The 72,089-nt window shown below is 44.9% G+C and overlaps 2 protein-coding genes across 2 annotated transcripts; one reads left to right on the forward strand and one right to left on the reverse strand.

Annotated features, from left to right (window-relative positions):
* Window positions 1–20,779: 20,779 nt before the first annotated feature.
* On the forward strand, window positions 20,780–35,673 carry LOC311143006 (short transient receptor potential channel 5-like; the record flags this gene model as incomplete). Its single annotated transcript, XM_084178799.1, has 11 exons — window positions 20,780–21,169; window positions 21,389–21,706; window positions 21,792–21,995; window positions 26,422–26,758; window positions 27,089–27,228; window positions 27,393–27,715; window positions 28,287–28,482; window positions 29,207–29,416; window positions 30,828–30,869; window positions 34,579–34,668; window positions 34,804–35,673. The coding sequence occupies 11 exons, from the start codon at window positions 20,780–20,782 to the stop codon at window positions 35,671–35,673; spliced, it is 3,120 nt and encodes a 1,039-aa protein (XP_084034925.1).
* Window positions 35,674–43,179: 7,506 nt separating this feature from the next.
* On the reverse strand, window positions 43,180–54,403 carry LOC311143008 (UDP-N-acetylglucosamine transferase subunit ALG13-like; the record flags this gene model as incomplete). Its single annotated transcript, XM_084178801.1, has 24 exons — window positions 43,180–43,448; window positions 43,646–43,820; window positions 44,924–44,964; window positions 45,073–45,192; window positions 45,302–45,482; window positions 45,733–45,804; window positions 46,042–46,097; window positions 46,538–46,573; window positions 46,684–46,828; window positions 46,945–47,101; window positions 47,190–47,303; window positions 47,514–47,754; window positions 47,886–48,001; window positions 48,243–48,343; window positions 48,450–48,514; window positions 48,768–48,876; window positions 49,015–49,084; window positions 52,448–52,616; window positions 52,786–52,867; window positions 53,238–53,310; window positions 53,472–53,518; window positions 53,595–53,645; window positions 53,911–53,994; window positions 54,284–54,403. 24 exons carry the CDS (start codon window positions 54,401–54,403, stop codon window positions 43,180–43,182), a joined length of 2,694 nt encoding a protein of 897 aa, XP_084034927.1.
* Between the last annotated feature and the right edge of the window lie 17,686 nt (window positions 54,404–72,089).

A 72,089-nucleotide genomic window follows, 5' to 3' on the forward strand; every position in this document is an offset into this window, starting at 1 on the left:
TCTTATGCAAGCTAATCAATGAGTGCAATGCTTCTTTTATCGCTAGGCATAGCAACGAAGCATCGGCACGAAATATCCATGTCCTCTCCATGGGTTCCCTTCACCCCTGCCCCCACCTCCCCCCAACCCCCTCCCACTTCATAGCAGTGGATGGTCCACAGATACTGCCTCAGGCCATACACATCATCAGACCATGCAGCACATTTTCATCGAAGTTTCATCGCTCCTCCATCTTCAAATGACTCCATGTTTAGTTCTTATATCACACAACACTAGTGCACTACCCACATACAGAGCTGAGCCGAGCAGTGAGTGTACAGGCAGGCAGGGCCACTCTAGCAGCTCACAAGACTTCAGAAGTACACTGAATCCGTGGTGTTAGCCATTACATTACAGAGCACCCACAGGTTTGGACGCCCACAGCTTGTTCCATTACACTCCATCATCTCTTTCATCTCCCCTGCTTCACACATCCTGCACAGCTAATAAAATACACTTTTTCTTTTTTTTCTTTTTTTTCCAATCATGTCATTTTCATATGAAACTGCGGTCTCTTTGTATAGAAATAGAGCTCTTAGTGATTAAATATATAGTTAACATGTTTGAAGCAGCACTCCCCTCAGTCTTGTTGTTGGTTGAAATGCACGAGAGAGAAAAAAACTCCCTGAAAAGCCAATCCATTGTAGGCTATTTGGTGCAGATGTGTGCAACAGTCAGTATAGTAGAAGCTGTGCACATCAGTGACATGAGGTGAGGTCATTGACTGGATAAGCACTGGCTATTATCAAAGCTCACAAATAAACGTTGATCAAGCCCAAGTTCACCATACAACAGATAGCAACAACCAGTGACATAGGCTATTAACCGAAATTCACAACAGATTTTCACCAAATGTAAATACCAATATAGCCAAGATATACAAGCGATAACCTCTGATGGTGGCATATTTCATATCATCTGACAAAATGACACACTGCTCAACTCAGCTCAGTTATAGACCGATGTAGCATCCACATCTACAACTGATAGGTGGCAGTGGCACTCATTTCAACCAAATAATTGTCAGTGTTTGAAGTGGATGTGGTGTTGGAGTCAGGCGCAGGACACAGAAGCTTAGTCCAACAGACTTTACTAGTCAGAAATATGACAATACAAAAGAACGGGCCTCAAGCAACGGAGGCGAGCGATACGCAAACAGTGCGTAAAACACGAAATATAAGCGATGCGCAAACAGTGCGTCAATACACTTAAATACACCAGAGCAAAATCCAAAACCCAAACGGACAGGCGGACAACAACACACAACTACAAACAAAACCAAAGGAAACTTATAGGTGACATAATCAATAAGTGATAAGACACAGGTGCACCAAACAGACAAAACCAAACAAACATAGAGAACATCAAACGGTAGCAGCTAGTACTCCGGGGACGACGAACGCCGAAGCCTGCCCGAACAAGGAGGAGGAGCAGTCTCGGCGGAATTCGTGACAGTACCCCCTCCTTGACGCGCGGCTCCAGCCGTGCGCCGACCCCGGCCTCGGGGACGGCCAGGAGGACGTGGAGCAGGGCGCGTAGGATGACTACGATGGAACTCAGTCAGGAGGGATGGATCTAAAATGTCCCTCCGAGGCACCCAGCACCGTTCCTCCGGACAGTACCCCTCCCACTCCACGAGATATTGTAGACCCCCCATCCGACGTATCGAATCCACGATGGACCGGACTGAGTACGCCGGAGCCCCCTCGATGTCCAGTGGGGGCGGAGGGGTCTCCCTTATCTCACTCTCCTGGAGTGAACCAGCTACCACCGGCCTGAGGAGAGACACATGGAATGAGGGGTTAATGTGATAGTCATTGGGCAGTTGCAACCTGTAACATACCTCATTCAATCTCCTCAGGACTTTAAATGGCCCCACAAACCGCCGGCCAAGCTTCCAGCAGGGCAGGCGAAGGGGCAGGTTTCGAGTCGAGAGCCAGACTCGATCTCCAGGGGCATAGACTGGACCCTCACTGCGGTGGAGGTCGGCGCTCGCCTTCTGCCTGCGGATGGCCCGCTGCAGATGGACGTGGGCAGCGTTCCACGTCTCCTCCGAGCGCAGAAACCACTCATCCACCGCAGGAGCCTCGATCTGGCTCTGATGTCATGGTGCCAGAACCGGCTGATAATCTAACACACACTGAAAAAGGGTCAGGTTAGTAGAGGAGTGGCGGAGAGAGTTCTGAGCCATCTCTACCCAGGGGATATACCCTGACCACTCCTCCGGCCGGCCCTGGCAATAGGATCTCAGAAACCTACCCACATCCTGGTTTACTCTCTCCACCTGCCCATTACTCTCCGGGTGGTAACCCGAGGTAAGGCTAACCGAGACCCCCAAGCGTTCCATGAACGCCCTCCAGACTCTAGAGGTGAACTGGGGACCCCGATCAGACACTATATCCTCGGGAACCCCGTAGTGCCAGTTGACGTGGGTGAACAAAGCCTCAGCGGTCTGTAGGGCAGTAGGGAGACCCGGCATAGGAATGAGACGACAGGCCTTAGAGAAACGATCCACAACGACCAGAATAGTGGTATTCCCCTGGGAGGGGGGAAGGTCCGTGACAAAGTCCACCGAGAGGTGAGACCACGGCCGTTGTGGAACGGGCAGGGGTTGTAACTTCCCCCTGGGCAGGTGTCTAGGCGCCTTACACTGAGCGCACACCGAGCAGGAGGAGACATAAACCCTCACGTCCTTAGCCAATGTTGGCCACCAGTATTTAACTCTAAGGCAGTGCACTGTCCGGCCAATACCTGGATGTCCAGAGGAGGGTGACGTATGAGCCCAATAAATGAGCCGATCACGGACCTCGAGCGGCACATACGTCCGACCCACTGGACACTCTGGGGGAGTAGGGTTGGTGCGTAACAGCCGCTCAATTTCCGTATCGACCTCCCATACCACCGGTGCCACCAGACAAGACTCCGGCAGTATGGGAGTAGGCTCAATGGACCTCTCCTCTTTGTCATACCGCCGGGACAGGGCGTCTGCCTTACCGTTCTGGGACCCTGGGATGTAGGTGATCTTAAAAACGAACCGGGTCAGGAACATGTTCCACCTAGCCTGACGAGGGTTTAATCTCCTAGCTGCCCGGATGTACTCCATGTTACGATGGTCGGTCAGAATGAGAAAAGGGTGTTGAGCCCCCTCAAGCCAATGCCTCCACACCTTTAGGGCTTGAACCACGGCTAACAGCTCTCTGTCCCCTACGTCATAATTACGCTCCGCCGGGCTGAGCTTCTTAGAATAAAAAGCGCAGGGACGGAGCTTAGGTGGCGTGCCTGAGCGTTGCGACAGTACTGCCCCAATACCGGCCTCTGACGCGTCCACCTCTACCTGGAACGCTAAAGCGGGGTCCGGGTGCGCCAGCACTGGAGCCGAGGTGAACAGGTCTTTCAGTTTACAAAACGCCCTGTCCGCCTCAGCTGACCACTGCAAACGCACCGGGCCCCCCTTCAGCAGGGAAGTAATGGGAGCTGCTACCTGTCCAAAACCCCGGATAAACCTCCGGTAGTAATTGGCAAAACCCAAAAACTGCTGCACCTCTTTCACAGTGGTTGGGGTTTGCCAGTTACGCACGGCTGACACACGGTCAATCTCCATCTTCACCCCTGAGGCGGACAACCGATGACCCAAGAAGGAGATGGACTCCTGGAAAAACAGACATTTCTCTGCCTTGACATACAAGTCATGCTCCAACAGTCTACCCAACACTCGGCGTACCAGGGCTACATGCTCGGCACGTGTAGCAGAGTACACTAAGATGTCGTCAATATACACTACCACTCCCTGCCCATGCAGGTCCCGGAAGATCTCATCCACAAATGATTGGAAGACTGAAGGAGCATTCATTAACCCGTATGGCATGACAAGATACTCATAATGACCTGAGGTGGTACTAAATGCTGTCTTCCATTCATCCCCCTCCCTAGTGCGCACCAAGTTATAAGCGCTCCTGAGATCCAGTTTTGTGAAGAACCGCGCCCGCGTAATGATTCAGTCATACTCGCAATCAGAGGAAGAGGGTAACTGTATTTCACAGTGATCTGATTGAGACTACGATAATCAATACACGGGCGCAAACCTCCATCTTTCTTCTTCACAAAAAAGAAACTTGAGGACGCAGGGGAAGTGGAGGGCCGTATGTATCCCTGTTTCAGGGACTCAGCTATGTATGTCTCCATAGCCGCCGTCTCCTCTTGAGACAGAGGATACACATGGCTCTGCGGAAGTGCCGCACCTGTCTGGAGGTTTATCGCACAATCTCCCTGCCTATGAGGTGGCAATCGTGTCGCCCTCGTCTTGTTGAACATGTGTACCAAATCCTCATACTCAGGGGGAATGTGCATTGCGGGCACTTGGTTCGGACTCTCCACCGTGGTCGCCCCCACGGAAACACCTAGACATCGCCCAACACACTGGCCAGACCATTCCTTGAGAGCCCTCTGTTGCCACGAAATGGTGGGGTCATGGGTGACTAACCAAGGAAGCCCCAGCACCATGGGATACGCAGGAGAGTCAATTAGGTACAACTGAATAATCTCCTCATGACCCCCCTGCGTCTTCATCTTTAGTGGCGCTGTGACTTCCCTAATCAACCCAGACCCCAACGGGCGGCTATCTAGGGCATGGACAGGAAAGGGTGCATCAACGGGCAGGAGGGGAATCCCTAACCTAGAACAAAATTTCCGATCAATAAAATTCCCAGCTGCGCCTGAATCGACTAGCGCCTTATGCTGGGAATGAGATGCAACCTGAGGAAATACTACAGGTATACAAAAGTGAACAACAGAGAGCTCTGGGTGAGTGGGGCGCCTACTCACCTGAAATGACTCTCCAGTGCGCAACCTGTTGTCCCGATTCCCTGGAGACCCTCCACAGCACCTAGCCGCAGTGTGTCCTCCACGGCCACAGCTGGTGCAGGGGACGGCCCCCTCGGATTCTCTCTCCTTCTCCATCTAGCGCCAGCACCCCCGAGCTCCATTGGGCTCGGCTCGGAGGTGCTGGGGAATGGAATGGACGGCCCCATCTCGGGACGTCCGCGGGTGGCCAGCAGGGTATCCAGACGGATGGACATGTCCACTAGCTGGTCAAAGGACAGATTGGTGTCCCTGCAGGCCAGCTCTCGATGAACGTCCTCTCGCAGGCTACACCTATAGTGGTCGATGAGGGCCCTCTCATTCCACCCCGCATCCGCCGCTAGAGTCCGGAAATCCAGGGCGAAATCCTGTGCGCTCCTCTTCCCCTGTCGGAGGTGGAACAGACGCTCCCCCGCCGCTTTACCCTCAGGAGGGTGATCGAAAACAGCCCTGAAGCGGCGGGAGAACTCCGCATAGCTGATGGTGGCGCCGTCTATTCCCCTCCATTCGGCGTTGGCCCACTCCAACGCCTTGCCGGAGAGACAGGAGATGAGGGCGGACACGCTCTCGTATCCCGAGGGCACCGGGTGTATGGTGGCCAGGTAGAGTTCCACCTGAAGGAGGAACCCCTGACACCCAGCTGCTGTGCCATCATACGCCCTCGGGAGCGAGAGCCGAATCCCACTGGATTCCGGAACCGGTCTGGTGGGACTGGCCGATGGTGGTGGTAATGTAGGAGGAGGTGTGGGCACGCCTCCCCTTTCCCATCGGCGCAGGGTGTTCATGACCTCCTGCATGGCGGAGCCGAGTTGCTGGATCCTGGCGTCCTGGCAGCTGACCCGATCCTTCAGCGACTCGGTCGCCGCCGCTGCTCCTGCTGACTCCATTGATGGTGTGTTGTTCTGTCAGTATTTGAAGTGGATGTGGTGTTGGAGTCAGGAGCAGGACACAGAAGCTTAGTCCAACAGACTTTACTAGTCAGAAATATGACAATACAAAAGACCGGGCCTCAAGCAACGGAGGCGAGCGATACGCAAACAGTGCGTAAAACACGAAATATAAGCGATGCGCAAACAGTGCGTCAATACACTTAAATACACCAGAGCAAAACCTAAAACCCCAACGGACAGGCGGACAACAACACACAACTACAAACAAAACCAAAGGAAACTTATAGGTGACATAATCAATAAGTGATAAGACACAGGTGCACCAAACAGACAAAACCAAACAAACATAGAGAACATCAAACGGTAGCAGCTAGTACTCCGGGGACGACGAACGCCGAAGCCTGCCCGAACAAAGAGGAGGAGCAGTCTCGGCGGAATTCGTGACAATAATTCGCAACACAAACTCCATAGCCTTTCACAATGGATTTACAATTCTTCCAATGCGCACACACACATAATAATATTATTATGTGAAATATTATTACACACACATATATAATAAGGTTCTAACAAAATGTTCATATTAACAATCGAAATGACTGAAAAAGCAGTTCAAAACATAAAAAAAGTGTCTCATTAAAAAGGAATTCTAGCTTGATAAATCAAATGCATTCAAAGGGATGTTGTTTATTCTCATGATTCAACAGTAGCCTTACCCCCCACTGGGCAAAATCTGGTTGAATCAACTTTGTTTCCACATAATTTCAACAACAAAAAATGTAATGTGATGACATTGAATCAATGTGGAAAACTGATTGGATTTACAAAAATCAATCAACGTTACAGAATTTAGTCTTTTTTTCACCCAACTTTGAACCTAAATCCAAAGTCATGGTAACATTTTGTTGTTGATTTCACATTGAATTCACGTTAGTTGACAACTCAACCAAATGTAAATCAAAAATAGATGTTGAACGGATGTCTGTGCCCAGTGGGCCACTGTGTAGAAGTCTGAGTAGAGAGTGTTGATTGGTGGTGACATTTCGGACGGGTGGACAGTCCAGTGCTGGCTGTTCGTGAGGGAGATGGTGGTTGCCTTGCCTGTCATGAATAAAGTCACATCTTGTGCTGCCTCTGTCTGGTCTTGACTTTCATTGTTCCACTCTTCGAGCCCTCCAAATGGCACATTGCATGATTGTTCCAACTTGGAGAATTGGTTGGGGGGCAGTATAGTGGTGGCCATTTGTCAGGTTGTTTTTGCTGGCTAGCTGGCTTTGTTCGGTCCAAGGGATGCGAGCACCAAATTATGTGGATACGCCCAAATTCTGTGGACCTTCCTCTGGGGTACCCACACAACATGTTTAGGCAATACGCATGCACAAAATATGAAATCGGCTCAAGCTACTTCAACATAGGCAAAGCAGCGTACGCCCATGCTGACCCTGCCATTAACAGTGACTGGAGTCCATAAAATGTATATAGTATGTATGGGCTGGAAGTAGAGGCCTAAGCGTTGTTGTTCACTATTTACTCCAATTGGGGAAGGGGTGGTGGGGTTGGAAAGTAATGAAGGGAAATATAATTTAAAAAAGGATATGTGTGTGTGTGTGTATGGATGTATGTATATCTGTATGTATGTATATATATATGTGTGTATATGTGTATGTGTATGTGTATGTGTATGTGTGTGTATATATATATATATATATATATATATATATATATATATATATTTGCGAGAAAAAAAAACATGGGGGATTGGAAATGATGCAGACAATTACATTGATGGAAGTTACAATCTATCTGAAATATTAAAGCTGATCTACCCCCTAAATAAAATAAAATAAATAAAAAACAGTGACTGGAGTCAGGAAAGGCTGCACCTGTCAAGTATTTTAATGGATTCGAATGGATGGAAAGAAAGGAATGAATACCCTTTATTAATTTATTTAATTTAATTAGTTTTGTCATTTTTTGTTGGGGAGTTTACAGGTCCAATATCAATTTCAATTCATATATGCAGTTTATATATCTTACAGTTGAAGTCAGCCTCCCGAGTGGCGCAGTGGTCTAACTGTGCCACTAGAGATCCTGGTTCGAATCCAGGCTCTGTCGTAGCCGGCCGCGACCGGGAGACCCATGAGGCGGCGCACAATTGGCCCAGCGTCGTCCAGGGTAGGGGAGGGAATGGCCGGCAGGGATGTAGAGCATGGCGTTTGCAACGCCAGGGTTGTGGGTTTGATTCCCACGGGGGGCCAGTATGAAAAATAAATAAAAATAATAATGTATGCACTCACTAACTGTAAGTCGCTCTGGTTAAGAGTGTCTGCTAAACGACTAAAATGTAAAAATATAACATGTACACATGGGCTGCCACTTAAAAAAGAAAAAGAAAAGTGAGAAATGATCATACTGATCAAAAATGATTTTGTAATAGTAAACTTGGTATGTAAAGAAAAAGAAAGAAATGAGGTGGGCCTACACCCCCAACCCTACCCCGCCTAGCAAAACAGGTTGGTTGTCAATCCCCACCGCCCCCCATATTTCTATCTGCCCACCAGCCCCTCCCAACCCCTCACTACTTATCCCCTATCCCCTTGTTCCTTGACCAGCACCATTCATTCTCGCTATCGATCATTATAATGTTACAACTTCTTTTTTTTTATATACTTTGTTTATTGAATTTTCAGTACCAGCATTTAGTAAATAATTGCACTTGAAAGTTATTTGGTATGAATATGGAACAACAATTTAAAGACAACGATACAGCAAAACATGGAGAGACAGACATGAAAGAAAAAATAGACATTAAGTACATAAATAAGATAAAACACAAAAAAAAAAAAAAAAAAAAAAAAAAAAAGGGAAAAATATCTGTTTTGATCCAGTTGTTATAGGTCAGCTAGCACAGTTATTACCGTCCTTAACATCCGAGATGTCGTATATGCACATACCAGGCTTCTTACATCACCAATATATAAATATACATCACTCTGGAACTGCAGGGAAATGTATTCTTTTGACATAAGAAAAGAAGGGAGCCCACTTTGCATAAAATTTGTCTACAGACCCATTGAGTGTCTGTTTTATTTTCTCCAACTTTATGCAATTCAAAATAGATTTAATCCAAAGAGCATGAGAAGGGGCTGCAGAGGATTTCCATCTAAGTAAAATTAATCGTCTCGCTAACAACGTGACAAAGGCAATTACATCCTTATTCATTTTGGTCAATTGTATTGTGGGTAAGGAAACTCCAAATAATGCAATGAGAGGGTCTGGCTCGATCTGTGTGCCGCTTAATTCTGAGAGTGTGTTAAAGATGTCTTTCCAGAAACCAACAAGAGATGGGCAGCACCAAAACATGTGCACATGATTAGCAGGGGACTGGTTACATCGAACACAATTAGGGTTCACATCCTTGTAAATTTTTGATAGTCTTGCTTTGGTCCAGTGGGCCCTATGAATGAGTTTGCATTGGATGAGGCCGTGTCGAGCGCAAATAGAAGAGCTATGTACCCTTTTGAGTGCCTCTTCCCATAGTTCATCAGATATTTCCTCACCCAGTTCCTCCTCCCAAGAGGATTTGATATTGTTTAATGAGATGGCTTGTAGTGAGCAAATTTGACTATAGATTATTGACATTGTGCCTTTCTGATTAGGAAGAGGGGTGAGAAATGTGTCGAACTGTGTTCCACTAGAAAGGTTGGGGAATCCTGGATCTATGCTGCGGATGTAACTCCGGACTTGTAAGAATCTAAAAAAATGATGTCTGGGGAGACCAAATTTAGCTGATAGTTGTTGAAACGTACTAAATGTATTGTTAGTATACAGATCTCTGAATCTTTTAATACCGAGATTAGACCATGTTGAGAAAGCACCATCAATCATAGATGGGGGAAAAGCTGGGTTTGAGGCTACCGGAGCCAAGGAAGAGGTTGTTTGAAACCCAAAGTGGCGCCTAAATTGATTCCAGATCTTCAATGTTGTTTTGACACATGTATTATTGGTGAAGGAGGAGTAAGGGCCTGTAATAGAGGAGTGAGCGAGGGAAGACAGTGATGCCGGTGTAGACGAGGCAGCCTCCATCTCCAGCCAAGTTGGGGGTGGGAATATTACTCTGCTCTGCAACCAGTACTGAATGATCCTAAGGTTAGCGGCCCAATAATAGAATCTGAAATCTGGTAGAGCTAGACCGCCGTCTGGTTTGGGCCTCTGCAAGAGCTGTTTTCGCATCCTAGGAGGTTTTTTGTCCCATATAAAGGGTAGAATTAGGCCGTCGATCTTTTTGAAAAATGTATTGGGTAGAAATATTGGAAGGCACTGATAGAGGTATAAGAATTTAGGGAGAGTATTCATTTTAATAGAGTTAATTCTAGCAACTAAGGAGAGGTGTAGCAAAGACCACCGTTCCAAATCGTCCTTAGTACGGGTTAAGAGAGGAGCAAAGTTGGCTTGAAAAAGGTTTTCAAACCTAATTGTGACATGTACCCCGAGATAAATAAAACTGCTGTGTGCTATTTTAAATGGCAAGTTATGTAAAGGGGATTTTTTTGCAGCCATGTTAAGTGGCATCAATTCACTTTTACTGAGATTTAGTTTATACCCTGATATGTGACCGAAGGATGCGAAAGTGGCAAGGGCAGCAGGGACAGAGACAGAAAGATTGGATGTGTATATTAATAAATCATCTGCATATAAAGACAGTTTGTGTTCGTGCCCGTATCTGACTATGCCTTTGATGAGGGGGTTGGAGCGAAGTGCTATTGCAAGTGGCTCTATGGCGAGGGCAAACAGTAAGGGACTTAAAGGGCAACCCTGACGTGTCGATCTTTGCAGAGGGAAGCGATCTGATTGAGTGTTATTAGTCCTGACAGAGGCTTGGGGGGATGAGTACAGAAGTTTTATCCAGGTCATGAATTTGGAGCCAAAGCCAAATTTATTTAGAGTGTAAAAAAGGTATTTCCATTCCACCCGATCAAACGCTTTCTCCGCGTCCAGGGATATAATGGCTTCAGAGGTATTGTCGGCAGAAGGATTGTATATAATATTAAATAATCTTCGGAGGTTGAAGAATGAGTGTCTATTTTTTATAAATCCTGTTTGATCCGGAGAGATAATTGATGGGAGGACTGTTTCTAGCCGCGTTGCCAGAATTTTGGCTAGAATTTTATAGTCCACATTTAGCAGGCTAATTGGACGGTATGATGCACAGTCAAGAGGGTCTTTGTTTTTTTTAAGAATAACACAAATGGTTGCTTGAGTGAGAGTATGTGGGAGAGCACCATTTACAAATGCATCATTGTACATTTCAATTAGAATAGGGGCTATTTTGGTGATAAACTTTTTATAAAACTCTGTCGGGTAGCCATCAGGCCCTGGGCTTCTCCCAGATTGAAGGGATTTGACAGCGTTAGACAGTTCTTCAACAGTGATCGGCTGCTCTAATTTTTTTACCAAATCCCGGCCGACCGAAGGCACAGATAGTGAGTGGAAGAAATTATCCAATTCCAGTGTATCCGCTTTACTTTCAGAGGTATATAGAGACTGGTAAAATCTCTTGAACTCCTCATTGATCCCCCCAGGATCTAATGATATCCCAGATGATGTACGAATTTTTGTAATCTGAGATGATGATGATTGTTGACGTAACTTGTGAGCTAATAATTTACTGGCTTTCTCTCCTTGTTCATAGTAAGTGCTCCTAGACTTGACAAGCATTTCAGTAACCTGGTCTGTTAATAGTGTGTCAAATTCTGCTTGCAGAGTTAAACGTTCCTTATAAATATCCGGGGATGGTGAAACGGCATAAATGTCATCTAATTGGGCAATACAGCGTGTTAGCATAGATAACCTATTCCTTTTCAATTTGTTCTCATGTGCGGTGTAGGAGATAATTTCACCTCTGATATAAGCTTTCAAAGTTTCCCAGAGAGTAGACGCAGAGATGTTTGGGGTTCTATTTGTAATCATGAAAAAGTCGATTTGACTCAAAACAAAATTGACAAAGTGTTCATTACTGAGCAGTTGATTTTTTAGTCGCCAAGGCGGTCGCTGATTGTCAACATTTTGAAAAGCTACTTCCATAGTAACAGGGGCGTGGTCAGATACAACAATTGGGTTATATGAACATGAAGTTATGGAGTGGAGGATCCGGTCATCAACAAGGAAGTAGTCTATGCGCGTAAAAGTGTGGTGAACCGATGAGAAAAAAGAGTATGCTTTCCCAGCTGGATTAACCATTCTCCAAGGATCTGAGACTGCGAATTCAGACATAAAGGTTCGAACAACTCTAGCTGAGGTTGATAGGGTGGTAGGTTTAGTGGAGGATCGATCCAATTGTGGGTCTAACCAACAGTTAAAGTCACCTCCTAAAATCAACATATGGGTGGACATATCTGGGAGTGTAGAGAAAACCGATTTGAAAAAATCACCATTGTCCCAATTAGGAGCATAGATATTAACAAGAAGAACCTTTGTATTGAGCAGCCTACCACTGACAATTATATATCTACCATGGGGATCTGCGATCACCTTAGAACATGTAAAAGGTACCGATCTGTGAAGTAAAATAGCCACCCCTCTCGCCTTACTCTGAAATGAGGAATGGAACACCTGACCCACCCATCTGCACCTAAGACTTGAGTGTTGTGATACCTTCAGATGAGTTTCTTGGAGAAAGATGATGTGAGCTTTCAAATGATGAAGATGGTGTAGCACCTTACTACGTTTAACTGGGTTATTTATGCCCCTGCAGTTCCAAGTAAGAAAATTAAAGCCATTCCCTCCAGCAGTATGGGCTACACTAGGCTGAGTCATATCTTAAGAGAGAGAGAGGATGTGTAAAGGACAAGGTACAATGTAAACTGAAGATCTTAGTTGAACCTAAAAGCGCAAATGTAAAAAACAAAGACAAACGAAGAGGCACAAAAAACATATACAAACTATATACATGAACAAACCCTTCCCTCACACCCGCCCTTGCCGAAGCATCTCCCCAAATGAGATGCAAGCAAAACCCTAAATACGAAGAAAGTTTAGAGCTAAGCATGATAACTCTTACTCTGTGCTACCTAAGATTAGTGACCATTTAACTAGAGTAAGCCAAACATTAATAGAATGGTCCCCAATAGAGTCTAAGGAAAACTATCCTCGATTAAGAGAGGTTTAACCTCGACGCAGATGGTAAATGATCAGACTGAAACAGCCATGCAGACCCCCAGATATTGGCATTAGAGGCGGCAAACCTGGGCTGGAAATAAAGAGATAAAGAAGAGAATGACATTCATATGTCGATGAACCCAGCAGAGATGGCTTCGTTAGTCACCCATTCGGCCTGCTAACTAGCCTGCTAGGAAGACCAGCTAGCCAACCATTTGTTACAAACCATGCGGTACAACAGCCGCTTTCACGTTCTTGTTGATGAAATCTGCAGCTATAGCCGGGTCCTCGAATCTGTGCATGGAACCGTCCGGTAAAGTCAGTCTCAAAACCGCAGGGTAGATGAGGCCGAACTTCACGCCCGGGCAGGTGTGTAGTTGGCGTTTCACAGCTCCAAAGCTAGCCCGCCTCTTAGCCACAGCTGTTGTGTAGTCCGCAAATATCGAGACTCTTTTACCCTTATGTAGAAGAGGGGATGCTTCTCCCGATCTTCTCAGTATGTCGTTGCGGACGTGAAAGAAATGCACCCTGATGACAAATGGTCGTGGGGGTTCTCCATCCCTGGGTCGGCTACGCAGAGTGCGGTGAGCCCGGTCTAGCAATGGCTTCTCCTCTAGCCCGAGCAGCTCCTGAAGTAGCTGGGCCATGTACTCCGTGGGTCTTGGGCCCTCCACTCCCTCCGGTATTCCCAGTAGACGAATGTTGTTCCTCCGCATTCTACTTTCCATATCTTCGCATCTATTATCGAGGAATGCCACCCTAGTTGTCAATGAGCCGACGCTAGCCTCTAGCTCGCTAATGCGAGTGCTGTGGTCTGTAGCCCCTCGCTCCAAATCCGATAAAGTAACCCCATGTGCGTCGAGCTTATTCTGTATACTCTCGATAGATTTTTTAAGCTCGTCTTTGATCGTTGATATCTCTGACCTGAGGTTGGTAGAGAGACAGTCAATTTTTCCGAAAATGTCGGTTTTGAGGGTGCCTATCACGGATTGTAGCATCTCCACAGTCAGTGTTTCCGTGGGGCCGGCATTGGTAGCGTTCGGTGGCGGGGGTGAATCGGGAGAAGTTGCAGGCTTGTTGCGGCCTGCTCTTGCAGACTCTGTTTTTGGTCGGGTTGATGTCATTACGAATTTAAATTTATTAAACTTGAACTGAGTTGTTTATGGGTCTCTTCAGACGCCTGGGCAAACAGAAATGTATGCAGTTTTGCAAAGTTAAATATATAAATTTGGTCACTAACTCAGGAGCGATAGGGAGACGCGTGCTACATCCTTGGCTTCCAACAGCGCCCCATAATGTTACAACTTCTAATAGTAACTGTATCCACTGCCGAATTGGGAGAGAGTGAAGTGATTGCCATCTAAGAGCCAGCATCTTTTTTTTGCGGCAGTGCTGCAGTGATCGTCACTGATAGATTGAGAGATTCAAGGAGCTATCATCGTTAAGTAACATAGTAAATGCAACGCATTGAATATTTACATTCATGCATTTCTAAATGTCTAACTTTGTTCCAGAAGCATTTAACTGCAGGGTACTCACACATTATATGAAGGAATGTGCTTACCTGATTTAGGGGAAACAGTGAACAGTTGGGAGTTGGGGCCAATTTCATCGTAACATTTTTCCTTTGTGTTAAATACAGTCTGTGAACAAACTTAAAATGTATAAATTGATGGTCCGGATTACGGGATGCCAAGGTCATATATTCACTTAGATGTTTAGAGCATACTTTTTTAATGGCTAGCTCAGAATATGAGCTTTCCAAACATTGTTTATATATTATAGAGCTCAGTCCTTTCGGGAGATAATTTATTTATAAATCCCGTCGTTGGATTGGTTCGGTTTCCCAAGGGACTCCATAGGCCAGCATAGCTGAAACTATGTTCTAAATATAGAAAGATTTTAGATTTTAAGCATGAAAAGCACCAGAATCATTGAGAAAAATTATTAGATAACAGAAAATGAAAATGTTCTATATAATTACATTTTTTATTTGGCTTTTCGTAACAGCTTTTTTTTATCTGATTATTACTGGGTAAGCACTGCCTACCCGGCCAACCCTGACTACATGTCACTGGTGCACATGGACAGGGAGGTTCAATAACATACCTCACAGTCTTTAGCCTAATATCACCCATTACTTTACCACACTGGTCACAACACTAATTGCAGAATTGAACATTTACTGTGGACACAATCATCCTTCAAGATTAATGTGGCATAGTTATGCAAGGACCAATATTCTATAAGATGACACACAATAGATAATAAGGAGTAATTTAGTTTTTTTAAACGATGACAAAGCGTTTTATTTTGCCTTCAACACTATAATTGAAGTAGAGCATAGATTATATAATGCAGACATCATCTAGATTCTTCCCAGGGACGAAAGCATCATGTACTATCCACATGGATGCTCACAGCGATGCTCAAGAGGCTCTAAACCAAAGACAATACCTGTATGGACAACTTGGAAAAGTCCAAATCGCTTGTGTTTTGTCAACATATCAACACAGAGCACAGTTTGGTCGCTCCTGGTTGGGCTCGAGTGCCTTCAGAAAGTATTCACACCCCTTGACTTTTTCCACATTTTGTTGTGTTACAGCCTGAATCTTAAATTATTTAAATTTAGATTTTTGTGTCAATGGCCTACACACAATACCCCATAATGTCAAAGTGGAATTATTTTTCCAAATCTTTACAAATGTATAAAAAATGAAAAGCTGAAATGTATTGTGTCAATAAGTATTCAACCCCTTTGTTATGGCAAGCCTAAATGAGTTCAAGAGTAAAAATGTGCTTAAATGTGCACTCGATGTGCAATAATAGTGTTTAACATGATTTTCGAATGATTACCTCATCTCTGTACCCCACACATCAACCACACGAGCCAGTGCCTGTTCACCCCGCTATCATCCAGAAGGCGAGGTCAGAACAGGTGCATCAAAGCTGTGACCGAGAGACTGAAAAACAGCTTCTATCTCAAGGCCATCAGACTGTTAAATAGCCATCACTAGCACATTAGAGGCTGCTGCTGCCTATATAAATCAATGGAACACTAGTCACTTTAATAATGTTTACATATCTTGCATTACTCATCTGATATGTACAGTTGAAGTCGGAAGTTTACATACACCTTAGCCAAATACATTTAAACTCTGTTTTTCACAATTCCTGACATTTAATCCAAGTAAAAATTCTCTGTCTTAGGTCAGTTAGGATCACCACTTTATTTTACGAATGTGAAATGTCAGAATAATAGTCAGGTTTGTAGGCCTCCTTGCTCGCACACGGTTTTTCAGTTCTGCCCACACATTTTCTATAGGGTTGAGGTCAGGGCTTTGTGATGGCCACAACTTTGGAAGTATGCTTGGGCTCATTGACTCAAATGATGTCAATTAGCCTATCAGAAGCTTCTAAAGCCATGACATCCTTTTCTGAAATTTTCCAAGCTGTTTAAGGGCACAGTCAACTTAGTGTATGTAAACTTCTGACCCACTGGAATTGTGATACAGTGAATGATAAGTGAAATAATTTGTCTGTAAACAATTGTTGGAAAAATTACTTGTGTCATGCACAAAGTAGATGTGCTAACCGACTTGCCAAAACTATAGTTTGTTAACAAGAAATGTATGGAGTGGTTGAAAAACAAGTTTTAATGACTCCAACCTAAGTGTATGTAAACTTCCAACTTCAACTGTATATACTGTATTCTATAATATTCTACTGTATCTTAGTCCATGCCGCTCTGTCATTGGTCGTCCATATATGTATATATTGTTATTTCCATTCCTTACTTAGATTTATGTGTATTGGGTATATGTTGTGCTTTCCAACAGACACTGGGAGACAAATTCACCTTTCAGCAGGACAATAACCTAAAACACAAGGCCAAATTTACACTGGAGTTGCTTACCAAGACGACATTGAACATTCCTGAGTGGCCTAGTTACAAGACTTGAAAATGGCTGTCTAGCAATAATCAACAACCAACTTAACAGAGCTTGAATGCTAATATTGTAAAATGCAGGTGTGCAAAGCTCTTAGAGACTTACCCAGAAAGACTCACCGCTGTAATCGCTGCCAAAGGTGTTGACTCAGGGAGTTGAATACTTACAGTATCTAATCAAGATATTATTATTTTTTATTAATTTTTTACAAATGTTAGAAATTTCCTGTCACTTTGACATTACAGAGTATTTTGTGTCGATCGTTCACAATTTTTTTTTGAAGTAAATCAATTTTTATCCTAACTTGTAACACAACAAAATGTGGAAAAAGTCAAGGGTTGTGAATACTTTCTTAAGGCACTGTATGTGTGTGTGCACGAGTGTGTGTGTGTGGGTGTGCGTGCGTGCGTGTGCATGTGCGTGGATGTGTGTAGTCTCTCTCTGACTCCCTCCCTCTCTACCATAGTAGTGGTGCGTGGGTAAAATCAATAGGGAAGCCAAGCCCAAAAGAGAGAAACCACGGTAAGCTATCTCATTCAAATAGAAACATGATGTTGACTACATCATGGACCTGCGAACCCAGAAGTCCTTCCAGAGGCATTACTCTGTTGTTTATTTGTAACATTTATTTATTTATTTGTTTATTATTTGTTTATTATGTATATTTATTTGTAAGCTCTGGAATAACTATCTGTTAATGGGGGGGGGGGGGGGGGCAATAGACATCATGGACTGCACAGTTCATATTTTATATGGGATGTTAATTGACATTGTAAAGTGAGTGATTATTGTAATTGTTTTGAGAGGTATTCGTCCTCTCCTTTAGTACAGATTGGGGATTTGTGCTAAAGATGGGCAGAAGGTTGTCTTTGGCTTGGTTCACCAGCATTTAATGCCAATTAGTACTCACATTGAAAAGTTGTGCAGTCTGTGCACTGCAGCTGCCAGCTTGGTCTGATGAAGAGATAGAGAACAGTATGAGCGTTTCAGCACAGTAAACAGCCATGTTGGAACAATGATATCAATGCTTATCATTAAAGAATAATGCTTATTATTAGATATGATAGCTGTATTTATTACAATCTCCAGTTTGTGCAAATTGAGGTTGTTGTTGGTATTCCGGGGCTTGTCTTACTAGGTGATACCATACATATTCCTCCTCATTTACAGATGACACAGGAACGCATTTCCAAGGTGACAATTTGTTGCGAACACGATCTAACTCTTGCATGCCTCCTCGAGATGCCTTGCCAAGAATGTCTCTGTGTGTTTGGAGTGTTCCAGTCCAATATGGAATGCAGTACTGGTGTAACAAGGACAGAGTCAACACCAGCAGGTCAAACATACAGTTGAAGTCGGAAGTTTACATACACTTAGGTTGGAGTCATTAAAACTCGTTTTTCAACCACTCCACAAATTTCTTGTTAACAAACTATAGTTTTGGCAAGTCTGTTAGGACATCTACTTTGTGCATGATACAAGTAATTCTTCCAACAATTGTTTATAGACAGATTATTTCACTTATAGTTCACTGTATCACAATTCCAGTGGGTCAGAAGTTTACATACACTAAGTTGACTGTGCCTTTAAAGAGCTTGGAAAATTCCAGAAAATGATGTCATGGCTTTAGAAGCTTCTGATAGGCTAATTGACATAATTTGAGTCAATTGGAGGTGTACCTGTGGATGTATTTCAAGGCCTACCTTCAAACTCTTGCTTGACATCATGGGAAAATCAAAAGAAATCAGCCCTCAGAAAAAAAAACAGTAGACCTCCACAAGTCTGGTTCATCCTTGGGAGCAATTTCCAAATGCCTGAAGGTACCACGTTCATCTGTACAAACAATAGTACGCAAGTATGAACATCATGGGACCACGCAGCCGTCATACCGCTCAGGAAGGAGACGCGTTCTGTCTCCTAGAGATGAACGTACTTTGGTGCAAATCAATCCCAGAACAACAGCAAAGGACCTTGTGAAGATGCTGGAGGAAACAGGTACAAAAGTATCTATATCCACAGTAAAACGAGTCCTATATCGACATAACCTGAAAGGCCGCTCAGCAAGGAAGAAGCCACTGCTCCAAAACCGCCATAAAAAAAGCCAGACTACGGTTTGCAACTGCATATGGGGACAAAGATCGTACTTTTTGCAGAAATGTCCTCTGGTCTGATGAAACAAAAATAGAACTGTTTGGCCATAATGACCATCGTTATGTTTGGAGGAAAAAGGGGGTTGCTTGCAAGCCGAAGAACACATATATTGAAGCAACATCTCAAGACATCATTCAGAAAGTTAAAGCTTGGTCGCAAATGGGCTTCCAAATGGACAATGACTCCAAGCATACTTCCAAAGTTGTGCCAAAATGGCTTAAGGACAACAAAGTCAAGGTATTGGAGTGGCCATCACAAAGCCCTGACCTCAATCCTATAGAAAATGTGTGGGCAGAACTGAAAAACCATGTGCGAGCAAGGAGGCCTAAAACCTGACTCAGTTATACCAGCTCTGTCAGGAGGAATGGGCCAAAATTCACCCAACTTATTGTGGGAAGCTTGTGGAAGGCTACCCGAAACGTTTGACCCAAGTTAAACAATTTAAAGGCAATGCTAACAAATACTAATTGAGTGTATGTTAACTTCTGACCCACTGGGAATGTGATGAAAGAAATAAAAGCTGAAATAAATCATTCTCTCTACTATTATTCTGACATTTCACATTCTTAAAATAAAGTGGTGATCCTAACTGACCTAAGACAGGGAATTTTTACTAGGATTAAATGTCAGGAATTGTGAAAAACTGGGTTTAAATTTATGGGTGTATGTAAACTTCCGACTTGATTAAGTCAATGGTTGGTTCAATTACCACTTGAAGTGATCAGGGGCTAACAAGCTTGGCTTCTGTGTGGACATATCCACCCTCTCTGGCTGACCAATCCCTATACTGTGTTTGTCAAATCTAAGTGATTTGAGCAGGTCCCCAGGTATCAGACGTAGTGACCATCTTGCCATGGCCATCCCCAGGAGATTAAGCTCCCACCAGCAGCACTTAAACCCAGCCATCCACACACTGCAGAAAATACAGTGGGAGAGTGTTTTATCACCCGTGACTCAGCTTGGAGTGGACCCATATCTCCTGCAGAGCCCCTGAAGCAGGGGGCTCACTCATGCAAGACCAGGCTGAGGGAAAAGCAAGCACACTCCTCATGTCAGTTTCTCTCCATCACCACCCGTCTCTAACTTCCCTTCCATCCATGGTGTATTTGGCATGGAATCAGCGCAGTCCTCTACCCTCAGGCCTCCACTCCCTCCCCATGTGGTGCCATGAATATGGATGTGTCTCCCTGGCTGTGTGTGAGTGGATCCCCAGAGACGGCAGGCCCTGCAGGGCTGTGTGGGACCACAGCATTGGCTCTGGCTGGGTGGTTAATGAGAACCAGGGTGATGTTGGGGTGGCGGTGGGGTGGCAGAGGGGCTCTACTAACTCTGCCACCTATGGTTTTCTTCCCCTCTGCTGTCAGTTTCCTGAAGAAAAAAACCCCCTCTGCTTTCAGTGATCAAACAGAGAACCCCATCCAATATTTATCCTACAAATACATTCAGCTGTGTGGAGTGACATCAAAGGAGGAGGCTGAAGAAATGACAGAATTAATATGGGTCCAATAGCATGCTTGGAACAGGAGTGGGACCCTCTATTGTCATGCAAATATAATAGAAGTCCAAGTTCCTCACTGTGCTGTTAATTTGGCAAGTCAACACCATTATACTATCAACACTAGATCCATGTGTAATTTGTGGAGAACGAAACAATAACCCATGCTGTTTTTGTTTCGCCCCAGATTCCAATTCCCCAGTAGGTTGTGAGTGACCGTGTACACTGACCGTGTCCACATGATGAATCCCATGGCCCAGCTGTACTACAAGAAGGCGAGCTATTCGCCGTACCGCGACCGCATCCCGTTGCAGATCGTGCGGGCGGAAGCAGAGTTGTCAGCGGAGGAGCGGGCGTACCTGACGGCGGTGGAGAAGGGCGACTATGCCGGGGTGAAGCTGGCACTACAGGAGGCAGAGATCTACTACAACATCAATGTGAACTGCCTGGACCCGCTGGGGCGCAGCGGGCTGCTCATTGCCATCGAGAACGAGAACCTGGAGGTGATGGAGCTGCTGCTCAACCACGGCGTGCACGTGGGCGACGCGCTGCTCTACGCCATCCGCAAGGAGGTGGTGGGGGCCGTGGAGTTGCTGCTGTCCCATCGCAGGTCCAGCAGAGAGAAACAGGTAAGGAGGACATTAGGTATATCAGGGGTACATTTCAGCTAGTGGGCGTAGAATGTCCTTATTGTAGCTCAATAAGCATGATGTGACAGACAGGATATGTACATATTATATATATGTTAGACAGGTTATGTACATGTTATGTAAGTTATACAGGTTCTGCTCTTGCCTGGGCCCACTCAGTACTCCCTCTCCTCCCCAACCCGATGTTCTCTTCTCCAGGTGCCCAACCTGATGATGGATACCCAGTTCTCAGAGTTTACCCCTGACATCACACCCATCATGCTGGCAGCTCACACCAACAACTATGAGATTATCAAGCTGCTGGTCCAGCGCAAGGTGACCATCCCCCGGCCCCACCAGATCCGCTGCGACTGCGTGGCCTGTGTGTCCAGCTCCGAGGTGGACAGCCTGCGTCACTCACGCTCCCGCCTCAACGTCTACAAGACCCTGGCCAGCCCATCCCTCATTGCCCTGTCCAGCGAGGACCCCATCCTGACCGCCTTCCGCCTGGGCTGGGAGCTGAAGGAGCTAAGCAAGGTGGAGAATGAGTTCCGTCAGGATTACCAGGAGTTGTCCCAGCATGGTTTATAAAGGGTTTATAACAAGTTTATTACTCTTCCAGGTGGAGAATGAGTTCCGTCAGGAGTACGAAGAGTTGTCCCAGCAGTGTAAGCTGTTTGCCAAGGACCTGCTGGACCAGGCCAGGAGCTCCAGAGAGCTGGAGACCATCCTCAACCACCGCGACGACCTCAGCGAGGAGCTGGACCCACAGGACTGCCGCGACCTGGCCAAGCTCAAACTGGCCATCAAGTACCACCAGAAAGAGGTGAGGTGAGAGGGCCGAGCAGAAGGGGTCTAGTATAGTGAACACTGGCGTAACCCCCCCCCCCCCCCCCCCCCAGGCAGGTGGGCCCACGGGTCCCCAAAAATGAATAACAATAACATTTTACAGCAGCTAATAACCTGTAATTCCCCAGATATCATATGGCATAAGCCATGGCAAAATGCTACTTATTGTTTTATCTATAAAATGTCTTGCCCTACTAACTTAATTTGTTTTTAACACATTTATTTTGGGATCCACCCCTGTAAACGTCATTTGCCTGATGATGCGCGAGTGGAGAAGGAGAGTCTTATTTCATACAAGCGCGTTTTTGTCCACGTTCCCTCTCCTCGCCGCCTCTCCTCGATTTCCTTTGAGCTTTTTCAAAAGGAGGCGAGAGAGGTTGGAGGAGAGAGGACGCAGGAGTTGAGCAAACCAATTGAGAAAAGGCCCCCGTCGTTCCCTCAATTTGCCAGAGCAGGAAATACACAGCTCTTTTAAACCCCAGGAGAGGCACACCTGAAACCAATCAGAGCAATAGACAATTAGCAACTGCAATCACAGTTCAAACCAAAGATGGTGGATAAACGAAGATAGTTCACTCAGGCCGTTTTACATTGAAAAACATTGTCAGTTCCGGTCTTCTTAACTGGGTGGCTCTCCCATAGACACCAATGAGATAGCAGCTTGGTCTGGTCTGCTTAGTTAATTGACTTCCATTGAGCCAGAATAAATTAGGGATTAGGATGTCTCGCTTCCTCTTTCATCTCTGGTTCAAACAATCCAATAAAAACATCACCAATCACGACTCAAATTAACCACTTGTCTCCCAGTCCAGAAGTGAGTCACAACTGGTCTTAGTGGTGTTGAGATCTTTCTGAGAGGGTTAGAGGTGAACTGAGGGCAGCATTTAGTGTCAATGAAGTGAGAGAAACAGGCAGGTCGAGAGCTTGGGTGATCAGGTGGCTTGTGTTCTCGCTCATTGCCACCTAAAAGGGGTCCAATCACAGTCTACTGTCCTACTGAGAATTCTTCCATTCCATTGCTCCTTTTCGCTCATATAAAATACATTTGGCATGTTTCTTGCTGTCTTTTTCTTAATTTTTTCTCCCTCCCACAGGGGGTATAAAAAAAATTATGTATGCACTAACTGTAAATCGCTCTGGATAAGAGTGTCTGCTAAATGACTAAAATGTAAATGTAAAAATGTCTGACGCACACTCTCACAAACACACACTCCCATACGTGTGCGCACGCACAATAGCACACATTTGTGCACACACACACACACACACACACACTCCTTTCATCTTCCTCTTGATTTGAATGCTGGCATTTGGCTGCTCCTTTGTTGTGAGCTGAATACTCCATCTTTTCCTGCACTGTAATAAACTCAAAGTGTTCTTCAGCTCTGCGGGGCTGTTCAGAGAACCTAACCAACCGAACTGAGGAAAAGGCCAGGTAGAATAATCATGGCTCGGTCAGCAAGTACAGCTCTTTCATCCTTCATCCTCAGACCACTATAGTCAACAACACTCTCAGTTCAGTCAGTATTAGGATATCTTATGATTGGCTAAAGTTACCTTGTTCAAAACAGCAATCATTCTAGAGATAGTATGTTTGTAGAGATGCATAGAGATTCTGTGCAGAACAGGACAGCACCGTCACATGGAAGTTGAGGGCCTGGTTGTCAGAGAGCGAGCGGGGGACATGGAGTCCGGGGATATGGCGGCGGGCGACATGGGGGAGGGGAGAGGTCAGTAGGGTTAAACTAGTCTAATTCAGCATACGCATCAAATATTCACAAATCAGGGAGGAGGGGGAACTACTGTTTGGGCTTGATAAAATCAGCTGCTCTGCTAGAAATGGTTGTCCAATTGCATGCCACAGTTGGTAAAGTAGTTAAAAGCCTGTCGTTGGTCCCTCATCCGTATGCTTCAACAATCACACAGGCATTTATGCACAGACCCACCTTTTATTTATTTATTATCCGGAAAGCTCATGTAATTTATTCATACCCTTTACCTTCAGAAATGGCAGAGGGAAGCGCTCTTCACAAAGAATTCCCAGGTTATCTTTTCAGTGGTCCCTCAGGATCCCCTCTCCAGGGATTTGAATGTCTACGTCTACCTTTTCTGTTTGTGGTCTGACAGGAGACTCCAAAGTAACACCATGTGTACAATAATATTTGATTATTTCATCCCAGGTGACTTTCAATAATAGATAGAGGAACACAGAACAATGGAACAGTAGGAGGAGCTAAATAATACAGAATTCTTATTTTGTCAAATAAATAGGGATGTTTTCATACTTTCGAAGTAAGTTGAGGTTCTTCATTCTTAACTCTGACAAATATAAGGGTTATAGGTCATAGATGGGTTATAGATGGGTTATGTATGAGCTATATATGAGTTTATAGATGGTTTATGTAGATGAGTTAATGTAGATGGGTTAGAGATGAGTTTATAGATGGGTTATAGATGAGTTTATAGATGGGTTATAGATGAGTTTATAGATGGGTTATAGATGCATCTTGTCTTGATGAATTTGTGATACAGTAAACTATCCTAAACAAGCCTGTTATCAGTACTACTGTATGAGCAAGCCAATGCTGCTTATAACATATCAGATATCAGATATACAAACTACAGCAAGTAGTTCTGCACACGGCTGTATTCCATGTGCAGCTGGCAGGGCTGTTTGTTCAGTTGTATTCCATGTGCAGCTGGCAGGGCTGTTAGTTTGGGTTTTGTTCAATTGTATTCCATGTGCAGCTGGCAGGGCTGTTTGTTCCGTTGTATTCCATGTGCAGCTGGCATGGCTGTTGGTTTGGGTTTTGTTCCGTTGTATTCCATGTGCAGCTGGCAGGGCTGTTAGTTTGGGTTTTGTTCCGTTGTATTCCATGTGCAGCTGGCAGGGCTGTTAGTTTGGGTTTTGTTCCGTTGTATTCCATGTGCAGCTGGCAGGGCTGTTAGTTTGGGTTTTGTTCCGTTCTATTCCATGTGCAGCTGGCAGGGCTGTTAGTTTGGGTTTTGTTCCGTTGTATTCCATGTGCAGCTGGCAGGGCTGTTTGTTCCATTGTATTCCATGTGCAGCTGGCATGGCTGTTGGTTTGGGTTTTGTTCCGTTGTATTCCATGTGCAGCTGGCAGGGCTGTTAGTTTGGGTTTTGTTCCGTTGTATTCCATGTGCAGCTGGCAGGGCTGTTAGTTTGGGTTTTGTTCCGTTGTATTCCATGTGCAGCTGGCAGGGCTGTTAGTTTGGGTTTTGTTCCGTTGTATTCCATGTGCAGCTGGCAGGGCTGTTTGTTCCGTTGTATTCCATGTGCAGCTGGCAGGGCTGTTAGTTTGGGTTTTGTTCCGTTGTATTCCATGTGCAGCTGGCAGGGCTGTTTGTTCCGTTGTATTCCATGTGCAGCTGGCAGGGCTGTTAGTTTGGGTATTGTTCCGTTGTATTCCATGTGCAGCTGGCAGGGCTGTTAGTTTGGGTTTTGTTCCGTTGTATTCCATGTGCAGCTGGCAGGGCTGTTTGTTCCGTTGTATTCCATGTGCAGCTGGCAGGGCTGTTAGTTTGGGTTTTGTTCAGTTGTATTCCATGTGCAGCTGGCAGGGCTGTTAGTTTGGGTTTTGTTCCGTTGTATTCCATGTGCAGCTGGCAGGGCTGTTTGTTCCGTTGTATTCCATGTGCAGCTGGCAGGGCTGTTATTTTTTATTTTTTTCCTTTGTATTCCATGTGCAGCTGGCAGGGCTGTTAGTTTGGGTTTTGTTCCGTTGTATTCCATGTGCAGCTGGCAGGGCTGTTAGTTTGGGTTTTGTTCCGTTGTATTCCATGTGCAGCTGGCAGGGATGTTTGTTCCGTTGTATTCCATGTGCAGCTGGCAGGGCTGTTAGTTTGGGTTTTGTTCCGTTGTATCCCATGTGCAGCTGGCAGGGATGTTCGTTTGGGTATTGTTCTGTTGTATTCCATGTGCAGCTGGCAGGGCTGTTTGTTTGGGTATTTTGGGGGATCTAAGCTGTGCTGCTGTGCCGCTGTGCCAACCTCAGGGGTCATCTGTGGAAGCATAGCTCCGGGCACTTACACTGGGAAGTTAGTTTTACTGCATGGAAGTTGGCAAGAGCCTGGGACTTTATGATCTGTAGTACACATCAACTTTATATCTGAAGCACTATATGGAATAAGCATATTTGAGATGTTTACAATATCCACCATGGTAGTCTTACCCCAGGCACTTCTATTCTATTTGTTGATCTAATCATTTGACCATTTTAAACATGTTGGCTGGAGTGTTACTGTTATCTATTGCCAAGACAGGAGAGTTGTGACATAGGTCGAGTATCACCCTGTATAGTACTGGCCAAGTGTGATACTGTTGTTTTGATTTGCCTTATCAATGCGCTTCCCGCTATCTCTGTTACTCTCTTCCTCTCCAGTTTGTGTCCCAGCCAAACTGCCAGCAGCTCCTGGCCACCCTGTGGTACGACGGTTTCCCGGGGTGGCGCAGACGCCACTGGGCGGTCAAGCTGGTCACCTGCTTCACCATTGGCCTGCTCTTCCCCATCTTCTCCCTGGTCTATCTGCTGGCCCCTAAGAGCACCCTGGGCCTCTTCATCAAGAAACCCTTCATCAAGTTCATCTGCCACACAGCCTCCTACCTGACATTCCTTTTCCTCCTACTCCTGGCCTCCCAGCACATCGTGAGAACAGACCTGCACGTCCAGGGCCCGCCGCCAACCGTGGTGGAGTGGATGATCCTTCCCTGGGTGCTGGGTGAGCAGGGGGGTGGGGTGGCAGGCAGTGACGGGGGAGGTTCTATAGAATCCACCACTGTAAAGAGGAGGAGGGCTAGAGAGATATCCTTAACGGTCAGTGTCGTACCTTTTTTCATGATTACACACGGGCCTTATCGTTATAATCCACTCAAACAGGTTCTAACTGGTAATTGGGTGGATATTGAGAAATACAATGCTGTATTTGCTGCCGTTAATCGGTTTCTGATTTGGACTAGTTGTTCTGATAGAAAAACTATCATGACAGGTGACATTAATCGTAGTGTGCAATGCCATGTGTCTTACTGACTGACGCCTGTTTGCCCTTCAGGCTTCATCTGGGCTGAGATAAAGGAGATGTGGGACGGAGGCTTCACTGAGTACGTCCATGACTGGTGGAACCTGATGGACTTTGCCATGAACTCCCTCTACTTGGCCACTATCTCACTCAAAATAGTTGCTTACTTCAAGGTAAGTCACACGTTTATCTTTTCAAGATGAGTTGATGATATTTTGAGGGCTAAGAAATTCCTGTCTATTTATTTTTGCCCACGTACACATTGCAAAATGATAACCATGGCCTTCTGGCAGGTAGCTAACAGCCCTCTCTCTACCTCTCTCTGTTTCAACAACAGTACAACAGCTCTCGGCCGCGGGAGGAGTGGGAGATGTGGCACCCAACGCTGATCGCTGAGGGCCTGTTTGCTATCGCCAACATCTTCAGCTCCCTGCGCCTCATCTCCCTGTTCACAGCCAACTCCCACCTGGGGCCTCTGCAGATCTCCCTGGGACGCATGCTGCTGGACATCCTCAAGTTCCTCTTCATCTACTGCCTGGTGCTGTTGGCCTTTGCCAACGGACTCAACCAGCTGTACTTCTACTATGAGACCAAGGCCTCGGACGAACCCAATAACTGCAAGGGCATCCGCTGTGAGAAGCAGAACAATGCCTTCTCTACGTGAGTCATCTGAGGGCCCTTGTCCTAGAAATACTGTGTAATGACAAAAGGAGGGTTTGGATAAACAGAGAAAGAAGAACGTATAGAGAGATGAATGAGATGAATACCTTCTGAGACAAGGAGGGGAGTGAAGAGGTAGAGGAAAGGAAGGAGCTTTAAAGAAATTGGGAGGGGAACAGAGAGAGCATGAAGAGATGTGAATTGACAGAATCGTTCGGGAAGAGGGTGGCAGGTTTGGAATAGGAGCAGGAATAGGTGTCAGGTACTAAACAGGGTCTTATACTCCAATACCTATTGCAATTGAAAAGCACTTTTTCTTGTGTTCCGAGGTTTCACACAGATACCTACAGTGTGCACATAATCCTCTCCCTGTCCCGTAATGAATAAAAGATACTGCAGTGTACTAAATCTCATCTGCTTCCTCCAGCCCCTGAGTCATTTTGGAGACTGAGCGGTTTGCATCTCTCGCCTCCATCTGTTTTATAGGTTTTAATAGCACATTGAGTAACTGTAAGGCAAAATATCAGTTTGGCTTTCAAAAAAAGTATCTGTGTATCTTGTTCTTTCCCAGGCTGTTTGAGACGTTGCAATCCCTGTTCTGGTCGATATTCGGCCTGCTCAACCTGTACGTGACCAACGTGAAAGCACGCCATGAGTTCACAGAGTTTGTGGGAGCAACCATGTTCGGTACCTACAACGTTATCTCCCTGGTGGTGCTGCTCAACATGCTCATCGCCATGATGAACAACTCCTATCAGCTCATCGCTGTGAGTCACGTCACATCGTTTCTCTCTATCCAGCTCTCTCAGCTGTCTGCTAGCTCCTTTATCAGGGGAACTCACATGGACCTTCCCATCTTTTTCGTGGAGTTCTTGCTGGTGCTTATGGGTATAGACAGACAAATGATGATCACTGCTTCTGCTGCATAACGATCAAGTGGCTCTTGCAGTTGATCTCAAGAAGTTATGCAAAGTGTCTCTCCATCTCAGCAGGAATATGAACCAGAATGAGTCATTGTCATAAAATATGTTGCAGATCATGAAGGCAGATCATGCATCTTAGAGAGTTTGTTGTTGTGGTGCTGCAGGCATCACACGGAGACATTTATATCAGTTTATTTTCCTCCATGTAACCTTTCTGCGAGAGCTGATGTAAGCCGGTGGTAGAGGGCCTTCCGCCCATGTATCACACTCCCTGGGAGCTTTATGAAAATGCACACACACCACACACACCCACACAGATCCTACAATCCACCAACCAACCCCCATCTCTCCCATCAGAGAACAGCGCATTGCCGAAGGCACATCTATGGAAAAGGGAAGACATGATAAGGAAACAATTTATTTAAAGCAGTTAAAATGTTATTTTAGCCCTGCTATTAAATGGGTTTTTCATCACACTCAGTGATAGTAAAGATGATCACATAGGATGTAAAAGAGATTTAATTCTGATGGTGCAGCCCTCCTTTAATATCTAAATGCCCTTGTACAGGACCATGCGGACATTGAATGGAAGTTTGCCCGCACCAAGTTGTGGATGAGTTATTTTGACGAGGGAGGAACTCTCCCTCCGCCCTTCAACATCGTTCCCAGCCCCAAGTCAGTGTGGTACCTGTGTGTGTGGATGCACAACCGCCTGTGTGGAGGGGACCAGCCCAGTCCTGACGACCCGAGGAAACACGAGAACTTAAAGGAGTTCACGGTACAACATTTACAAACTTGTACAATCAATGTAGTATACAGTGTACACACATTCACTACATTCTCACCTGGATGTTTCCTTTTTCTGTGTCATATCAGTAAAAGACGTGAGATTGGTTTAGTACAATCATTACCTTGCTCCTCTATTTCTATATAATGACCAAACAGTATACCTTTTATGGGATCCTTGCCTGTAAATGTTATGGAGAACTTGAGAATAGTGTTAGGGCTATCAGTTTCCCCCAGCTGTGAAGTTACTGACAAGGGGCTGCATATCCTGCTTGTCCAGCTGCAGTGGGCAGGCACATGTTGCCAAGCAACCCTTCCTCAGGCACCAAATTCCCTGGATGTCTCCCAGTCAGCTGAACTTCTCTCCTCTGCCAGCAGCAATCACCTGTTCTACCGTTCCACTGTTCTACTCCACACTCCTGCTAACACACAGGACTCCACGTTACCTTCACCCACTCACCAAACACAGCAGACATGTTTTGGGATATAATGTTGGATAATAACGCCTATGCACCCTTTTGGATCAGTAGTGTGGTTTGAAGAGGAGAAAATATAGCGGAACAAAGCCTGAAATGATCTTTATATTGGTGCGATATTTTTGCCTCTAACTTTCTCACACATCATTATTCAAGATTCATTCATGATTCATCTGTAGTCGTGGTTGCATCCACATTAATGTAGAAGTGTTTAGAAACACATAATATATTGTTTACAATAAAAGTGACTGCTGAATGACACAATACATGATTTACTATTCATTTCAATTGGTCACAAAATTATCTGAAACACAACCAAAACATATAGCAAATGCATGCATCCAGCAAGTTTGTAGAGTCACAAGTATGATGTAATTATTGCGTGCTAGGAATATGGGACCAAATACACATTTAAGTGAATTTGTCCAAATACTTTTGGTCCCCTAAAATGGTGGGACTATATACAAATAGTGCAGTAATGTCTAAACGGTTCACCTGATATGGATGAAAATACCCTCAAATGAAAGCTGACAGTATGCACTTCAACGTCATATTTATTGTATCATTTCAAATCCAAAGTGCTGGAGTACAGATCCAAAACAAAAACAAATGTTACTGTCCAAATACTTTTGAACCTTAAATTCCTTAGCGCTTTAACCACTGTTTAGAATATGTGTATTGCGTCGCTCTCACAGTACAACTGTAACATGCAGCAGCAGAGAAACCAGTTTATTTTATTTATTTATTTCACCTTTATTTAACCAGGTAAGCCAGTTGAGAACAAGTTCTCATTTACAACTGCGACCTGGCCAAGATAAAGCAAAGTAGTAGTAGTAGTAGTAGTGATACTAATATGTTTGTGCGGTTAATACAAATTCTGCACATGAAAAAAGTAGTTTCATTCTTCTACTTTTCATTTTGTTCTAGGAGCGTCATGCTGACAACCTGATTCAGAACCAGCATTACCAGGTAAAAAGCAGCTATCATAACAACCATGGAAAAGAGTGTATGCATGTCTATACACACACACACACACACACACACACACATACATACACCCTCTTGACGCCTCATTGTTGAGCTGCATGAATGACATTTGTACTGCACATGTGTATTAGAATATATTATTACACTGTTGACCTTTTAGGAAAGTGGGGGACAGGTGTCAGTTACTGGATCTATCATCGTCATGGTGGTGGTGAACTTGGTGGCAGGTTCTATTTTTATCCTAGACATATCCCAATGGGCACACACTAGTTGAATCAACGTTGTTTTAACATCATTTCTCAACCTATTGTGACATGGAATCTAAATGGAAAACCCATTTGGATTTGAAAAAAGTCATCAACCAGTACTGTTTTCATCTAATTTAAACATTGAAATTAGGGAAATCTTAAATACAATAACTTAACTTGACTAACAGGTTGTGACATCAATCTAATTTCAACATAATCACAGAACTATGTACAGTATATGTTGAAATTCCGCATAGAAATGTTAAAAATCTTTTTCATCCTATATTCAATATACAGTATATTGGGTGGTTGAAATTATGTTGTATTTTATAGTTCATTAGACATATTTTATTTGATCTTGTTTCAATGTTGATAGTAAAATGGTATGTTTGAATCAACAGCATTGTTTCAATGTCATGCCTTCAACCTAAATAAAGAGGTATATTGAAATAAAATGTGAAGCCACAGTCCAACAATTCCTGCCTGAACAGTGACTCCTACTGGTATATAAGGGGTAATGCACTTCTGGGAGAACAAGTCTACCATCCAGATGCCTACCTCTATGTACCCTGCTTAGCTTTGGAAACAAGCTGTGTCCGGTTCAGCTGAGCTATCATGTCAACACATTTAGACATTGATCAGCTTCCATACTCATTTGCGTAGACACCCTAAATAACATTGATTAGTTGAAATTAACTAACTTTTTTTTACACATGCTGTATGTGAAAGTACATTTGGAGTGAGGTTGGGTCTATGTAAGCTACATTGACATCTGATTTGCCCAAAGGACACCATCATTTCAACATGTATGCTATTCTATGTATGGTATTCATACATGGTTAATTGGATCTTTGGAAGTTTAGAAGTATCATTAGCCCTATAAATAGGATGCCAAATTCATGATATTAATAATACACTTTTACATTTGGATAATGTCTCTTATATGAAGGATGATTGGTTGATTTCAAATTTCTAAGTTAATAATTCATGTTGGATTCAAGTCTCCATCTCAGCCAAAAATCGAAGTTGAAGAATAGAACTAAATCAAATCAAACTTTATTTGAAGTGCATTAAAAGTTTGATTCGATTAAGTGCTATTCTTTAACTTTGATTGTTGGTTGAGATGGAGACGTGAATCCAACATAGCAATAACTAATTTGTAGACAAACTGGATATTTAATTGTGAACGCAACCAAATATCAACATTTGAAGGAGACGTGTCTTCTGTTTGGATAGTATATACAGTATATATTATGAATAACACATATAAAAGACAATATCCAAAGGTAAAATTGTATTATTAATATTGTGAATTTAGCATAATACGTAAAAGGCTAATGGTAACAACTTCTAAACTTCTAAAGTTCCAATCAACAATGGATGAATGATAATATACCTAGCTTCACGTTGAAATGATGGTGTCCTTTGGGCAAATCAGATGTCCATGTAACCTACATAAACCAAAACTCACTCTGAATTTACTTTCACATACAGCATGTGTAAGAAAAGTTAGTGACTTTCAACTATTCAATGTTATTTAGGTAGTCTATGCAAATGAGTATGGAAGCTGATCAGTGTCTAAATGTGTTGACATGATAGCTCAGCTTAAACGAACACAGCTTATTTCCAAAGCTAAGCAGGGTACATAGAGATATGTATCAGGATGGTAGACTTGTTCTCACTGAAGTTAATTACCCCTCATATACCAGTAGGAGTCGCTGTTCAGGGAGGAATCATTGGACTGTGTCTAAACATTATATGTCAATATACCTCTTTATTTAGGTTGTTGAAACAATGACATTGATTCAAACATACCATTTTACTATCAACATTGAAATACGGTCAAATTAAATATGTCTAATCAAATATGAAATACAACATATTTTCAACCACCCAACAATATACATATATTGAATATAGGATGAAAAAGGTTTTAAAAGTTTCTACGTGGAATTTAACACAATTTCAATGTTTACATAGTTCTGATGATTATGTTAAAATTAGATTGATGTAACAACTTGTTAGTCAGGTTAAGTCATTGTATTTAATATGAAGATTCCACGTTACAATAGGTTGACAGATGATGTTGAATCACCGTTGATTCAACCAGTGTGTGCCCAGTGGGCTTTTAGCTCAATCTTTGGCGGCCCTCCTCTCCTCTCCTCCATTTCCCCCAGTTAAGGCCTTGTGCTGCTGGGCTCCCCTGCTGATTTGTTATACCGAGCAGACTAATGCATCGACTGGAGCCTGCGATGTCTAATGAAAATGCTGTATCAAAGAATACAGCTGCCGCTCCAAATGGATGAGTTTGGGGAATAGGGCAGAACCTATCAGAGAAAGGGGTGCACTGAGGCAACTCTTAGTGCATGTGGTGAGGTGAGTGGTATGCAGACATACACTATATGACCAAAAGTATGTGGACACCTGCTCGTCGAACATCTCATTCCAAAATCATGGGCATTAATATGGAGTTGGTCCCCCCTTTGCTGCTATAACAGCCTCCACTCTTCTGGGAAGGCTTTCCACTAGATGTTGGAACATTGCTGCGGGGACATGCTTCCATTTAGCCACAAGAGCATTAGTGAGGTCGGGCACTGATGTTGGGAGATTAGGCCTGGCTTGCAGTCGGCGTTCCAATTCATCCCAAATGTGTTTGATGTGGTTGAGGTCAGGGCTCTGTGCAGGCCAGTCAAGTTCTTCCACACCGATCTCGACAAACCATTTCTGTATGGACCTCGTTTTGTGCACGGGGGTATTGTGATGCTGAAACAGGAAAGGGCCTTCCCCAATCTGTTGCCACAAAATTGGAAGCACAGAATCCTCTACAATGTCATTGTATGCTGTAGCGTTAAGATTTCCCTTCACTGGAACTAAGGGGCCTAGCCCGAACCATGAAAAACAGCCCCAGACCATTATTCCTCCTCCACCAAATCCACTAATTTGAAGGGATGTCCACATACACTATATATACAAAAGTATCTCTTACCCTTCCAGTGCAAATTATTAGATTACATCTACAAGAACCTCCACAAATATCCTCCTCCACAATTCATTGAATTACATTTTTACCCAAAATTATTATTCTGTAAAAGAAAAAGGCTGGTTTGATTTCAACCATTGGTCCATTGTGTCCTAAACATGCAAATGAATGCAAAGTTATGTACGGACAGATTTTCACCTCAAGCTAATACAAATGTCATGAATATGCCTAAACAGTTTTTCCTTATTAAACACAAAATGCAAATGTATGCATGCAAGGAAGGAAGAGCCTTTTCCCCAAAATCTCAGATCATTTCCTCCTTAGGGAGGTTCAAGTCCACAAAAAAAGCTTACAAGGAAAGATATGGTTGTTTCTAGAATGTGCCCATGACTTCAGCATTCATGACATACTGCAGTAGTGTATCTAATGTGATTGTTTCTCTGCTGTGTGTTTCTGTGTGTAGGAGGTGATCAGGAACCTAGTGAAGAGGTATGTAGCAGCCATGATCCGCAGTGCTAAGACAGACGAGGGTCTGACAGAGGAGAATTTTAAGGTAGGTATCTCAGAAGTTGTGTACTTTAATCCCCAAAATGTGCCTGTATATATTCCATAGTCATTGAGCAATATCTAACTGTCCCTCATTGTGGATCTCTCCTTCGCCTCTATCCCCCTCTTAACTGGTCTGTAGGAGCTGAAGCAGGACATCTCCAGTTTCCGCTACGAGGTGTTGGACCTGTTGGGTAACAGGAAGCCTCCACGGAGGACCTACTCATCCAGCAGTGAGGCTACCCAGCAGGACGAGGCCAACGAGGAAGAAGGGGCTGGACATGCCCAGGGTCAGTCCAGGGACCAAGGGGCCAAGAGGGTATCCTTCAGCATGTCAACCGCTGAGAGGAAGAGCAAGGACTCTGGGTTCAGCCTCTCCGCCCTCTTTAAGTCCATGTCAGGGGCGGAGGGGCCAGTGGACAACAAACCAAAGAGCAACGGGCTCAGGTTCTCCTCCTCCTCCCCGTCCTCTGCTGCGTTAAGCCGCAGTGGTGGCCGGCTGCAGCGCTTCTCCAAGTCCAAGAGAGACTCCATCAGGCGGCTGGGCCTGCTCTTCTCCCGCATGAACGGACACGTCCCAGAGCCCAGGTCCCCTCCTCCCAGGATGCACCAGCCCACCTACAGCATCTCAGACGGCCTGCTTGGGCAGCCTACAACCTGGCCGGACGTCCAGATCCCGCCCAATCCCCAGGTCCACCTGGACCAGCTGGGGGTGAACCTGAACGAGCTACCCCATGCCCAAGACCCTCCCCAGGCCCTGTCACAGGAGTCACCCCAGCAGGCTAACGGAAGTGACAGCCTGCTCCTGCGGCCCGCAGGCCACTGCCTACCGCCGCCAGGCCACTCCCTGCCAACCCTGCACTGTGCTTCCAGCATCACGGCCTCCAGCTCCCGGGCTGTCCTCCTGGGCTCTAGTGAGGACATGTTTGAGGGCTGGATAGGACCCTGTGACGAGCTGGACTCCTCTGAGTGGGGGGCTGAGCAGGAGGACTCCATCACCACACAGCTTTAGAGAATCCCCCCTACTGTATCTTCAGGTCACTCTGCTGAAAGGACAGAAAGAATAATTGGCTGACTCAAGTATTCAAAACCCAGGACTAATTTTCGCAAAGATATTATAGCAAAGGAGGAAGATTCTAAACATATAATGAAAAAAAAAGCTTTATCTATTGCAACATAACTAAATGTTTGCATACTGCCACCTACCTGTGATCCTTAGATCTTTGTTTGAGGTCTGTAAGCTCACCATCCTCTCTTAACACTTGTTTTCATACAGTTCAGGCCCAGTTATTTCTATTTTACTCATCAAAATATCACTGAGATTAAAGGGGTTCAAATACACAGGTGAGCTATCACCACTGTCCAAACTTCTACTCTCTTACAAATATGTTTAATCTCGTTGCAAGTTTTTCTATTGTCTTTTACCAGACTTGACTGTTTTGCAGTGTGGTGTTCCATATGCACATGTTTTCCTCATGTGCCAAATTTCCCCTACAGTGTGTTCTGTTTGGTATGTCATATAACCTAAACATGAATGGTTATTATCATGATAGACAAGGTCATGTGACATACATTTATTTCAGGCAGGTTGAATCTTTACAAGTTGTTTTTGGACAATTAACTAAGAATCCTGTTCTCAGTTTTTCTATGAAAGTTGTATTTTTCTATATTTTCTTGGAAATAGGGCACTAACAGTTTTTGGCTATTGAGACAGGTAATGCACGATATTAGTAGAGTAACATTTATTTATCCATAGTTCTGTGTTTACTCTTAATCTAATTTATTTTGGTCAAGATGGCTGTGAATTATAATACTCAAGCTCAATTTAGAAGAGGAACCCTACGCAAACAATGTTTCATAACTTTCAAAAACAAGCTTGTATACAAATACATTTATTTGATAATGAGATTGAGAATTATCATTTAAAATACTTTAAATTATTTTTGACTGATTCTTAGAGCTAGGATTCCAAGACTGGGCCATATAATATTGTGACTGCGCAATGCATTTGCTAGTTGCAGTATTCATGGCTTACCTTAGATAATGTGCCATCTCATCAATTAAAAATGAACACTTTCACAAGTTCGGCTTCTCGCCATCTGATTAAGTAGTAGTTAAGATTTTGGTATTTTGGCGTGGATGGTGGTCGGGGAAGCCAGCCCCCAGTCATAGATCGGGGTTGGTAGCTGGCCTTCTGGCAGGGCTAGCCCCCGGTTGTGAACTGTGATTGAACCGAGCCTGCTGGTAGGGCCAACCTACCAGGGTTGAGCTGGTCGCCATTGTGCAGGAAGTCTGGAGGGTGACTCGAACAGGAGGTGGATGGGGTGGTGGTGGGTCACTGGATCAGCACAAACTTGCAGTACACCGTTTGTTATGCAGATGTACTAGGGGTTCGAACCGAAATTACACTGAACAAAAATATAAAAGCAACATGTAAAGTTTTGGTCCCATGTTTTATGAGCTGAAATAAAAGATCCCTGAAATATTCCATATGCACAAAAATCTTATTTCTCTCAAATTTTGTGCACACATTTGCTTACATCCCTGTTAGTCAGCATTTGTCCTTTGGCAAGATAATCCATCCACCTGACAAGTGTGGCATATCAAGAAGCTGATTAAACAGCATGATCATTACACAGGTGCACCTTGTGCTGGGGACAATAAAAGGCCACTCTAAAATGTGCAATTTTGTCACACAACACAATGCCACATGCAATTGGCATGCTGACTGCAGGAATGTCCACCAGAGCTGTTGCCAAATAATTTAATGTTCATTTCTCTACCATAAGCCGCCTCCAACATTGTTTTAGAGAATTTGGCAGTACGTCCAACCGGCCTCACAACCGCAGACCACATGTATGGCGTTGTGTGGGCGAGCGGTGTGCTGATGTTAACATTGTGAACAGTGGGGTTATGGTATGGGCCAGAGCATATGGTGAGAATCTCAGCTCCTTGCACACGGAGCTGTTCACCCCTCCGCTCCCCCCGCTCAAAGCCACATCAGGCCAGTCTGCTCATTATCGGTCAGCGCTCAACGCAGTTTGCATCGCGCTCCACTCAAATCGCCCCCCCGCTCGCTCCAAAAAAGGAACAAAATCTGCATGTATTTCACTTTTACCTTAAACCTTAAGCCTTACTTTATCTCCTCGAATTTGTTGCATACAGACTCATCTCGGATTATCCATTCTGTCTTGAAACGGGGATCTTACACTGATGCTAAAATGAGATGTTAAATCAGTATAGTATATTCCATAGCGAATTGACACGTTGTTTGCCAATGTTTCTGCAAAAGCAGCGATGCCCATTGGAAGTGCAGCGTGAGTGTCATCGGTGAGCAGGGATTTGATTTCTGTGACAGCAGGGAGGATCATCCCCAGGTTCCCCAGCTCCTTCTGCAGTTTGTCTATGAAGTCTGCCAGTGGTGTCAGCACACTGACAAGGTGCGTCAGCTGCCGTACTTGATTCAGGGTGATGTTAGCAACTTTAGACTTGAGTTTGTTTTGCCATAACGGGTCTTTTTGGAACAACCGGATGAACGACTGAATCATCCGCAGCTGGCTGCTCCATCGAGTGGCGCAGGCATTTGTGGGGCGGACACCTAATTGGTCGGTTTCCTCTGTGTTCAGGGTGCTCTTGTGTACACTTTTCACCAGGTGCCCGACTTTCACTAACAGCCTATTAATGTTGTCGTGCTCGTTAACAGAGTCTTTGATTGCCAGCTGAAGCATGTGAATGGGGCATCTCAGATGTAAATTTGACACAGTAAAGTACTGATTTATCATAGTTTCTACATTAGAGGTTATCACTTCCACATGGACTTGCGAGGGCGCAGGTGGTCCCTCATCCTCCTCTTCATGTTCTGCGCTGCTGCAGGCATCCGCGGTCACTTCACCCTCCGCCTCCTCTTCAGTGCCAGGGAGGAGGTTAAACGCCTTGATCATGTTGCTGGCACTGTCAGTGATGACCCGAATCACACGTCGTTGCACGTTCCAATATTTAAGTACACTTTCATACTTTTGGTAAATACGATCTGCGGTATGGTGCCCCTGTATGTGCTCACAGCCCAACAAAACCGTGTGCCCCGGAACGTCCCATCAATGAAACTGGCGACGATGCCAAGGAAGCTGTGCCCTCTTCTACTGGTCCAAATGTCCGCTGACAGAACGAGCCCATCACCATTTTGCAGTAGGTCTTGCAGTTTGGCTTCCATCAGTGAAGAAACTTTTGAATTCCTCAACCCTTTTCTCTTGTTGCTGCTGCTGCTCCTCTCGCTCTATAAAATACAAATTCATGGACGACACAAATTAAATTAAACAGATGGATTCTGGGTCAGGCTTGAGCATGCTTTAGACTCGTGGTGTGAGCGAGCGAAATTGGAGCGGGACATAGGGCGACGCTACGTCCTTTTAAAAATGCCGCTCAGCGCTCTGTCCAAAATCCGCCCGCTCGCGCTCCACGCTCGCTCACGCTCCACTCCGCTCACATGCTCTGGCATGGGCAGGCATAAACTACGGACAATGAACACAATTGTATTTTATCGCTGGCAATTTGAAGGCACAGAGATACCGTGACGAGATCCTGAGGCCCATTGCCGTGCCATTCATCCGCCGCCATCACCTCATGTTTCAGCATGATAATGCGTGGCCCCATGTCGCACGGATCTGTACACAATTCCTAAAAGCTGAAAATGGCCGAGTTCTTCCATGACCTGCATACTCACCAGACATGTCACCCATTGAGCATGTTTGGGATGTTCTGGATTGATGTGTATGACAGCGTGTTCCAGTTCCCGACAATATCCAGCAACTTCGCACAGCCATTGAAGAGGAGTGGGACAACATTCTACAAGCCACAATCAACAGCCTGATCAACTCTATACGATGGATGTGTCGCGCTGCATGAGGCAAATGGTGGTCACACCAGATACTGACTGGTTTTCTGATCCACGCCCCTATCTTTTTTTTAAGGTATCTATCTGTGCCCAACAGTTGCTTATCTGTATTCCCAGTCATGTGAAATCCATAGATTAGGGCCTAATGCATTTCTTTCAACTGACTGATTTCCTTAAATTAACTGTAACTCAGAAAAATCTTTGAAATTGTTGAATGTTGCGTTTCTATTTTTATTCAGTATATTTTCCAATCGGTTTGTTCTGAACAGAACCATAATTATTTTAGTTCTGTTCCACTGTTCCGACCAGCAAAATAAAGTTACGAACCGCTTCAAATGGTTTAAATCATTCCTTTCTGTTCCTTTTTAAACCTCTGAAATTACATTTAGCTCAACATTAAATTACTTTACCAATCAGTGCAAATAGAGCAGCTTGCTATGGAGCGGGCAATCTATTTACATGCATTGGGCAGACGTGTGTAGGGCGCGAGATGTGACTGAAATCTAGCAGGTGAGGAGAGGGCGGAGGAGAAGGCTTGGTATCTTGCTATCATGACATCATCTGAATAAAGTCAGTCTCGTCCAAAATTGAGATTTGCGAGATGATAGGAAAATATTGTATGTCATGGAATGAAGGGCACCGTAACAGTTTTCCTTGGGTTGGGTTTATTTCAATCCTGCCCACAGCTGGCAGCACCCAAGTAACACAAGCCTACCAGACGAGCTAAACCACTTCTATGCTCGCTTCGAGGCAAGCAATACTGAAGCATGCATGAGAGCACCAGCTGTTCCGGATGACTATGTGAGCACGCTCTCCGTAGCCGATATGAGTAAGACTTTTAAGCAGGTCAACATTCACAAGGCCGCAGGGCCAGACGGATTACCAGGACGTGTACTCCGAGCATGTGCTGACCAACTGGCAAGTGTCTTCACTGACATTTTCAACATGTCCCTGACTGAGTCTGTAATACCAACATGTTTCAAGCAGACCACCATAGTCCCCGTGCCCAAGGACACTAAGATAACCTGCCTAAATGACTACCGACCCGTAGCACTGACGTCTGTAGCCATGAAGTGCTTTGAAAGGCTGGTCATTGCTCACATTAACACCATTATCCCAGAAACCGTAGACCCACTCCAATTTGCCTACCGCCCCAACAGATCCACAGATGATGCAATCTCTATCGCACTCCACACTGCCCTTTCCCACCTGGACAAGAGGAACACCTATGTGAGAATGCTATTCATTGACTACAGTTCAGCGTTCAACACCATAGTGCCTTCAAAGCTCATCACTATGCTAAGGATCCTGGGACTAAACACCTCCCTCTGCAACTGGATCCTGGACTTCCTGACGGCCCGCCCCCAGGTGGTAAGGGTAGGTAATAACACATCTGCCACGCTGATCCTCAACATGGGGGCCCCTCTGGGGTGCGTGCTCAGTCCCCTCCTGTACTCCCTGTTCACCCATGACTGCATGGCCAGGCACGACTCCAACACCATTAAGTTTGCAGACGACACAACAGTGGTAGGCCTGATCACCGACGAGACAGCCTATAGGGAGGTCAGAGACCTGGCCGTGTGGTGCCAGAATAACAACCTCCACGTGACCAAGACAAAGGAGATGATTGTGGACTACAGGGAAAAAAAGAGGACTGAGCACGTCCCCATTCTCATCAACAGGCTGTAGTGGAACAGGTTGAGAGCTTCAAGTTCCTTGGTGTCCACATCACCAACGAACTATCATGGTCTAAACACACCAAGACAGTCGTGAAGAGGGCACGACAAAGCCTATTCCCCCTCAGGAGACTGAAAAGATTTGGCATGGGTCCTCAAAAAGTTATACAGCTGCACCATCGAGAGCATCCTGACTGGTTGCATCACCGCCTGGTATGGCAACTGCTCGGCCTCCGACCGCAAGGCACTACAGAGGGTAGTGCGTACGGCCCAGTACATCACTGGGGCCAAGCTTCCTGCCATCCAGGACCTCTATACCAGGCGGTGTCAGAGGAAGGCCCTCAAAATTGTCCTAGACTCCAGCCACCCTAGTCATAGACTGTTCTCTCTGCTACCGCACGGCAAGCGGTACCGGAGCGCCAAGTCTAGGTCCAAAATGCTTTTCAACAGCTTCTACCCCCAAGCCATAAGACTCCTGAACAGCTAATCATGGCTTCCCGGACTATTTGCACTGTCCCCCCACCCCATCTTTTTATGCTGCTGCTACTCAGTTTTTCTGATTTATGCATAGTCACTAACTCTACCCACATGTACATATTACCTCAACTACCTCAAATAGCCGGTGCCCCCGCACATTGACTCTGCACCGATACCCACCTGTATATAGTCTCCCTACTGTTATTTAACTTCTGCTCTTTTTTTCCCCCTCAACACTTTGTTTTATTTTACTATATTAAAAAATAAATACATTGTTGGTTAAGGGCTGTAAGTAAGCATTTCACGGTAATGTCTACACCTGTTGTATTCGGCGCATCTGGCAAATAAAATTTGATTTGAAATCACCCCCCTAAAAACAACTCATGGCGCCTGCATTTCCTTAAGTCCTAATTCAGCAGTTATCTTCAATCAAAATGGTCAAAAATAAACAAAAATAACTTCTTATCAAGAGCAATTTCTCAATGAAGAATTTAGCTAGGACTGCCTGGGAGTGGTCCGAGTTAGAAGGGGAAATCTAAAAACTAGCTGATATTGGCAGAGATGTTTGGAACTTTATTGGTCTATTAACTAATTTACTGCCTGTTGATGTCACCAGGCAGGCCAAAACTCCATCCCACCATAACAGGCTGACATTTCAGGCGTTCTTTTCCAACAGCTCCTACACTAAAAAGGCATCATCATTTTCACAGTATTATTCCAATCTCGGTGTGAAAATATAACACAGGAAAATCTCATTTGACTGCACTGGGCCTTTAATGACCAAGCTGAAAAACAAGGTCAAATGAGGAAAGTTCAGCCCCACCAGCTCTCCTCTCGAAACAGAGTTATAAACTACACTTAGTAATGACATTTAAAACTGCCTGAGTACCAGTGAGCGCTCTCCATGGTGCTGATCATGACTGGAAGGGGAGCAGCAACATCAGCCTTGTGCTGGCCAGGTCCCTGGAACCTCCGATACCACCATCATACCAAATGACTTCTCTAAAGCAGGGCTCTCCAAACCTAATCTAGCACACCTGATTCTAATAACCAGTGGTTGATAAGATGAATCCAGTTAGTTACAACTGGGGTTGAAGCGAAAACCTACAGGAGTTTAATCTCCAGGAACACGGTTGGAGAGCCCTGCTCTAAAAACGGTACAGCTCAAATGACAAAATTGTTACAACTTCCGGGAAACATAACTTTTTTTAATTAGACAAAAAAAAAAACATTAATATTAACATAAACATCCCCTGAACACTGTGGGGATGGAACAGAGACACCCTATTCCCTACATGATCTTGACAAGCCCTATGGGTGACATTTCAGACACAACCAACCACTGACTAGCAAACTTGAACAACAGAGGTACAGTGGAATAAACTTCACACAAATTAACATTTACAGGCATAGGGTGAATGAGAGGTGAATAGTAGAGGGACCCTGCCTCCCTCCCCGCATCCCCAGTGCTTGGTTACATGCTAGGAGGGATAAAGTGCCCTGGGTGTGTGGGTGCAGTGACATAGTTGACTGGGTGATTGGAGGAGGGGCAGTAGGATGCGAGCACACGTGGTTGGGCAGGGCCTGAGTTCCAGGGTGAGAGGTAGTGATAGGTGGCAGAAAGCATAGGAACATAAGACTCGTAGGTGTGGAGTGGGGGTTGGCTGCACTGGTCCTGAACCAAGGGGTAGAACACTGTGCCTGGGGCTCCTGCTGAGGGAGGGTCCATGACCAGGGGGGTGCCTGGTAGGGAGGAAAAGGTTGGGGGTGAGAACAAAGGTGAGATTAAGAAAAAAGGTATGGATCACAGATGGTCATGTTTGATACTTGAGGTCTTAAGATCCTTGTGACAAAGACTTATGACACAGAAGTCAGATCTTATTCAATGCATATGTGCCATTTCATAATGCGGAGGTATGAGGCAGAGGGGTGGCGCTGACCGTTGGCAGGAATGTCTCCCTGGCCATCAGGCCCCATTCTCCCAGGCTCTGGGTAGGGCTGGGGGACTGTGTGATCAGAGGGAGGGGAGGCACCGGGGTAGGAACGGAACTGTTGCTCAGCACCTGGCTGCTGATACACCTGCACCATGGAGTGCCAGTAGCTCTGCTGGTACCACTGTTTCAACACAGATAGAAATATAGGCACACATTGTTTTAATTCAAAAGACATGTCTAATGTCTCATGACCAGTTACTGTTCACCCATACTACACTGAATAAAAATATAAAACGCAACATGTAAAGTGTTGGTACCATGTTTCATGAGCTGAAATAAAAGATCACAGAAATGTTCCATACGCACAAAAAGCTTATTTCTCTCAAATGTTGTGCACAAATTTGTTTACATCCCTGTTAGTGAGCATTTATCCTTTGCCAAGATAATCCATCCACCTGACAGGTGTGGCATATCAAGAAGCTGATTAAACAGCATGATCATTACATAGGTGCACCTTGTGCTGGGGACAATAAAAGGCAAATTGTCACAACACAATGCCTCAAGTTGAGGGAGCGCGCAATTGGCATGCTGACTGCAGGAATGTCCACCAGAGCTGTTGCCAGAGAATTGAATGTTCATTTCTCTACCGTAAGCCACCTCCGTCATTTTAGAGAATTTGGCAGTACGTCTAACCAGCCTCACTATCGCAGAACACGTGTATGGCGTCGTGTGGGCGAGTGGTTTGCTGATGTCAACGTTGTGAACAGAGTGCCCCATTGTGGTGGTGGAGTTATGGTATGGGCAGGCATAAGCTACGGACAACAAACACAATTGCATTTTATCGATGGCAATTTTAATGCACAAAAATACCATGAGATCCTGAAGCCCATTGTGAGGCCCATTTTATTTAAGGTATGTGTGACCAACAGATGCATATCTGTATTCCCAGTCATGTGAAATCCATAGATTAGGGCGTACTGAATTTATTTAAATTAAATTTCCTCAAATGAACTAACTCAGTAAAATCAATGAAATTGTTGCATGATGAGTTTATACTGTTGTTCAGTATATAATCCAGGGCTCTCCAACTCTGTTCCTGGAGAGCTACCCTCCTGTAGGTTTTCGCTCCAACCCCTGTTGTAAACAACCTGATTCAGTTTATCAACCAGCAAATTATTAGAATCAGGTGTGCTAGATTAGGGTTGGAGCGAAAACCTACAGGACGTTAGGACCAGGAACAGGGTTGGAGAACCCTGCTATATTCATTTGATCCCCTTTACTTACTTGGACTCCTAAATTAAAGTAATATTGGATGACCTTGCAATCTATAAAAAGATAAATACATTTAGTTACAATTACCATCACATTTTCTAATTCAACCATTAGAAGTTTACAACTTGAACACACGCGCCATGGGGAACAGTTTGTCTGACCTCGTGGAAGGTCATTGCCGTTGGGGTCATAGGAGTATGGTGGAGGGGGTGCGGCACTGACTGCTTCCCCCATCTCATTCACAAACCAGGGAGAGGAAGGAGGAGACTGCATGGATAAAACTAAAAACAAGAGAAAAACAGACATCCGTTAGGCATGAGGTCCCTGATAAGATATGATCCAATAACCAACTTATTATGTCTGACCATAACTTGTATAAAGAGTGGGTACCTGGTCTGCCCATAGCGTGTGGGGGCATGGGAGCCCCCTGAGGATGGCTTGAGGGTGGAGCCATTGGTGCTGGGGGGGTCTGAGAGCTGCTAGCGGAAGAGGAGGAGTTGGAGGTGAAGATAGCTGCTGGGGCTGTGCTTACAGCCTGTGAGGAGGTGATGACTGCTGACTTCACCACCAGCTGAGGAAACAGAACATCTAAATAACCCTCAACAGTTTGACTACAACATACAGACAATTCATGCTTAAGTCCAATGTTACGCAAAATAATAATAATAATCTAATCGTTTTAACTTTCATCCAAAGAGGAACATTCTACAGTTAATAAAAATGTTTAAAGCAGCTGCGTATAAATTAAACACCTGTTCCCCCCCCTTCCGCCAAAATGTGACAACTGAGTTCAGTAACACCGATTGTGAGGCATCCAGTACCTGCTGTGAGTAGCTGTAGGTAGCTACTCCCTCTTGTGGCGAGCCAGCACGAGATCCTCCCTCTTCAATGGTCTGGAAAGGCAGGCAGGCAAAAAAAAAGACAGGAACGGAGTCAAAACAGATCAGCCCCAATATCAGCACATTAATTGGAAATTATACAATAAATATAATCATCGCACATGTGAAATCAACTTTTATTACCCTTAGTTTCAACCCCCCAAAAAAAGTGAAGGGCAATTTGAGAGAGCATTATTATTTGAAGGGCAATATTTGAGAAGGCATAGTGAATACAACGGGTATTTTGTGTACCAGGTTGGCAGTGGACTCAGCTGCAGCATACATAGACGGGCTCTGGAACCCTGGGTCTGCAAGATAAATAATAATAATAATAATAATAATAAGCCATTTAGCAGACGCTTTTATCCAAAGCGACTTACAGTCATGCGTGCATACATTTTTGTGTATGGGTGGTCCCGGGGATCGAACCCACTACCTTGGCGTTACAAGCGCCGTGCTCTACCAGCTGAGCTACAGAGGACCACTGATGAAGAGACTTCACAAGATAATTGTGCACTTTTATCCATATTGTACGAGGGGTCTCCATATCATGAGCCTTTACTGCTGCCAAATGACATCAGTTGGGAAATGGAATAGCCTAAATCGGTCTTCACGTAACCAGTTAAAATAATGCATCTACAGAACAGAATATAATGAAATGGTGGACAAGGACTGTCCTACCAGTTCTTCCTAAGGGCTCTCCATGTACTTCATGGAAATCTCCACAGCAGGTGAAATCAACACTCACCTTGAGCAGTATAGATGTACTCCTCCGAATATTCACCTGAGAAAGATACACAACATCAAATTTCCATTTACATTCTGATACAAATCCTGGCTCAAGTTGAACAAATACATGTGATCAAGACAGCATCACTGGACAGGCTGGCCTACCCTGGTCGCCACCATTGCTCCTCTCGTCAGCGTCCTCCTCTGATGAGGTCATGGCCTGTTTGCCAGACATGGGGATGGGGCTCGCCCCCCGCTGCACCCAGTAGGTAGGGGTAGCTGGAACCATGGGGTTTGCTACAGCCTGTCCCTAAAGAGAAGGTTACAAATCAGAAAGCAGGTTGACTGTTGAATACTCCAGTTGCATACTCATGCTCCCAACTACCAAAGTCTGAACTCTTGAGGGCTTCTGTGATACTTAGTTACCGGCAAGGGAGGGAACGTGGTCTCATCCCCCTCCTCAATCTCGTAGAAGGTGATTGTTCCTTCCATGTCCCGTGCCTCCTCGCCAGCCTCGGGGACGTAGCTGAACTGGCACTCTTTGTTGATAGCATGCATCTGGCGCCTGCTTCGGCTGCAAGAGCTCAAATGAATACACATACATTTATAACCACAACATTCAGTCACTGCTCAACATTGCATGGGAGATGATTAATAATAATGTCTATTACCGTGACCTGAATGAGTAGTTGTCGAAGCTCTGGTAGCAGCGTTTTCCAGGGTGAGGGTAGTATGCCGCCTCTGGCCCAATGAGGTGATGCCTGTTCAGGAAACGGGCTGAACTTCTGAACAGAACCCAGATTGGCAACATCATAGATACCAACAGAATATAATCAATGGTAAGGAACATGGCCTTATTTCCCAAAATAAATAAAGAGTATCAAATCAGTAATGGTGCAGCACAGGAACTTTCAATTGTGTATAACAGCAGCGGTGTGAATGAGTGATATTTCTCAAACCTGCCGTTTGACTATTTAAGTAGCAAGCACACAGACCTGGGTGGGCCATATCCTCGCGGGGGCCTGGTTGGAGGATGTGGGTGATAGTGTTCATAGGGCAGTGTCCCTGGAGGTGGTGGGGGGTCATGCATGCCAGGGGCGTGCCCAGGGGGTATGCCGCCAGGGCCTGGCCGGAAGCGGGGAGGCAGGCCAGGCTGGGATCGATTGTAAGACACCATCAGCATCTCCTTCCCTCTGGGCTTCTTAAAGAAACGCCGCCGGCCTCTCACCTCTGAGTCTGGTGCAGGGGAGAAGAGGTAAAAGACAAAGTTGTACAAGTCATCTTTAATTGTCGGAGGCCAATACAAATGTCACTGCTATTAGAAACTTACTAGCTAAGACTATCTAAAGGTTAAAGGGCATACAGACCCATTTCTCCAGGATACTGCTCAGGCCTGCTGTATGATGGTCCCTTGCGGCTTGGGGTGATGTTCCAGGCAGGGACAGGGTTCACAGGCTTCAAGTTAGTCAGAGACACAAGATGTCTGAAAGTGGTAGGGTATAGAGAGAAGAAGTCTCAAACCTAATATTAAAAACAGCACTGTGTAGAAAGTAATTCACCATATCTACTATACTGTATGACTGACAATAGGAAGATGCAAGGCCAGGGGGCAATCATTCATGGGCCAGAATACTAAAATAAGCACACATTGATGGGTGCTGTGCAGTAGTGCCTGTTTGTAAGTCAGTTCAATGGGGGTGTTTTGAAAGAGACTGGTATCTCACTTTTCTCCAAGCTCTTCGATGAACACGGTCACAGCGCTGGGGTGAGTGCCCACCTCCTGAATGAAGGCATTGTAATACTTCCCTTTGGGGTCGAGACGAACCTGCATAGGAGACATGGGCTAACCTTATGGTCATAGAGTATGTCCGGAGTACGGTTTGCACAAAAAACACTCAAAGAATCTTAAATGAGTGGATAAATTGGATTACCTGACACTTGTCGCCCAAGAAATACTGTCTTCCAGCAAACACCATGTAATCAGTCTTCTGCATTTCTGTTTCAGAGACATTATATGCCATTCGAGAAGGCCCAATTATACAACTATTCTACGAGAAAAAAAAATCTAAATCACTGTGTGGTATGAGCATATCAACCCCATGTGAATATTCAGCACGGATAACAGTTGTGCTCTGCATGGATCTTGAAACTAACTTTATGACTAACGTTGCACGTTTAACTTAGCAGTTTCACTTTACCACAAGAAATCCAACTCAAGTTTCCCCAAAAGAAGGGGCAACATGGCATACCTTTGCGACTGTCATGCCATACATCAAACTCTACATTTCTGTACATCTCAGAATCCAGTGCTTTGAGCACCTTGTACGGGAGAGAGAGTTTTGTTGGTCCATCTGGAGTCTTAGGACGAGAAAGAGATAAGACACTGTATGTGCTCCTAGAATCTATTCTAAATAATGTTATAAACTACAATCCCTCAGGAGGTGGTAACCATAACGCTTTCTAAAACATTATAGACGTTACAGAAAACGTTGTCACATATACTTCCTCTGCTCCAGATCTGGCTTTGTCCTCTGTGTGACTGTGCCCATTGAGCTCCCAATCGTCCCTACAAGAGTAAACACAGTGTAGAAAAATTTAACTTTACAAAAAATATACAATGACTATTCCAATATATTCAGTTGAAGTCGGAAGTTTACATACACCTTAGCCAAATACATTTAAACTCAGTTTTTCACAGTTCCAGACATTTAATCCTCGTAAAGACTCCCTGTTTTAGGTCAGTTAGGATCACCACTTTATTTTAAGAATGTGAAATGTCAGAATAATAGTAGAGAATGATTTCAGCTTTTATTTCTTTCAATCACATTCCCAGTGGGTCAGACGTTTACATACTCAATTAGTATTTGGTAGCATTGCCTTTAAATTGTTTAACTTGGGTCAAACGTTTTGTGTAGCCTTCCACAAGCTTCCCACAATAAGTTGGGTGAATTTTGGCCCATTCCTCCTGACCGAGCTGGTTTAACTGAGTCAGGTTTGTAGGCCTCCTTGCTCGCACACGCCTTTTCAGTTCTGCCCACACATTTTCTATAGGATTGAGGTCATGGCTTTGTGATGGCCACTCCAATACCTTGACTTTGTTGTCCTTAAGCCATTTTGCCACAACTTTGGAAGTATGATTGTGGTCATTGTCCATTTGGAAGACCCATTTGCAACAAAGCTAACTACCTGACTGATGTCTTGAGATGTTGCGTCAATATATCCACATCATTTTCCTTCCTCATGATGCCATCTACTTTGTGATGTGCACCAGTCCCTCCTGCAGCAAAGCACCCCCACAGCATGATGCTGCCACCCCCGTGCTTCAGTTGGGATGGTGTTCTTCGGCTTGCAAGCATCCCCCTTTTTCCTCCAAACATAACAATGGTCATTATGGCTAAACAGTTCTATTTTTGTTTCATCAGACCAGAGGACATTTCTCCAAAAAGTACGATCTTTGTCCCCATGTGCAGTTGCAAACCGTAGTCTGGCTTTTTTATGGCGGTTTTGGAGCAGTGGCTTCTTCCTTGCTGAGTGGCCTTTCAGGTTATGTCGATATACAGTGAGGGAAAAAAGTATTTGATCCCCTGCTGATTTTGTACGTTTGCCCACTGACAAAGAAATGATCAGTCTATCATTTTAATGGTAGGTTTATTTGAACAGTGAGAGACAGAATAACAAAAGAATCCAGAAAAACGCATGTCAAAAATGTTATAAATTGATTTGCATTTTAATGAGGGAAATAAGTATTTGACCCCCTCTCAAATCAGAAAGATTTCTGGCTCCCAGGTGTCTTTTATACAGGTAACGAGTTGAGATTAGGAGCACACTCTTAAAGGGAGTGCTCCTAATCTCAGCTTGTTACCTGTATAAAAAGACACCTGTCCACAGAAGCAATCAATCAGATTCCAAACTCTCCACCATGGCCAAGACCAAAGAGCTCTCCAAGGATGTCAGGGACAAGACCATTGCCAAGCAGCTTGGTGAGAAGGAGACAACAGTTGGTGCGATTATTCGCAAATGGAAGAAACCCAAAAGAACTGTCAATCTCCCTCGGCCTGGGGCTCCATGCAAGATCTCACCTCGTGGAGTTGCAATGATCATGAGAACGGTGAGGAATCAGCCCAGAACTACACGGGAGGATCTTGTCAATGATCTCAAGGCAGCTGGCACCATAGTCACCAAGAAAACAATTGGTAACACACTACGCCGTGAAGGACTGAAATCCTGCAGCGCCCGCAAGGTCTCCCTGCTCAAGAAAGCACATATACAGGCCCGTCTGAAGTTTGCCAATGAACATCTGAATGATTCAGAGGAGAACTGGGTGAAAGTGTTGTGGTCAGATGAGACCAAAATGGAGCTCTTTGGCATCAACTCAACTCGCCGTGTTTGGAGGAGGAGGAATGCTGCCTATGACCCCAAGAACACCATCCCCACCGTCAAACATGGAGGTGGAAACATTATGCTTTGGGGGGGGGGGGGGTTCTGCTAAGGGGACAGGACAACTTCACCGCATCAAAGGGACGATGGACGGGGCCATGTACCATCATATCTTGGGTGAGAACCTCCTTCCCTCAGCCAGGGCATTGAAAATGGGTCATGGATGGGTATTCCAGCATGACAATGACCCAAAACACACGGCCAAGGCAACAAAGGAGTGGTTCAAGAAGAAGCACATTAAGGTCCTGGAGTGGCCTAGCCAGTCTCCAGACCTTAATCCCATAGAAAATATGTGGAGGGAGCTGAAGGTTCGAGTTGCCAAACGTCAGGCTCGAAACCTTAACGACTTGGAGAAGATCTGCAAAGAGGAGTGGGACAAAATCCCTCCTGAGATGTGTGCAAACCTGGTGGCCAACTACAAGAAACATCTGACCTCTGATTGCCAACAAGGATTTTGCCACCAAGTACTAAGTCATGTTTTGCAGAGGGGTCAAATACTTATTTCCCTCATTAAAATGCAAATAAATTCATAACATGTTTTACATGCGTTTTTCTGGATTTTTTTGTTATTTTGTCTCTCACTGTTCAAATAAACCTACCATTAAAATTATAGACTGATCATGTCTTTGTCAGTGGGCAAATGTACAAAATCAGCAGGGGATCAAATACTTTCCCCCCCCCTCACTGTAGGACTAGTTTTACTGGGGCTATAGATACTTTTGTACCCATTTCCTCCAGTATCTTCACAAGGTCCTTTGCTGTTGTTCTGGGATTGATTTTCGCACCAAAGTACATTAATCTCTAGGAGACAGAACGCTTCTCCTTCCTGAGCGGTATGACGGCTGCGTGGTCCCATGGTTAAACTTGCGTACTATTGTTTGTACAGATGAACGTGGTACCTTCAGGCGTTTGGAAATTGCTCCCAAGGATGAACCAGACTTGTGGAGGTCTACAATTATTTTTCTGAGGTCTTGGCTGATTTCTTTTGATTTTCCCATGATGTCAAGCAAAGAGGCACGGAGTTTGAAGGTAGGCCTTGAAATACCTCCACAGGTACACCTCCAATTGACTCAAATGATGTCAATTAGCCTATCAGAAGCTTCTATAGCCATGACATCATTTTCTGGAATTTTCCAAGCTGTTTAAAGGCAAAGTCAACTTAGTATATGTAAACTTCTGACCCACTGGAATTGAGATACAGTGAATTATAAGTGAAATAATCTGTCTAAACAATTATTGGAAAAATTACTTGTGTCATGCACAAAGTAGATGTCCTAACCGACTTGCCAAAACTATAGTTTGTTAACAAGAAATTTGTGGAGTGGTTGAAAAACAAGTTAATGACTCCAACCTAAGTGTATGTAAACTTCCGACTTCAACTGTAGATGCAGGGGCAATTTATGCATACTGTCGGTAACTGGCGGAGTATAAGACAGGTTTAGTCAGGAGGACTTTATGGAATTCAAAAAGATTGTACAGAACAAGACTTCACCTCTGAGTCTGACCCCTGTCCTCGGGGGTGTCGTAGCCTGCGTCCTCACTGCACACTGATAGGCTGTTCCTATAGCGACGACCTCCACCACGAAACCCTTCCAATGCTCCCTGCAACTCCACCTCCTCAACACCAAGGACTTGTGTGTACAGCAGCTCATACAACAGAGCTGGATTCAATTGAAGAAAAAATAAGTACATTTCCTTTTGACTACACATGGAACTACTACTCATTAGAATATTAAGTAACTACAATCAATGAGTAGCTAGTTACATGACTTAAAGAGTGAAGACATATCCACTGGTTCCTCAGAATTCTGATGGTGTGAGAGTACTGACCCTGACACAGAGCTGCATCGATCGGGTAGTTCCTGGGGTACACAATGTCATAGTGGCCATTGTTGGAGCAACACAGCAAAATCTGCAATACAGTCAGAAGAGCAGAATCCAGAACAGTGAGAAGTGTAATGCATTTTATCCCCATCCCATGGTGAAAATTATAGACACATCAAATTGTCTACATAGATGGAATTAAGAAAGATAAAAGCTGGTAAAAAGAAAATGTATAAATATTTGACTTTTTTAAATAGCAGTAGTCTTCTCAAACGGTAAAATGAGAGCAGCGCCCTCTAGCGGACAAACCACAGTCTCACATGTCATCTCACCTTTCCACACACCTGGTTTAATTAGCAATGTGATTCAGTTTTGCCTGGTAATTACTTCACTAGTCAGGCATTTGAGATGCTTCAGGGCCTGGGTTCAGAAGGCTGTGATGAACCACACACACTTACCTTCTCCACATACTCTTTCTCAGTTATCTCAGTTGGTGGCTTCCCAGGGTACCTGTATATGAGGAAGCACCGCCTGCCACACAGTAAATATTTGAGAACACAGATTTATTTCCAGTTACATTAAAAGCAAAAAATGCAAATCACATTTTACATATCACATTTAATGTCCTGTCGGCCAACAAAGGTTATACAACGTGGGGGTGTATAACTCTGAACACATTGTGAAGCACGTACCTGTACAACAATGACAATGCCTTTATCTCAACTTGTCCAGCGGTTTCCTTTAGAAAAACATGTTTAAGGGTATGACCAATGGATTGTGCAATATGCTTGTATAACATGTACTTATAAACATACCGTGGGGTCCTCCAGACGTTCCAGATACTTCTCAAATGACCCTTCAACAAACTACAAGAGAAAGCATGTCATTTACATTTTTGTCATTTATCAGACGCCCTTATCCAGAGCGACTTACTATTGTGAGTGCATACATTGTCATACTGGTCCCCCGTGGGAATCGAACCCACAAGCGCCATGCTCTACCAACTGAGCCACACCGGACCTACTGATAAAGCACGTCATGATAAAGAATGTCATTATAGACTTAGATTTTTAACTAGACTTGCTCTGTACTGTGAATACATTGTGCATGCAAAAATATAAATTAACTTACAGGTTCAAAGTTGCATCGGTTTGCTCTCATGAAGGTGACACAGTCTTTCCTTATCTTTTGTTGGAAATTCTGAGAGTAATAAAGCTTGAGAAAAGGAAAGAGATACCGGTACATGATTGCATAATTTTTTGTATTCGGCCTCTTCTCTCCTTGTGTAGCATAATTCTGTGCATTCCATGATTCAACTCTGGCCACTTTGGGTATTAATAATTTAGCAGTCAACCCAATGAACCCATGAGTTCCGATTTTCACACCATGAATTCAGTCGTAGTTATTGAGAACTGTACTATTGCATGTTTATTTTCAAAACGTTGAACGTGAAATGGAATGTAATAAAAAAAAGTATACAGTAGCTAAATTGGCTTTAGCCTACCTGCTCAGAGACAGCTCGAAATAGACAGGACGCGTCTCGTGCCATCATTTTCCGGTAGAGACCGATGCTGGCTAGATACTCGTCCATGTTTACAAAATACTTCTTCAAGGCTTTCTGCATTTTAAAGAAATTGCAAATAAAAAACTATAAATATGCTAAGCTTCATAACTTCACGCGTAGACGATAAAGAACATGAAGGTCGAAAGTTACCTTTCGAGTTGGAATAAGGAAACAGCTGCTACAAATGAGCACTGATTGCCGAGTCAATTCCTCCGTCACTCGCCCCAACCGTTGAAAACTTTATTGAAAATTATTGTATTTGATTGGTTACACTAAATTCTTGTTTTTTATATACTGTGTCCGGGAAATAGTACCCTACGTTCAATTATCATTGCCTATTGTGTCTATACATGTAGTCTCCCATTAGTAAAAAAGGCTACTCCACAGTAGGAAGCGAATGATAAACCTGACTTTGAGAAAAAATGTTGTAAACAATGGCCTAAATCCAACAGACTATATCCTGATGGATATGCAGTTTCTACATGTGGTCAAAATGGCAACATGTGGCTGCGGTATGACATAGTAAAGCAAATATTTCTTGATTTATTCACTAGTCAAGGTAAATTTGAACGACAACAGTTTACAGTCTGAAAACAATAGGCTATCACATTAGACAGTGTCTTGCCTCAAATGTATTTTTCTTCCCCCTCCAATTCCTAATTTATTTTCCACCTTGGATTGGAACTACAGCACCCATCTACCTGGAGTGGAGACAGATCATAGGCTACATCAATATTGTGAGTTAGAATGTTGTTGCCTACTGTTCATAATACAGTGCATTCGGAAAATATTCAGACCCCTTGACTTTTTCCACATTTTGTTACATTATAGCCTTATTCTAAAATGGATGAAATTGTTTTTTCACCTCATCAATCAACACACAATACCCCATAATGACAAAGCAAAAACAGGTTTTTATACATTTTTGCTAATTTATTACAAATAAAAAACGGAAATATCACATTTACATAAGTATTCAGACCCTTTACTCAGTACTTTGTTGAAACACCTTTGGCAGCGATTACAGCCTAGAGTCTTCTTGGGTATGACGCTACAAGCTTGGCTCACCTGTATTTGGGGAGTTTCTCCCATTCTTCTCTGCAGATCCTTTCAAGCTCTGTCAGGTTGGATGGGAAGCGTCGCTGCACAGCCATTTTCAGGTCTCTCCAGAGATGTTCGATCGGGTTCAAGTCCGGGCTCTGGCTGGGCCACTCAAGGACATTCAGAGACTTGTCCCGAAGCCACTCCTGCGTTGTCTTGGCTGTGTGCTTAGGGTTGTTGTCCTGTTGGAAGGTGAACCTTCGCCCCAGTCTGAGGTCCTGAGCGCCCTGGAGCAGGTTTTCATCAAGGATCTCTCTGTACTTTGCTCCGTTCATCTTTCCCTTGTTCCTGACTAGTCTCCTAGTTCTTGCCGCTGAAAAACATCCCCACAGCATGATGCTGCCACCACAATGATTCACCATAGGGATGGTATTGGCCAGGTGATGAGCGGTGCCTGATTTCCTCCAGACGTGACGCTTGGCATTCAGGCCAAAGAGTTCAAACTTGGTTTCATCAGACCAGAGAATCTTGTTTCTCATGGTCTGACAGTCCTTTAGGTGCCATTTGGCAAACTCCAAGCGGGCTGTGCCTTTTACTGAGCCACAGAGTGGCTTCCGTCTGACCACTCTACCATAAAGGCCTGATTGGTGGAGTGCTGCAGAGATGATTGTCCTTCTGGAAGGTTCTCCCATCTCCACAGAGGAACTCTGGAGTTCTGTCAGAGTGACCATCGGGTCCTTGGTCACCTCCCTGACCAAGGCTCTTCTCACCCGATTGCTCAGCTTGGCCGGGCGGCCAGATCTAGGAAAGGTCTTGGTGGCTGCAAACTTCTTCCATTTAAGAATGATGGAGGCCTCTGTGTTCTTGGGGACCTTCAATGCTGCAGATTTTTTGGTACCCTTCCCCAGATCTGTACCTCAACACAATCCTGTCTCGGAGCTCTACGAACAATTCCTTCGACCTCATGGCTTGGTTTTTGCTCTGACATGCACTGTCAACTGTGGGACCTTATACAGACAGGTCTGAGCCTTTCCAAATCATGTCCAATCAATTGAATTTACCACAGGTGAACTCCAATGAAGTTGCAGAAACATCTCAAGGATGCTCAACGGAAACAGAATGCACCTGAGCTCAATTTTGAGTCTCATAGCAAAGAGTCTGAATACTTATGCAAATAAGGTATTTCTGTTTTTTACTTTTAATACATTTGCTAAAATTTCTTAAAAACCTGTTTTCGCTTTGTCATTATGGGGTATTGTGTGTAGATTGATGAGGGAAAAAAATTATGTAATCAATTTTGGAATAAGGCTGTAACGTAACAAAATGTCGAAAAGGTGAAGGGTTCTGAATACTTTCCGAATGCACTGTATTAAATATTTGTAGATCATTGTAGCCTACCAGTGTGTAGGCCTTAGACTGCATGTTTAACTCAGGGGTTAAAGCCACAATCCTGAGTTTGTGTTTCAGCCCAATGGCAGCCCCACCACTTCATTTGGTAACCTAAAGCTGAGGGATGGGGCTGGGTATCACTTAGCCTAAACATCAGACTGTTACCATGGTTATTCCATGGATTTTCAGTCCGACCGAAGTTGCCCTAAAAAATACAGCTAAAATGATATTTACACTTACTTCACGGGTTGCACATGCTGTTGGTTCTTTTGGCGGTAGGAGGTGGAGAGACAGTGCCTTCAGAAAGTATTCACACCCCTTGACTTTTTCCAAATTTTGTTGTGTTACAGCCTGAATTTAAAATTGATTAAATTGAGATTTTGTGTCACTGATCTACACACAATACCCATAATATCAAAGTGGAATTAATTCAAAAGTAAATAAATATTCAACCCCTTTATTATGGCAAGCCTAAATATGTTCAGGAGTAAAAATGTGCTTATCAAGTCACATAATAAGTTCCATGGACTCACTCTGTGTGCAATAACAGTGTTTAACATGATTTTTCAATTACTACCCCATCTCTGTACCCCACACATACAATTATCTGTAAGGTCCCTCAGTCCAGCAGTGAATGTCTAGTACAGATTCAACCACAAAGACCAGGGAGGTTTTTCGATGGTTCGCAAAGAAGGGCACCTATTGGTAGATGGGTAAATAAAAAAAAAGCAAACGTTGAATATCCCTTTGAGCATGGTGCCGTTATATATTACATTATCAATACACCCAGTCACTACAAAGATACAGGGGCGGAAGGAAACGGCTCAGGGATTTCACCATGAGGCCAATGGTGATTTTAAAACGGTTACAGAGTTTAATGGCTGTGATAGGAGATAACTGAGGATGGATCAACAACATTGTAGTTACTTAATGCTTACATAAATGACAGTGAAAATAGGGAAGCCTGTACAGAATACAAATATTCCAAAATATGCAATCTGTTTGCAACAAGGTACTTAAGTAATACTTCAACAAATGTGGCAAAGAAATTAACGTATTGTCCTGAATACAAAGAGTTATGTTTGGGGCAAATCCAACACAACACATCTCTGAGTACCACTCATTTTCAAGCATGGTGGTGACTGCATAATGTTATTGATATGCTTGTCATCGGCAAGGACTAGGGAGTTTTTTAGGATAAAAAATAAACAAAATAGTGCTAAGCACTGGCCAATCCTAGAGGAAAACCAGGTTCAGTCTTCTATACAACAGACACTGGGTGTCACGATCGTCGACTGAAGACACGGACCAAGGCGCAGCGTGATAAGCGTACATTCTTTAATAGTACTTACACTAACAAAAACAACAAACAAACGATATGTGAAGTCCTAGGTTATACACAACAAACCAAACGGAACAAGATCCCACAAAGACTAGTGCAAAACAGGCTGCCTAAATATGGTCCCCAATCAGAGACAACGAGCTACAGCTGCCTCTGATTGGGAACCACCCCGGCCAACATAGATCAAAACGATCTAGAACGAAAACATAGAAAAACTAAACATAGAAAAATCCACACCCTGGCTCAACATTTAAGAGTCCCCAGAGCCAGGGCGTGACAGTACCCCCCCCCCCCCCCCCCCCCAAAGGCGCGGACTGCGACCGCGCCACACAAACACAAGAGGGTAGGGGCCGGGTGGGCATTCCGCCTCGGAGGCGGATCCAGCTCCGGGCGTGACCACCACTCTCTCTCCACCCCCCCGTTGCGCCCCTGATCTGGTCTGGCCCCGCTGGCCGGAGCTGGACTGGACACCGGTGGAGCGGATTGCTCTGGCTCCGGAGTGGAGCACCGGGACCGGTGCCGGACCAGGCACCGGTGGAACAGGCACGGGCCGTGCCGGACTGGACACGCACCACTGGCTTGGTGCGGGGAGCAGGAACGGGCCGGACCGGGCTGACGACGCGCACCACTGGCTTGGTGCGGGGAGCAGGAACATGCTGGACCGGGCTGGCGACGCGCACCACAGGCTTGGTGCGAGGGACAGGAACAGGCCGGACCGGGCTGGCGACGCGCACCACAGGCTTGGTGCGAGGGACAGGAACAGGCCGGACCGGGCTGGCAACGCGCACCACTGGCTTGGTGCGGGGAGCAGGAACAGGCCGGACCGGGCTGACGACGCGCACCACTGTCTTGGTGCGAGGGACAGGAACAGGCCGGACCGGGCTGGCGACGCACACCACTGGCTTGGTGCGAGGGATAGGCACAGGCCGGACCGGGCTGGCGACGCGCACCACAGGCTTAGTGCGGGGAGCAGAGACGGGCCGGACCGTACTGGGAACACACACCACTGGCCTTGTGCGGGAATCAGGAACGGGCCGGACCGGCCTGGTGACACACAGCACTTGCTTGGTGCGAGGAGCGGGACTGGGTTTCCTTCTAAACCTCCGCTCCCTCTGCTGCCTAACCAGTTCCTCTTGCCGTGCCTCTACACTCTCCCTCTCCCTCATGACCAATAGCCCCCGTAACCTGGTGGCCTCCTCTCCTAGTCCGCAGATTCGCCCTGTAGCTGCTTCCTGCTGCCCCTTCATCCACGCCGTGTGCCCCCCCAAAAAAAATTATTGGGGTTGCCTCTCGCGTGTTCGTCGTTGGCGCCGTTTCTCCTCTCCTGCCTGGGCATTTACCTTTGCCCATGGCCCTCTGCCCGCGAAGATCTCCTCCCAAGACCACCATTTGCCCACCTGCGACATCGCCATCTTCTCCTCCTGGGCACGCTGCTTGGTCCTCTTATGGTGGGATCTTCTGTCACGATCGTCGACTGAAGACACGGACCAAGGCGCAGCGTGATAAGCGTACATTCTTTAATAGTACTTACACAAACAAAAACAACAAACAAACGATACGTGAAGTCCTAGGTTATACACAACAAACCAAACGGAACAAGATCCCACAAAGACTAGTGCAAAACAGGCTGCCTAAATATGGTCCCCAATCAGAGACAACGAGCTACAGCTGCATCTGATTGGGAACCACCCCGGCCAACATAGATCAAAACAATCTAGAACGAAAACATAGAAAAACTAAACATAGAAAAATCCACACCCTGGCTCAACATTTAAGAGTCCCCAGAGCCAGGGCGTGACACTGGGAGCTACATTCACCTTTCAGCAGGACAATAACCTAAAACACCAAGGCCAAATCTACACTGGAGTTGCTTACCAAGATTACATTGAATGTTCCTGATTGACCTAGTTACAGTTTTGACTTAAATTGGCTTGAAAATCTATGGCAAGACTTGAAAATGGCTTTTTAGCAATGATCAACAACCAACTTGACAGAACTTGAAGAATTTAAAAAAGAATACATATTGTAAAATCCAGGTGTGCAAAGCTCTTAGAGACTGCCAAAGGTGTTTCTAACATTAATTTCTCAGGGGGGTTAATACTTATCTAATCAAGATATTTCAGTGTTTTATTCTTAATATTTTATTTTATAAATGTACGATTCTTTTCCCACTTTTCCATTAAAGTATTTTGTGTAGATCGTTGACCAAAAATGACAATTAAATCAATTTCAATACCACTTTGTAACACAACAAAATGTGGAAAAACTCAAGGGGTGTAAAAAATTTCTGAAGGCACTGTAGGGTATACACAGGAAAGTGTTGTTTCCCCGACTTTTTGCGGCGCCAGTAGGTTCTGTCGCCTGTATTTTCAATTTCTTGATGCATTGCATGTGATGCACAATATGTTATCAATAGCTGAGTGTAACCAAATGTAGTCGACTGAAGCACGCTTTCCTCGCAATCAGCTGGAAGTGTTTGCCGTTCGCTCTGTGGTTCGGTTGGGCTCGGTCATATTGTGCAAGTGTTTGTCACGTGCGAATTGAATAACACTTCCCTGTGGATATTTTGTAACACATTACCTCTGACATAGGGACAAAATATGCAGACAACAGGTAAAGTAAGTTGAAATGCAGCTCCAGCAGCGCGCCGACACCGGCCTCGGGGACGGCCAGAAGGACGCGGAGCAGGGCGAGCCGGATGGCGACGGTGGAAATCCTGCAACAGGGAGGGATCGAGGACATCCCTCACCAGGACCCAGCACCGCTTCTCCGGACTGTACCCCTCCCACTCCACAAGATACTGAAGGCCCCCCACCCGACGCCTCGAATCCAGGATGTCCAGAGGGGGCGGAGGGACCTCCCGCACCTCTGACTCCTGGAGCGGACCAGCCACCACCGGCCTGAGGAGAGACACGTGAAACGAGGGGTTAATACGGTAATCAGGAGGCAGTAGTAACCTATACGTAACCTCAATTACTCTCCTCAGGACTTTGAACGCCCCCACAAACCGCGGGCTCAGCTTCCGGCAGGGCAGGCAGAGGGGCAGGTTCCGGGTTGAGAGACAGACCCAATCACCCGGTACAAAGACCAGGGCTTCACTGCGGTGGCGGTCAGCGTTGGCCTTCTGGCGACGCACGGCACGCTAGAGGTGGACATGGGCGGTGTTCCACGTCTCCTCTGCACGCCGAAACCAGTCGTCTACCGCAGGAGCTTCGGTCTGGCTCTGATGCCATGGTGCCAGGACCGGCTGATACCCTAAAACACATTGAAATGGAGATAAGTTAGTGGAGGAGTGACGGAGAGAGTTTTGTGCATATTTGGCCCATGGCAAGAACACCGGTCACTCCTCCGGCCGGTCCTGGCAGTAGGACCGCAGGAACCTACCCACATCCTGTTTCACCCGTTCCACCTTCCCATTAGATTCGGGGTGAAACCCAGAGGTCAGGCTGACCGAGACCCCAGACGTTCCATGAACGCCTTCCAGACCCTGGACGTAAACTGGGGACCCCGTTCAGACACTATGTCCTCTGGCACCCCGTAGTGCCGGAAGACGTGATTAAACAGGGCTTCCGCCGTTTGCAGGGCCGTGGGGAGACCGGGCAGAGGAAGGAGGCGGCAGGCTTTAGTAAAGCGGTCCACAACGACCAGGATGGTGGTGTTACCCTGAGAGAGGGGAAGATCAGTTAAGAAGTCAATTGATAAGTGGGACCATGGCCGTTGTGGAACTGGTAAGGGATGTATCTTACCCACTGGAAGGTGCCTAGGTGCCTTACTCTGGGCGCACACTGAGCAGGAGGAGACATACACCCTCACATCCTTAGCCAAGGTAGGCCACCAGTACTTCCCGGTCAGGCAGCGCACTGTACGGCCGATACCTGGATGACCAGAGGAGTGGGAAGTATGTGCCCAATAGACAAGACGATCACGGACAATAGACGGCACGTACCGCAGCCCAGCTGGGCACTGAGGTGGAGATGGCTCTGTGCGTAATGCCCGCTCTATGTCCGTGTCCACTGCCCACACTACCGGCGCCACAATGTAGGAGGCTGGGAGTATGGGGGTGTTGTCTATGGGCCTCTCCTCTGTGTCGTACAGCCATGACAGTGCGTCTGCCTTCACGTTCTTTGTGCCTGGTATGTAGGACAGCGTGAAGTTAAACCGGGTGAAGAACAAGGCCCACCTGGCCTGGCGAGGGTTCAGCCTCCTCGCTGCCCGGATGTACTCCAGGTTACGGTGGTCAGTCCAGACGAGGAAAGGCTGTTTCGCCCCCTCGACCCAGTGCCTCCACGCAGTCAGGGCTCTGACAACAGCTAACAGCTCCCGATCACCAACGTCATAGTTCTGCTCTGCCGGGCTGAGCTTCTTTGAGAAGAAAGCACAGGGGCGGAGCTTGGGTGGCGTGCCCCGGTGTTGGGATAGGACAGTGCCTACACCTACCTCGGACGCATCCACCTCCACTACGAATGGCAATGATGGATCGAGATGGGCCAGTACCGGGGCTGAGGTGAACAGAGCCCTCAGGTTACTGAAAGCCCTGTCAGCTTCAGCAGACCAGCGGAGCCGGGACAGCCCACCCTTCAACAGATAGGTGATGGGAGCTGCGACCTTGCCAAAGCCCCGGATAAACCTCTGTTAGTAATTAGCAGTAATGAAACGCTGCACCTCCTTAACCATGGTTGGAGTCGGCCAATTACGCACGGCTGAAATGCGGTCTCCCTCCATCTCCACACCTGATGTGGTGATGTGGTATCTGAAGAAGAAGATGGACTGTTGGAAGAACAGACACTTTTCTGCCTTGGCACATAGGTCATGCTCCAACAGTCGGCCCAGCACTCTGCGAACCAGGGACACATGCTCGGCGCGCGTAGCGGAATATACCAGAATGTCATCGATGTAGACCACCACACCGTGACCAAGCATGTCCCGAAACACCTCGTTCACAAAGGACTGGAAGACTGATGGAGCATTCATCAACCCATACGGCATCACCAGGTATTCATAATGCCCCGTGGTTGTGCTAAATGCTGTCTTCCACCCGTCCCCTTCCCGGACACGCACCAGGTTGTACGCACTCCTGAGATCTAATTTCATGAAGAAGCATGCCCCGTGCATTGATTCAATAACAGAGGAGATGAGGGGTAGAGGGTAACTATAGCGAATGGTAGTTTGATTAAGTGCACGGTAATCAATGCAAGGGCGCAGACCTCCGTCTTTCTTCTTCAGGAAAAATAAACTTGAGGAGGCAGGCGAAGTGGAGGGTCATATGAACCCCTGGTGCAGGGACTCGGAGATGTATGTCTCCATAGCCTCCATTTCAGCCTGTGACAGGGGATATACATGACTCCTGGGAGGCACAGCATCTAACCGGAGGTTTATCGCACAATCCCTCGACCGATGGGGTGGTTTTGGAAAACACGTGTGCCTAATCGAGGTATTCGGGGGGAATGTGCACGTTGGAGGTAGTCTCTGGACTTTCCACCTTGGTTGCACCAACGGAAACAGCTAGACACCTACCCTGACACTCTCGCAACCACCCCGTGAGAACCCTCTGCGGCCATGAAAAGGTGGGGTTGTGTAGTGCTAGCCAGGGAAAACACAACACAACAGGGAAATCAGGGGACTCAATAATATAAAAGGTGATTTGCTCCCTATGGGTCTCCTGTGTAATCATTGTGACTGGTGCTGCTCCCTGACAAAACCTGACCCTAATGGTCGACTGTCAAGTGCATAGATGGGCAATGGAATGGATAGGGGAACAAATGTAATACATAGACTGTTAGCTAAAGACCTGTCCATAAAGTTCCCAGCTGTGCCTGAATAGACCAGCGCCTTACACTGGGGAACTACCGTGTAATCAGGGACATGGACGTGGATGGTGAAGTGCGCAGCAGAAGGCTCTGAATGAGTGTGGGTTTGCGCTACCTGGGGTGACGCGAGAGTGCCCTGCCTGCCGCCTCCAGACCCAGAAGAACTCTGACGACAGCGTGCAGCAGAATGTCCTCTCTTGCCACAAGAGTGACACTGGATATGTCGTCCTCCGTACTCCCGGATCGCTGCACCACCCAGCTCCATCGGTACGTGATCCGGGTTGAAGGGGGATGAAACGGGCAGGCCCCTTCCAGGACGTCCTCTTGAAGCCAGCATGTTGTCCAACCGGATGGCCATGTCCACCAGTTGGTGGAAGGTCAACGTGGTATCCCAGCAGGCTAGCTCCCTTCGGACGTCCTCTCGCAGGCTACACCGGACGCCGTCGATGAGGGCCCGCTCTTTCCACCTGGACCCAGCCGCTAGAGTTCTAAACTCCAGGGCAAAGTCCTGCGCGGTCCTCGTCCCCTGCCTCAGATGGACCAGCCGCCCGCCCGCTTCCCTTCGGATGGGTGATCGAAGACTGCCCGGAAGAGGCGAGCGAACTCCCCGTAGTTGTCCAACGCGTCTCCTCCTTCACGGCAGATCGCGTTGGCCCACTCCAGGGCTTTCCCCGAGAGGCAGGAGACGAGGGCAGACACCTTCTCCCGCTCCGATGGAGCCGGGCTGATGGTGGAAAAATAGAGGTCCAGCTGCAGGAGGAAACCCTGGCAGCGGGCCGCTGTCCTGTCATATTCCCGCGGTCGAGATAGGTGAATACCTCTGGGCGCTGGGGTGTGGGTGGCTGGATCCGGTCGCTCTGCTGGTTCCGAAGGGTCGGTTCCTCTCCTCTCCAGGTGCTGGATGGCCTGGAGAACCCGAGCCATCGCTTCGCCCAAGCTGGCTAACATATTGGAATGCTCCCGGACCCGCTCAACGATTCCAGGCATATTCACCACTTCTGCTGACTCCATGCTGTTGGGTGTGTGATTCTGTAGCGGGTGATTTGGACGGAGTCATACGCAGGAGGGTAAATCACAGAATAAATGGTTTATTTGGCAAATACAGCGGTACGCAGCAATGCGTAAAACACTACAGTGCAGTATAACAGCGCACTGGAGAAAACAAAGCACATGGGTGAATATCCCAGCGATACAATAAAATAAAGCTCCACCGAGCTATCGTCACCTCCACATGAAAACAATCACACACAAAGACATGGGGGGCAGTGGGAATACTTATACAGGTACTGATGAGGGGATATGAACCAGGTGTATGTAAAAACAAGACAAAACAAATGGAATGATGAGATGAGGAGTGGCAGTGGCTAGAAGGCCGGTGACGAAGAACGCCAAAGACTGTTCGAACAAGGAGAGGAGGCAGCTTCGGAGGAAGTCGTGACACTACCTTAGGGGATGGAAGCTGCATTAGATAAGAACAGAGAACGAATACAGGCAAAGAGAATGAGAGCGTAAGACGATCTGCAGAATATTTAGGTTGGTGCCTGTAGTTAAAAGCAGAGACATTAATTAAACTTGTTTGTGTACCATATATCAAGTACTAATTTGTGTGCTTCATCATACTTAGCAATATTAAAAGGGAGCTGAGAAGGCTCATTAAAGATCAAACATTTTTATTTTAAAGGTTCTTACAAAATATAGTTTGTAATTATTGTGTTTATTATGGGACCTACATTGCAGACCAATTTACTGTGCTGCATGAATTTGTTTTACATGAGTTAAAGGGCTCAAAGTATGGCTTATTAACAACTACTAGCTAATTAAAGGCAACAAGCTGATGAGAATGAATGGCAACTTCTGAATACCTCACAAACGTTATGTGGCCTCCATACACATAAATTCAGCTTTAAAATGTTTAGGCCTAAATCCTGTTTTGCTCAAGTTATTTTTTAGAGCATGGCTCCCTTTTATCACAACCAAAATACTTTGGATATACATTTAGCGATAAATTTCCATGTTTGAACTTTCAGAACAATAATCACTTTTTAAACAATGTTTTAATGTCTGCTGTGGTCACTCTTTTGTGTCAGTTTTGTTTTTGCTGGTTCCTTGGGTCCATCCAAAGCATATCGGATTGCTGTGTGAAGATTGTGGTGAGTGCCAGTAAATATAGTCTGATGGTAATTTGACAGAACATTAGAATCACTTTATTTATTTTTGGTTGAAGTACTGCTTTTTGTACGTTTGTGTTAAATAATATTTTATTAGAAAGAGTGTGGTACCAGACCGCGAAGATTAGAATAATAAAATGTGGTAGTTGCTTGGAATTTCCTCACGGTGGCAGAAAAGCTCAAGACAAGCTCGAAGTGCGTCTCGTGAGTGTTCAGCATCCTTTCGCGCGGTCGTCCGTTTTTCGAAGGGAACGCCATACGATTTTAAAAACTGACATTTTTAGAAAGGTGCAACATTTTGGAATAGTAAATGTAACCCAGAAATCAATTGTTATTCAAATTAAGTGAAAACAAAATCTAAATTTACAACGTAAGTATGTTTTGCATTTGTGTGTATAGCCCTAATTATAGACAATGTAGGCCTATTGCCAGATAACTAATTTGTTTGGCCTACTGCTGTACAAATCGTTGAGGAAATTAATGTATAGCCTACATTTTAGAAAAACGATATTATTAGTCCTATAATTTATATTGAAATGTAGCAGTCATTGGTGACTATTTCCCCCCCAAAATTGTGAGGACACTAATAACACTAATCGTGTAGCCTAGCCTACGGTCAAAGTAGCACGTGGTCCAAGAAGTTCGCTTAATGGTAGTTTTCTGTCACTTCTCCGACTTAATTATTTCATAAACGTGGTCTCTTATTAGGCATTAGGTTAGGCATTGGGATATGCATACATCCGTCTCTCCTCATCTCTCGATTCCAAAAACAGGCCTTGTTGAGAGTGAATTGCCTAATCTTTTTTTCTGTGCCATGATAATGAACATCTGGCAACAAGGTGCTCAAATTGAAAGAGAAAATAAAATGAGGAAGAAAAAACAGCTCAATAAAACTTATGCCCCTTATTTTTTATGACTTTAATATTGAGCCGTTCTATTTGAATATAGCCTATAGCGCTTCATATTCATCAAATAAAAACGGATCTCATGATGAAGTACAGTTAAACTGTGGTATAGTATAGACCGGTGCATTTCCTTTTATCAAACAATTATTTTGCTTAATTAAAACTCATGCTTTGATGTCGAGGTAAAGGGTTTAATCAGTCTGCTGATGAGGTTAAATGGTTTGTTTGCGAATTCAATTGTAGGGCTATCAAGATGGTTTGGTTACCTTATGCACATAGTATGCATACTTGGTAAATGTAATAAAGAGCAACATAATTGTTGAAAAATATTTTACAGTCTGAAAGAGGTTGATTAAAAATCATTCACAGATTAAAGCATTTTCCATCCCTTTATCTGATACTGCAATGAGAGGTGCTTGTGACTGTATTTATTAAAACCACTTAATCGTAGACTATGTTAATGTGGCCGGCTGTTCTCAATTGAAGACGTTTCAAATCAAGGCTTTTCAGATGCAACTGTGTTTCTGATATACTGTAGGTGAACAGCAGCCTTCCAGTGCATTTCCACGTAACACGATCATTCGGATAGCCACGCTAGCTTCGCCCTCATGTGGGTGCTAGCAAGCAGGCTAGGTAGTGGTAGGTATCAACAGCCAATCGAGTTGGGGATGGAAGCTATAGTGAGCTTCCATTGGTCAATAGCGTCGCAAATATCGCAGAGTATTTTAATAAAGTTCTGCTTTCCTCAACTTTGGTCCCACCCTGTTCTGCTCCCTCGTCCATGCTCTCATCGGCCAATGGTCTCTCCGTCCACTTCACTTCCATCCATTGCAAATGAATGGGGCTCCGTTCTTTCATCGCCCCCATTGTGTTGTGTGGAAATGCACTGTTAGTTTTGGAGAAGTTGGGAGGGATCTGCTACCTGTGCCCTTTGAAAATTAGCCCACTTTGACAACAAAATAACATCCAAATTGAGGTTGCAATATTCCCAAAAGTATATATTGAACTGTAGCCTATATAAAAGCTTACCATAGAATCGTCCATAAAATATGTCTACGTTAGGTGGTTGTTTCTTTTTCCTGTGGCAAATTTACAGATTACATTAATCTTACTTTATTTGTGAACTCAAGTCAATTGTAGCATATTAGTTGGATAACTGAATTATTCTTTCGGCAGCTCCAACACTTTCCCCCCAGATTCCCACATTGGTATGCAGCTTCACCATCCCCTCGGCGAGGGAAGTGTGATTGAATTGCATGGGGCCGCGGTGTGATGCTGTGTATTTGCCTAAAAGCCATACCCGACGCAAGCATCATGGTACATTCTCGTGTTCCCTTCCCCCTTATCTAATGGATAGTGAAACACACCAAGACTCAATTCTTTTAATGAAAATACTGCATTTATTAATTTTATTTTGTGGCGTGTCATTGTAATTCAAGAGATGTTTTTAATCTTCAGATTGCCTCCGTACAACAAGCCATCTAAAAAATATTTGGCAACAGCCCATATTTTTCTCTCAGTCAACTGCTCCCTTTATTGAATAGGCCTACGGTTGTCAGATGCGAGCATTAAAGGGCCTTCTTCACGTGAATAAAGTATACTGTTTAGAATAGGAAGGAGAGCATTTGAAGACACATCATTAAGTTGCCTTTAGTCGCAATATAGCTTTTCTTTAATTATAGATGTATACATTTTAGGCTGGTAAACCTACACTCCAACCTTGTTCAACATTATGATACACAGCTTGTAAAAGGAAAAAAAAATGGAGCACACTTGATTTGAAGCAATTAACCTCTCTTGGCTATATAGGCAGTTCATCTCCCATAGTGAAAAATAAACACCTCAAAATCACTGCATCTGTGGGCCCCATGTCTGATCATTAATCACTGATAATGACAATATTTTGACTTATAGGCAGAGCATGGATGTCCAGTAGCGTTCCTATTCTCAGTCCAGAGGTCTTGTATTCCTAAAGAAACTCAGAGTGAATTTTACAGGTGAAATGTGAGATTGTTACACTAATAATTATATTGGATATGATAGGCCTAATTGAACCATGCAGGTTGACTTGAGCCTAAAGGGTGCTGTGGAGAGAGCGTAGCCTGACCAGCATTCCAACTCTCTCTCTGCTCAGAATCACTCTAGATAGTGGTCTTTCTAGCACTCTGCATTATTTCCCCTTTGACATCAGAGCCACTAGAACCACTCCATGCTCTACAATGGAGGGGAATTAATAATTTAGAAAACAAACATCTCTTAGCCAAAGTGAAAACCTGTATTTCCTCCTCAGAAGTAGACAAAATGACAGTGAGGGGTTGTATTGTATTTGAGTTTTATTCATTGCATAAATAGAAAAGGGAAATATTGCTGAAAGAAAAAAAGTGTGGCATAAAAAGAACACTTGGTTTTCGATGGTACGGCAGAACGTTTAAAAAAAGTTTTTAAAACAGGTTTTCCCATGCATTCATAGTTCTGGGGGTGGTTTGTTTGTTTTTGATGGTGTCACAGGCAGTGAAGAGAATGAATTGTACCTATATTAAAAATACATTCTTTACAAAACAAAAGGATGTTTTTAGGCAGCTTTTTTTGAATTATTCACATCCACAACACACATTCAAGCGCGTGCACACACACACAAACACACATACACAAACACACACACACACACACACACACACACACACACACACACACACACACACACACACACACACAAACACACACACTATAATCCCAGGCACAGTTCACTGAGCTGACATTCTCACAGCTATCCCCTCCCTCTCTCTGTCTTCTCACACATACCCACTGAGTGTTCTGTATTTATATCACATTCAATGTATTCATTCATTTTACAATAATAGCTGTAGCTTGCAGTACCCGTGTTTGCCCATTTCGGGAAACGTAGTTCGCTTGGCCTTTTCTCAAAGACTGTACAAATAACTTATTTAAGGCAAATTCATCATTGCCAACACAATTTAGCAGCCTTTCAATGTGCACTGGTGACATGTGTTCATATTGCTTTTATCCTGTCCACAACTCTTTGCTGAACAGACACTTTCCCTCTCTCGCTAGTGAATTTTTTAACAGACGCCAGTTGTGTTCTCCTTTACAAATGTGTGGTTTAACAGCATTGTATGTGGGCATTTCCACGGTCGCAGAATGATTCTTAGACTTTTCTCTTTAAAATGTATGTCAAACAACAACCTATGATTGCAAAGTTAAACAAGGACTACTTTTAATAGTTCCCACAGAAAATGTAACTAAGACAAATATACTTGAAGAACAGTGCAGTGCAAAGTTTGCTAACAGAATGACGGTTTGTGCTGTTGCTGCCGTCATTGTGTTATGAAACTTTGCATCCGCACTGTTCTTCAAGTAAATGTGTTTTTGTAAAATGTTCAGTGGAAATTGTTAAAAGTCGTCCTTGTGCATAGAGTTGTATGTTTTTTAAAACTTTGCAATCATTGGTTTTTGTTTGACAGGTACATTTTAAAGTGAAAGATCTGAGTCTCAGCATCATTCTGTTTTCATGGACTTGCCCATGTACAAAATAAATTAGGTGAAGCACTAAGGCCAGAGAAATGAACAATTAAGCTGAAGCCACTTCGATTTTAGAGAAAGAAGTGTGCAGCTAGACAGACATAGAGACACAAGCGTCAATAGTACCGTAAAAAGATACATTCACATTTGTTCTGAGAATAAAATAAAACAACGATGTCATCATGTATCTTACATTGTATTTTAGGAAAGTTACCATTAATTTGCTGCACTTGCCCTACATAAAATAACCATTGCACTATCCAAGCAGACATCAAGCAGACAGTGTTGACAATGTTGAAATACATGATTACACAGAAAATACATGTAATATACTGTACATATAATGAAAACACAAATGTACTTGTTCTATATCCACTCAGGAGGAAGATCAGCATGGTGAGGATGTGAGCATTTCCAGAGCCACGCTAGAGCCTGTGGACTAGGCTGTGGAGAGCAGGGTATCATGGGTAATTAGCAGAGATAACAAAGGAGCAGGTCAGTGAGCCATGGTGTAATGTGTTGTTGGGTCTGGGACAGGCATGTGCCCCACAGTCCTATCCATTATTAATGGATGACCTTTGCAGATATTTAGTGGTTGCCGAGCAAAATTAACGTCTCCGCTCATTTGTTGTTGTCGTTTCCCCCAAAATGATTGAGCTGGCTGAGAAAGTTGGAATATAAATGTTTTCATGAGAGCCTTTATCTAAAGGAAAGAAAAGTATAACTAAACGTGTTGTTTTACTCCCTGGATTTGTCACTCGTGCTGGCACTGTGCAATAGGACAATAGTGTAGCCTACAGGTGAAGGCAATAGCTAAATAAACTCCAGTTCGTTGGCCCTGCCTAGCGACTACTCTGTTATTGTTGTTGTTGATGTTGTTGTGTTGTTTATGGAGAGTAAATGATTCTGGCTGTATAAACAAATTGTTCATAGCTACGGATTGTCTCCAGAACTGGCCAGACACCATTTGCTCACACCCACTTCAAAAGCCTAAAAAAAGGCTCCCTCCACGTGGCTTCCTACAGAGTCTTGTTAAGGAAATGTGTACAGTAAAATGGCACTTCAAAGGGGCACCACTGCTGACTGTCTTGAAAGCGGCAGGATTGTTTAGAGTTTTACTGCCCTGTTGTAGGTTATTAATCCTCAGCGCACCTCACTAAATCTTAATTAGTCTGATGATAAAAAAAAGAAGAAAAAGCTCAACAAGATCAGAAGGGGCACTCTCATCAAGAAACCTGCCAAAATATTCCCTGTTAAATGCTCATGCAGTGTAGTTTAGCACTCTTTTATTTACCAGCTACACTTGGACTTCTGTGTGATACAGCTCTACTATAGAGGCTGCTGAGGGAAGGACGGCTCATAATAATGGCTGGAATGGAGTAAATGGAATGGTATGAAGTACATTTTTTATGTGTTATATACCATTCCATTTACTCCACTCCAGCCATTACTATGAGCTGTCCTCCCCAATTAAGTTGCCACCAACCTCCTGCGATGAAAATAGATTCACCTTGATTTCCACTCTCCAACCAGGACAGAATATTTAAATCCCTG

The sequence above is a fragment of the Coregonus lavaretus genome (assembly GCF_964263955.1).
Source record: "Coregonus lavaretus genome assembly, chromosome: 15".
NCBI lineage: Eukaryota > Metazoa > Chordata > Actinopteri > Salmoniformes > Salmonidae > Coregonus > Coregonus lavaretus.